Source organism: Diadema setosum, chromosome 8 (assembly GCF_964275005.1).
Source record: "Diadema setosum chromosome 8, eeDiaSeto1, whole genome shotgun sequence".
Lineage (NCBI taxonomy): Eukaryota > Metazoa > Echinodermata > Echinoidea > Diadematoida > Diadematidae > Diadema > Diadema setosum.
The window spans coordinates 11,100,474-11,172,562 of NC_092692.1; the positions used below are offsets into that span (position 1 = coordinate 11,100,474).

General features: G+C 37.8%; 2 protein-coding genes across 2 annotated transcripts; both read right to left on the reverse strand.

Moving 5' to 3' along the window:
- Positions 1-4,566: 4,566 nt before the first annotated feature.
- Positions 4,567-30,744, reverse strand: LOC140231813 (uncharacterized). Its single transcript, XM_072311965.1, has 6 exons — positions 30,644-30,744; positions 17,166-17,258; positions 15,340-15,449; positions 10,817-11,138; positions 6,385-6,422; positions 4,567-5,987 (listed from the first exon to the last, which is right to left on the reverse strand). The coding sequence occupies exons 1-6, from the start codon at positions 30,742-30,744 to the stop codon at positions 4,567-4,569; spliced, it is 2,085 nt and encodes a 694-aa protein (XP_072168066.1).
- A 7,031-nt stretch (positions 30,745-37,775) lies between these two features.
- LOC140232034 (uncharacterized) lies at positions 37,776-58,308 on the reverse strand. The gene is made up of 5 exons (XM_072312185.1): positions 58,185-58,308; positions 41,181-41,465; positions 40,265-40,495; positions 38,933-38,989; positions 37,776-37,898 (listed from the first exon to the last, which is right to left on the reverse strand). The coding sequence occupies exons 1-5, from the start codon at positions 58,306-58,308 to the stop codon at positions 37,882-37,884; spliced, it is 714 nt and encodes a 237-aa protein (XP_072168286.1). The 3' UTR covers positions 37,776-37,881.
- Positions 58,309-72,089: the final 13,781 nt, after the last annotated feature.

Here is a 72,089-nt window from a genome sequence, read left to right on the forward strand (position 1 = left end):
ATGCTGGGACCATAAAACTCCAGATTTGATCATATTTCAATGCAAATATTACACATGGTGTACTCACTTTTGTTGCCACTATTTTCATGAAATATGCATAATATTTCATAATCAAGGTTATGAATACTAGTTTTTGCCTCAATCACGCCAGGTCCTTTTTACAATCTCTGTGAGACTTGTTATTTAAAATCAACAACTTGAAGAATTACATTCGAATTTTCAAATGCTCATGTGGGGTGTACTCACTTCTGTTGGATACTATATATATGTATGTATGTATATATTATATATATATATATATATATATATATATATATATATATATATATATATATATATATATATATATATTATATATATGGATGTCTATAACAATGGTACATAATTATCTGCATGTTTCAGCCGTTGCACCATGCACCCATCTATACCACACGGGGAGTATAACGCAGCTGTAAGAGTCATTATAGATAGCTGATGGCATAGTCAAATCCAGTGTAATATCATAATGACTTGAAGAAAAAAAAAAGTAGTGAAATTAACCTGAGTAGCAGTATAGACACCATACTAAAGGCCAGATCAATTACTAAAAGCTGATTGGCATCGCGCGCTAATTTACTAATTGTATTCATCTACATTAGTCGACATACACTCGAGGTTGCTTTCGGTATATGCAGACTGTAATTTATATGTTTTGTGGTATTAAAGGGACATGGGTGGTAAGTCTCAAACGTGACCTGTACAGGTACTGCTCCCTCCCAGCTGGCTGCTGAATATGACAAATTATTGAATTAATCAGTCCCGTGGCCTATGAAAAATTTCTGCTTCGGATAATTCACTTCCTATTGTGAATGAGTATATTTATGCACTGCCAATAGTTATCTGCTTTGCTGTTATCGTGACTATGTTGCCGTTGGCAACATGGTAGGTCATCAGTCAATCGAAAATGATAGAATGTGACAGAACACCATTATCTCGTGTTGGCCAGAAGGGATGTCTGACAATGAGGTCTCGATACTATAATAAAAATGAAATGGCTCTTTAAATTGAAATAATGATCTTGATCATGGTGATGATAATAACGTTGATAATGAAAATAATAATAATAATAATAACCGTAGAAGGCACCTTTTCTAGAAGAAAAAACTGTATGGAATGAAATATCATGTAATTTTACCTCATGAGTGAATGAATTAAAAAAAAAAAAAAAAACATCTCCTCCATCCTCTCTCCCCTGTCCCTGTCTGTTTGTCTGTCTGTCTGTCTATCTACCGACATAATATAATATATTTATATGTGTGGATTATCATGTGTTTTTGTGTTTGTGTGTGCGTGAGTTTGTGTGTGTTTGTGTGTACGAATAAGATGAATAAATACATGTACCCCTATCAAAAACGTAACAATTATATCTCCCCGTAATAATTGCAACTTTCCCATTTTTGTCCTTCTATCCTGATTCTCGGCCCATCGTTCTTAAGAAATTCATAAGTTCTTAAGAAGACAGAAGAAACACTATTCTATGCTTCATTACCTCTTTAGGTACTGGGTTCTCCTGTTTCTAAGTTACTACGTCATAAAGAATCATTGCTTGTTCTTCCGGTCATGATCTTCCTGTCCCAGCAAAAGTCATCGAGTTCTAGCTTTCATGACACGGAGACGAACATACATACATACATACTGTGCATACGTGCAGATGCTTAGTGAAGAGTTTGATTGAAAAACAAGCTGACTCCATTCTTGGTGATTTCAGATACTAATTTGTGTTTGTAGCTATTGATTAACAAACTGTTAATCATATAACTTCAAGTTTTGGTAATGGCGAAAGTCATGATTGTCATGATTGACTAATTTATATGCATTTATCTCATTATTATTAAAGTCAATATCACAATATTCTCAAGCTTCATTAGTGAGTCCATCAAATTCAATCACATATCCACGCCATGATAAACAACAATATCGACAAAATCAGTTCTCTTTAGAACTAATATAACCATATACACGTCACACACCGAACAATCAGATAAAAAAACTAATATTTCACGCCCCAAAGTCTTTGTAACAGAGAATAACCTCACATCGCAGCGGCAAATTTTCCACCCCAAGTCGATATTCCCTTATACGTAAAGAAATAATTTTAATGATATTAATAGCAGAAAACATATGAGAGTATAAGTTTCAAGTGATCTCCAAAGGCGCTCAAAGCTTGCAGTCCCAGCCACTCAACTACACGTTATCTGGAAGTTGCAACTGGCATCACAATGATAATATCATTATTCGAATTTCAGATAATAGTAAAGTGTCGAATATCTTGTATTTCCTGTAGAAAGGTCTATATGGTGTTCATTGTGTCCCTCTCTTTTTTTCTGATGTTTTCTGTAACATCCATGGTAGCTGGGTGTGATTTATTGTTAATGTAGACGTTTAGCGCTATCTTTATTACTTTTAGTACTTTTTTGAGGCGACGTAGCATAATTATCTGGCAACACACTTGCCACAACATGTCATTTTTCTTGACAAGCAGTACGTTTTATTAGACTGATATTTGCATTGCATGTCGTTCTTTGTTTGAAACAATTCGCAGTCCCGTACACAACACCGGACATGTGTATACTTCTACAGTCTACAAGCATTCGCTGCTTCCGTTCGTACCCATGCTTTTTCATGACCATGACACAATATGCTTAACGTGCTTTATAAATTGGTTCCATTTGATTCAAAGTGCAGTGCCCTCATCTGATCATTCAAGGCAGACTACTGTAGAAATGCTACACACAACCGTTATTTTAATATCATGTCTCTTTTAGTCGTATGGTGTATGTAAACAGATAAAATGCGTATGACCTCGGGCTATGTTAATGGTTATTACACCTCACGAGTGTCCTATATAATGATTCCCCCTTTCAGCTGTCCCTTTTTCTAATTATACTGTGTACATTATCAATAATACTAAGAACAACACGTGATTATGTGTATGCAAATCAGATGCATGTTATGTCAAATTATAACTAATTACCGTACCTGCCGGTATTTTTTTGTTTATTCTAAATCTCGACAGATTATATCATATTTGTACAGATAATATTAGAATAATTTTACAACTGAAACAAGATACTTCCTTGTCGTTTGCCTACAGACAATACTCTTCTCAATACTAGCTATGACATCAAAAGTATACAAAGCTTCTTAAAATGAAACAAAAAACTGATGTGAGGAACACGATGATTACGATCATAACAGTAGGACTGTAATATTTGCCTTTAATCTCATAATCATAAGCAACGAAACATTTTCTCAAGGTCAGCACACTTATTAATTAAAAACATTGGCCATGAGATCCTAAAGTACTAGTATATATTAAAATCATCACGCACTGAGGACCTGCCTAAGTGGTGAAAATAATCATTACGTTGAACAATTTCAGGAAGATAAATTTCATATCTAATGTGACATGTCGTGGACAAGGTCGTTACATTGTTTGTTACATTACGAATGATTGCGAAAAGGTCAATGTTTAGCCGAGAAAGCACGACAGCTTTGCAGCATAAATCTCTATCACTGCTTGTGAAATTTACCATACAGAAAGCCTAAATTAAGTGTTAACAAAGTCATCAAACACGTGAACATAGACGAAATCCCTTCTGTGATGTCAAAAATCAACTAATCCGACAGTGATATCAAAAAATTTCATTCATTTTCTAACACGTCTAAAGTAATCATTTTTCTCTCTTATGAGTATATATACTATTTGAACCTTGGCAATGACTGCTTATTTTATTTCGTGATCGGAATCAGTCTCAAGGGGATCATTAAAACAACAACAAAAACAAACAACGATTACCCAAACAAACAAACAAAGAAACAAAGACATGTTATCCTTCTTCCTATGAATTTCATAAATTCACAATCAGATGAACCTAAACATGAGCAAATATAACTTTATTTGCCTGCAGTATATTACATACCAGCAGTATATATAATATCTATGCAAGTACTTTATGTAAAAAAAGTCGGATATCTAACTTCATGGCATCTTCTTTCCGAGCTTCAAAACCTACATGACCTATGAATGCTTCAAACCTAGAATGTATAGTTTTGTTTATGAAAGTATGGAGCCCGTTGCTGTAAAAATTTGAATTGATAATATTCAGCGTATCAATGCTAAGGTTTGTCTATTGAAATGGAATGACACGTGATGGGTGGTACCTATTAACCGCCTTCTCTGGGCGTGTATAATAGGCACTGCGATGTGTACATCAGTGCAGTAAAGTGGATCTGAAGAGGCAAGGAGTACAGTTACTAAAATTATTCAGTGGGAATGTTCTTTCCAAATCGGATTTGTTTGTTGTTGTTGTTGTTGTTTGTTGTTAATGGGAACAAGGTCCGAAGAATGAACGAGGAAAAGGACTCAACAAAATTGAACGAGTACTGAAGTAAACAAGATAGTAAAACAACAACAGAGAGAGAGCATTATATACAGTCTTCCGTGGCACATTATCACTACAGTACGCAAAGTTTCACATTTGTCTCTACGCAAGCCAGGTAAAATCACTTTGACGTGTTGTTGGCTCAAAACCTCGACGTATTTACATAGACAGACTCTAATTCTGCAGATTTCAGCAGAGACGGACCTGAATGACTCCTCCAAATCGCCGTCTTAGACTTCTGAGATTCCTTCTCAATCTGAGAGACACTCTCCTCGTGCTTCACGAGAGGGCGTCCTGGCATGGTCTTTGTGTTCTTCGAGTGTTCGTCCCTCACTTCGACGACGTCGTAGACTTCGTCATCTGCGAACGCTGAGATCGATGGTGGCTGCGTCTTGAAGGGGAGCGATGACGACGACCTTCGCTCATTCTCGTACGGATTGCTGGAATCAACGGACGCGTGCCGAGGAATGTCATAACCGAATTTAGGCGTTGACTGACTCTTCTTTGACCCTGTAGGAGTCATGACCATGTCATAGTGGTTACGCCGATTTGAGTCGGACTCGTTTCCACCACAGCCATTGGATCCCGGGACGCCAACGAGATCGTAATTGTCGCTGGAAAAGGGGCACGTAGCTTGGTCGCCGGCCATGTATGTACATGGCACGTCATCTCCGTTCTTTCCTGGGGAAGTCCCTCTCAGCAGGGGCTGATATGCCTTAGCAGTTCCTGGCTTGACGTAGACACCATCCATTGAGAGGCTAATTTGGCCCTTTATCGGGGAATGGTCGGGGTTGTTGACTATGTCGTAGACATTGTTACAGGAATCGGTCGTGGCTCTTGCATCCAGCACACGACTGGCTTCAGGTGTCTTTGATCCCTTGTCTCTAGGAGCAACCTTCCCCTGTTGAGGCTTCCTTGGCACCCTCGGTGATGGTTTGGGTTTTTCTCCGCCAGGATGCTTAGGAGTGGGTGGAGGAATCTTTTCGGCAGTTCCATGTTTTGATTTGGGGTTTGTCATGTCAAGGTACCCAGCCTTCTTGGATTGAGGTACAACAAGCAAGTGATTTGCTGCCGTAGGTGGCGGCACAGTATCAATCTTATGTTCCTTGCGTACTTTGGGAGCGGGCTTGGGAGGTACTTTCTTGCGACTGACGTTGGTGTCGCTGCTCACATCTGCTTTGCTCGGCGCCGTCGAAGGAGTCTTGTGAAAGGCTTGTTTTTCTTGGTCCAAAGTCACGTACTCGTTCTCAGTGACTAACTCGTCAATTTCGTAAACGGGTTCCTCTGGTTCCGACTTTCCTTTAGGATATGCTTGTGCGCCTTGGTAGGTATCTCCAGCCGCCATCATACCATTCTCGCTTGCTGTGATTGGCGTATTTGTATCTCGGAGAATCTCGTAGGTGCTTGGTTCAGGAACCTCGTCAAGTGCCAACCTGTCGTAACCGGGGTTCGAAGCTGCTGTGAGGTTATCATCTTTCTTCTTCCCTTTCATCTTGGCGTGGCGATTGGCTCGAGTTCTCGGTCCTTCAGCCCCTTCTATGCCGACTCCAGCCTCCACAAAACCTGGTATCAGTAGGTCAAAGAGAAGTGAACGCACATTTTCACGTTACACAATGATATAAAGCTTATATCTCATGTAATTTTCATATATTTTGTGAGTTCTTATTTCTTCACAGTGTAAAAAGATCGCAGCAATTTTGATCTCTGAATCATCAGATCATAGCTAAATATCATTTTTCGGAAATGATGAATTAACATTTTTCACTTTATATTGCATATTGTATGAAAAAAAAGCATTAGAAACATTATGAACAATGTGAAAAATGGATGACGGGGAACGTTTAGTAATAGCATGAATATTCTTAAAAGTGTACAAAGTAGGTCTACTAATGAGAGATAAGAAAATCACTTTATCAATAATCTATGGACGGTTTTATAGGATATAAAAAACAGCTCTTACCCCCATTCTGTCCCTCAGTTGAATTCTGGCTCTCCAGTCTTGATGTTATGAGCAGGATGTAGAAAAGAGAAAAATAACATGAGGGAAGTCAGAATTAGTATTAGTGTATGATTTAGTTTATAATATGCGTGCACGTTAGGTCCCAGATAAAATCAGTTATAATTTCCTTATAGACAATCAGTTCAATTCCTTCAATTCGATTTACTTTCATTTTCCGACAAACATAATGTCCATTTCACACTTTTTTGTGACTAAACAATAATGTAAGCGGCTCATTGTGACAGAAACAGCGTACAACTATTAACAAATGACTAGTGAGACATCATGATAAATCATTGTTAGAAAGAAACATTGTAATAAATCACCACGGAGAACAATTATGTACTCTACGAAAAATGGAGAAACCCACTGAAAAGACAATGCTTGTGATATGTGGACCACTCTGAAGAAAAAAAATATATATATACAACATACAATAAGTTCGGAAGCCCACTGAAGAGATAGGAATAACTCGAAAACAGGACGATAACAGACGAAAATGAAAAACAGATGATGGAAGACACGAAAGAATACAACACAGACATCGACATGGAGAAGAGTACTGGGAAATAGTAACGGTGTTATACACCGTGTTTATGAATAGTAAAGTGACAATAAAAGAATTGCAGAAATTACTTGAAGATACACACAAAATTGTGGTACCTATACACTCGGGTATAGTGGCAATATCAAAAGGACAGTGTAAATGTTGAGAGTAATAACAGAACTACATGCTAATTCGGTTCTATGGAACTATAAGATTGTATAATATGTCTTGAATCTTTTTTTTAACTCAATGTATGGACGGAACGATTTTGATTTTGTTATTTAAAGAGTATCAAAAATTAGGACCAGTTTAAATAAACGCGCTCTAAACTAATATACTAGCAGTTTGACTAACATTCGTGGGAGAGGTAATCGGAAGTCATTATAAAGCTGAGCGCGATATTTATGAAATTGTTAAGTTTTAGTGGGGGATAAATAAATCACAGAATTAAGGAAAGAGGATCATTGCTTTCCATATAGGTTACGTAAGTAAATCTAGGTCCAAAATGCCCTCTTGATTTTCTTCAATGTAATATTTTGTTGTTGTGTTTTTCTAGCATGTAGAATGTCAGCAACGGGTTCCTTGCTAAAGGAAAAAAAAAAAGGATGAACGACGTATTAAATCTATGAAGAAAAAATGATCTCTGGAGTTTATCATTGCCGTTATATTAATTTGACACACACCTTATTATCCTTATGTCTATCATGAAGAGGAAACAACGCACGTAGGCTATATACTTGAAAGACAAGGAAATGATATTGCATTGTGTACTGTGCTGATGAAGCTTGCATTCCATAGACATACTGACTGTTGTGAGTGAAAGCATATAAATGTGTGGAAAAAAAAGTCGTCCATAAATTCTCACAGTTCAAGGCACGACCACGCCCATGTACGCAGTCTTTTACACAGTCTCTATACACAGTCCCATATAATTATAATGCAGTCTATATTTACATGGATGAAGCAGATTCGCGCATTTCCCGTGTAAACACCATAGGGCATTCGTATTCAAGCCTCTCCAGCAGGTGATAGATTACATAGTGGCAATACGTCGAGTCAATCCTCTTTAGTTTTGCGAGTTTATCGGGTTTATCACGCAAACCGGAAGTCATAGGATGGACTTTTATCCCATAAAAGGTCAAATTTCCGGCGAAGGTCAAACGCTACCCGCAAATAGTACAAGAATAAGAAAGAGTCATGCGGGATTTCTTCTCCCATTCATGAGCCGTCTTTGCACGTACGTCATGTCTTCCACTTTCACTTTTTGGCATAGGAAACCCTCCAAAAAGCAACGACGACAACAATCCACACAATTGATTTGTTTTTTGTTTGTTTGTTTGTTTGTTTGTTTGTTTTTTTGCCCTCGCAATTTGAACATAAAATTACGATGACGAACCCAAAGTCACATTAAATTCTCAATTAGCAACGCATCACAGTTGTATTCATTACGAAAACCTACTTAAGTCACAGCGTTATCATTTTTTCCCTCTGAATTAGATATTTCATATTCCTTCTGTCTCTTTAGTGTCCAGATGATCTCTAATATTTTGACCTGTGTTGTCCTCGTGTACCAGATTCTTTTCCAGAAAATCTTAGATATTTGATTCCAGATTAACTCCTTCAGAGAAAAAAAAACAGAAAGAAAAAATGGATAGATGTCGGCCATGAAGTTCAGATGCATTGAATTGCTATCAGGAAATTAAATTTAGCAGGTAATAGAACTTTGTTTATAAGTGAGGAACTGTGTATGTGTGTGTGGGAGGGGGGGGGATAAACCCATTGACAAGGCATGTTTTCTCCTAACAATACATATAAGCCATGTAATCATAAAAATCTAGTGGCATTATTACTTCCTTTCAATGTCATGATTTTTATTTTTTAGTCGATTCGAAAATTTTGCGATGATTTCCCTAATTATAATGGGATTATCTATTACAACTTCAGGTCAAATTTTTACTGACTAGAAAGATTACAGCATTGCCGCCTATGAAGACCTTCACAGCTGACAAGAGGCATTTGACTTTTGAATAATCTGTCTCGAATTCATTTCCTTTCTAATCTTTAAGAAGGCATAGTAAACAAAGTTGTCTATTTTGCTGACCTGAATATAATTTAGATAAGTAACAAAACTGGAACAAAGTTCATACTGTATCACCAACGGTTTATTTCTGCACACAAATTTTCGAGCGTCTCGCCGCCCTTTCTTAAGTGTTGATACAACACTTGAGAAAGGGCGTCTTGACTATCACTTGATAGTCAATCAGACTTTACCTGATAGTCAACCATCCTTTCCTGGTAGTCACTGATCAAAAACGAACAGAGGTGAATGTGATAAAAACCTAAAATGGCATTAGACTAAAAACGCTTGTTGTATCAACACTTGCGAAAGGGCGGCGAGACGCTCGAAAATTTGTATGCAGAAATAAACCGTTGGTGATACAGCATGAACTTTGTTCCAGTTTTGTTACTTATCTATTTATCTTGCCAACACGTGGACTACCTAATCAACATATATATATATATATATATATATATATATATATATATACATATATATATATATCATTTAAGTTTCATTTTGTTACATTTTCATTTATTGTTTTTGCATGGTACAAATTATTAACAAATTATTTGAGAGAACATATCAATTGATTCATCTTTCAGCATAACTATACTTTGTCCCTGAAAGCATATTATATAAAATCATCGTGACAGAATAGAGATATATCATATACATTATTTACATCCTTAAATATATTTATATCACAGCTGATCAAAATCAAAAGTCTTCTGTTCCAAATAATCAAGGATACAGAAAGCAAATGACGTTTTCTTATTACGTCAGTTATACGTCAATTCGCAATGTTACATCAAGAGAGCAAAAGTACGTGCACCAGGATCGGCAAGTGACCGACACAAAGTCCAAGGCTTTGTTTAGCACATGCACTTCCAACTGACTACGGTAATTCTGACTATCTTTCTGTACACGAAGAGATTGATCGCAAAACATGTTAAACGCCATTTTTACACATTTTAAAGTAAATCATCAGGGGACAGCAAAATAAAATATTCAAAGCCATACCTCGCTTGTTACATAAAGAGAGATGTTCTTGAAGCTTTGATGGGAAATATTACATTTTTTTTATCATTTGTTCATTTGCGATGAAACTCTTCCCATGTTTATCCTACGGTATCTTTCCTCCTCTGGGGTCACCATTTCAACATGGAAGAAATAACCCTCACTTTCCATGTGCTTTCAATTAAGAATCACAAAAAGTGTCCAAAACTAGACAGTAGCCACAAAGAGTGCAAATAATCCTGACAACAAGGCTGATAATAATGACTGATGTGACATTGCTATCGGCAACATTTTGTATGTTTTGCTTATTACAATGAAGCTAAGCATGTTAAGTATGATAACTGATTACACAGGTGTTGTAATCATACTGATAGTATTATGATTGCAGTGAGAATTGAAGAAACAGTGATTATGACAAGAGTCTTTCAGAAAGCAGTACCTGACAGATTCCATTCTCCCTAGTTTCTCTTTTCCAGACATGTTTGTTCAAAATTTGGAACAGCAGGTGCGATCTTAAAGATATAGAGGGTGACATAAAAAAAAAAGAAATATCTTACAGCAAAGGTAAAATCTATACATGAAACTGATAAAGGTGTATAAGGTATTGGTAGTACTGGTCTGCTTTAAAAGTCTTTCATGTCGTATAATAAGCTGCCTTGAATTTCGGCATTAAATTATTTTAACTGAATCATTGAAGTCAGTTATCATTATTAACCGATTAATCTGCTCTCCATGGTTTCCTTACAATGTATAACAACGTTCCTCACCTTGCTACGCGCTTTTTTCCCGATCGAAACCTCTTGCAGCAGCAACAGCACACTCCGCAGACAACGATGATGAGGAAGACGATCACGGCAACGCCCACAGTCACAGACATCATTACTGGATTGGACAGAAAGCCCGCAGATGCCTTGGTTAAGCTTTCGACAGTGGCGGCAGGTCCCGCGGTAGCTGTCCGAAGTGAATCACTGGTTCGAATCCCCCGAGTGGTTGCAAGTATAGACGGGACCATTGTCGTCATCTTCTGGGTCGTTTTTGACGCGAATGTTGTTGCCTGCGTTGTCGGCGGTGGCGTGCTTGTTGTCGGGGCTGTTATGCGGATTTTAGTAGTAAGTTCATGTCGGTAGGAGATCAGATAACAACTTCACGAGAACATAACTGAATATAATATACAATATGATATATATCATACGTCATATATCTATGCTATATATCATGATATGTATATAATCACTCAACACTAATATATTTCTTTGGTAGTCCGAAAAAGACACGAAGTGGCCTGAAATAAAAGAAAACAATTCATAAAATTTCACTTTGATTTTAGGTGCCCGATCTGTCTATCAAAAGATAACCTCTTCAGGAACTTGGAGGTCGCACATCATTTTTTAGGCCTATAATACAACAGAATACACAGATGTATATGAAAATTGTTGCAACTGCAGAAACTAACCGAAGTGTTTAAATATATACTACCATGTATGCATATATAATTATTATGTTTAATAATAATAATAGAAATAATGATAATAATAATAATGATAATAATAATAATAATAATAATAATAATAATAATAATAATAATAATGGTAATAATAATAATAATAATAATAGTAATAATAATAATGATAATAATAATAATGATAATAACAGTAATACAGGGTACTCATAATGCGCCAATTCCACATAACTAATGTGCCCAAGGCGCAGTAGGAAAAGTGAATTATGAAATATAAAAATCATACACACATGTACATGCATGAAAGTAAATGAAACAATAATGACGAAAAAATGTAATTACATAATGTACAACTCTAATGGAAAGCAGTTATAAACAAAATGAGTCTTGAGGGCAATTTCAGAGCAGTCAACATTCGAAATGTAACGGATAGCTTGAGGCAACTGATTCCACAGGTAAGGTCCAGCATGTGCGAATGACCGATCCCCCATGAGTTCTTCGTTTTTGGAACAACAAGCAATCTACAATCGGATGATCATATTAGCATCTAGGAGGACACTGGCGTAGCCAGGGGGGGGGGGGGGCGATGGGGGCGGTCGACCCCTCTAAGATTTGGATCGGGGATTTGCGAGGCGGAAAAAAAAAATGCGTGTTATACTGTATGCATGCACATGAAGCGGGTGTCCTTGTCAACCTTTCATCAAATAACATCATAATTTTTTGAATATTTCACTCAAAGTGTGCACCAGATCGTTGAATTTCAGTTCAAAATATGCAAAATCTCTCGTGCTTGGGAGGGGGATACCCCCTCCCAGACCCTCCCCCTCTGTGCCTCTTTCCCTAGCTTTAATAGTACACTTTTTAGATTTACAAAAAATTATGAAAAATTCTGAGTGCACATGACTTATCACTTATATTCCGAAAACTCAATGTTCTCTCATGTACAAGGGGAATTTCCCCTTTTTATCGACCCTTTCCTCCCTAAGCCCCCCCCCCCCCCCCCCACATCATTTTTTTAATGATTTCCCATATATTCCATCAAATATGCGTATACGAGATATCTCAAAGGCAAAAGCTCCATCGTACGGGAAGGGTGGAGATAACACTCGCCCACGCCTTCTTCCTGCTCGCCCGCCCCTCCCTCCCCCCCCCCCATGCATGTAGACTGTGGCTACACTTTGAACATAAACATTTTTCCAAATATGACACAAAATGTGTGCACCAAAACGTTTAACTGCCATCAGAAAATTATATAGAATCTCCTTCCACAGACTTGCTACACTTCTCTTCTGATTGAAAAATTTCCAGATATTCCAACAAAAGTGTACGCCAGATTGTTGAATTTCAGTTCTAAAAGCTTAAAACTGAAAAACAGGCTCCCTTGAATATGGGAGAGGTATCTTGCCACCATTCCATTGCTTGTTACCCACTTTAGACCCAGTACATTTTGGGAATGACAACTTCCACAAAATTTTCCACAAAAAGTGTGCTCTAGATCGCTTTATTTCAATTCTTAAAACGCAAAAGCTCCGCCGAGCGGGAGAGGGAATCCCCCTTCCCCTATTAAGCTCTTCCTCACTAGACTTTATACATATACACACAGATGATGCACATTCGGAAAAGGAGCTAAATTCCGTGATTTTAACACTTCGATGAAAAAGTATTGCACCAAAAATTTGCACCAGATCGCTGAATTTAAGGTCTGAAAATGCAAAATCACCTTCGTTTGGGAGGGAAAATGCCCCTCGTGTGCATGCTTTTTCTGTTTGATTGCTGAACAGACAGCGTTCATGATATTCAGTGTAAGAATTAATACAATACGTTTATTAAAATTAATACCATTTTATAGCCATAATGTTCAATAATAATCACATGAAAATATATTGCTACCTTAAACAAGTGGGACTGTTTCAAGTCGATAAAACACGCAAAAACATGCATCAAATTGCACCATTTGCAACATCAAAATGCAAAAAGTTCTCACCTCCCCTTCCCCCTCGCTCGCTCCGCTCGCTCGGGCTCAGTCGCGTTCATGATATTAAGAGTAAGAATTAATACAAAAAGTTTATTTTAATGATACCATTATTGGCAAATTGTGCAATAATAATCTACGCTAGAATATACTGCAACCTTAAACAAGTGGGACTGTTTCAACTCGTTAAAACATGCAAAAACATGCATTAATTTGCACCATTTGCAACGTCAAAATGCAAAAAGATCTCACCACCGTGGGAGGGGGACACCCCCTCCCACACCCTCCCCTCCCCCTCGCTCGCTCCGCTCGCTCGGGTTCAGTCGCGTTCATGATATTCAGTGAAAAGAATTAATACAAGAAGTGCATTTAAATCATACCATTAATAGGAAAATTGTTCAATAATAATATATATCAAAATATACTGCTACCTTATACAAGTGGGACTATTTCCAGTCGATAAAACAAGCAAAAACATGCAGCAAATTGCACCATTTACAACATCAAAATGCAAAAAGATCTCACCGTGAAAGGGGGGACACCCCCCTCCCACACCCACCCACCCCCCTCCCTCGCTCGCTCGCTCCACTCGCTCGGGTGCAGTCGCGTTCATGATATTCAGTGTAAGAATTAATACAAGACATTTATTTGTTCAATGATAATCGACATGAAATTATATTGGTACCTTAAACAAGTGGGACTGTTTCAATTCGATAACACGCGCAAAAACATGCATCAAATCGCACCATTTACAACATCAAAATGCAAAAAGTTCTTACCGTCGGAGGGGGGACACCCCCCTCCCACACCCTCCCCCCTCGCTCGCTCCGCTCGCTCGGGCTCGGTCGCTTCGCTCCCTCGCAGACTAACCGCCCCCCCCCCCCCTAAGATCAAATCCTGGATACGCCGTTGTGGGAGGATTATAAAGAGTGTCAACAAATTGTACCCTGGGGCAGATCCGTATATGCAGTGAAAAATAAACAATAATAATTTGAATACAATGCAAGACTCAACGCGTACGAACAGTGAAGATAAAACAGGGGTAATGTGAGCATTTCTTCTGGTAAGGGTAACAATACGGGCTGCCGAATTTTGCAATTTTTGTAACTATGAAAGTTGAGATTGTGGTAGCTGAAACAGAAGTGCATTACCAAAGTAAAGTCGGGACTATATAAGGGCATGAACAATTTTTTCTGTGGCTGTACAATTTGAATACTTGATAAATGTTTGATGATATTGCTGGAGAAAAAGGAATTAGAGATGATCTCATGAGTTGTTATACAGAGAGTAGATCAAATCAAATATAATATAATATAATATAATATAATATAATATAATATAATATAATATAATATAATATAACATGATGTAATATGATATAACATAATATGATATTATATGAAATAATATAATATAATGTAATATAATATAATATAATATGATACAATATAATAATACAATAATCTAGTTGCATTATTACTATAATTTTCGCTACTCACGAGGGAACTGCATTCTACAAGCTTGGCTTTTTAGCAGTCCCCTCCATTTCCGACCTTTTCTTTGTTATGATTCAGTCACATTTTGTCCATGTATTTCTTCAAATAAAGTATGTGTATTGTTTCATGTAATCAAATGACGTGTATTTGAATTTCATTTGGATATGCAAAAGTTGCATTGTACTTAATTTGTTTATATGCAATTGTCATATTATATGCTTTGGCCGGAAATGAAATAAAAATGAAATGAATGAAATATAATTATTATGATATCATATATTGAAATATCAATGTAATAAATTGATAATCATGATATGATAATACTAATCAAACGAATACATAAAGACAAACGGACAAACTTACACATCGTAGTTATGCACATGCCGTCCTGCTCTTGCCATCCAGGGCAGCACACGGAGTCGGCGACGTAACCCACGCGATAGCTCTGGCGGGTTGAGGTGGAATACACCGTCCTATTCACAAAATAAAAGTTCCAAGAAGAATCTGTCTTTACATGAACGAGAACACCCGAATATTCGACGATGGGAATTCTTCATGCTGTTTCAACTCCGAAACCAATAGTCATTTTTAGCGTCAAAGTGTATACGTGTCATTACCTGTTCACTCTAGGAAAGAAAAGGAACTATAAACAATATCAAATACTGAGTATAGTAGGGATAGCTGCAATTTCGTCTGATCTGTCTGGTATCTCAGTACCTTCCTGTACTTTTCATACGAAAGCTAGGAAGGCCAATATGAATAACGGATGGAAGGGAAACGTGGGCTGAAATTTGATGTGTTCCGGCAATCCATGAAGGCAAAAATTAGTTGCTACTGACAGAAAATTGGAAATGAAAGTTGATTTCTTTAGCACTTGGAAACCACCACACATGCCTATATAAGGGAATGTCCAGTCAAAGGGAATAAGACATTACTCATTAGATTTGATGCCTTGTCCTAGTAAGCAATAAACAGAACATAAGAAAGAATAGCGAACGCTGGTGCGCCAATGCAGGAAATGAAGCCATGGGGGAGACTCCCTCATGTTACAGTTTCACAATAGGTCATTACATAAGAAAAGTATTCAGGGAATTTTGTAAAACATACTGATGACGGTACCCGAGACAGAATGCGATCTCCTGGTGCTCAGCGTATGGTGATAAGAATAACGTTGATATTTGGTGTTTGCTTTCCACGTAGCTATCGAAGCTATCGATAATACCTTCTGAGTATTTACCACACTGCACACTTTACCATGAAGTTGAATTATTTTTTTTTTCCGCCTGAAGAGACTGTTTGGCTGCATTTTTAAAAGTATCTCGGCAGCAGTCGAACATATTCACCTATGCAATTCAAGAAAGCATGAAAGATCACTGAAATGCTCCCCAGTTATCGCAGGTCTTTGCAAATAGATTTTAACTTAATGCAGAAAAAAATACTCTCAACTGGACAGACAAATAGCAAACGTATAGTCTGAAAATATAAATCGGCATCTTACTGGATCGAGGGCATTTCATTTGAAACGGTGAAAATAAAGCCCGGAATGCGAAACACTGCTGACTGTCTGTTTGTTATTCACTTCCGGCAAAGTTGTTCGTGACACAAATTTCCCTTTAACGATACATGCAATGGTTCCCAGAAAAAAAGAGGTCGTCTTTGCCTCTTTTTTTTTTTTTTTTGATATAAGAAAGTTCTGATAGATATCAGAAGTAAAAACCGTCATATAAAAACAACGCAGGAGCCATTTTTTTTTTTTTTTTTTTTTTGCTCCTGCGGTGTTTTTATAATCATGACGGGTTTTTACTCTCTCTCTCTCTCTCTCTCTCTATATATATATATATATATATATATATATATATATATATACGTATCTTCATATATATATATATATATATATATATATATATGTATATAAATATATATATAGCAATAATAATGTCACAATAGAGGAATGCATTAAATGCCATTAAATGTGACATTGTTATTGCTATTTCTAATACTGCCAATACGCGGAGCAACTACAATATATATATTACAACACGGACTGTTCTTTAATTTTGTCTGGTGACTTTCCGGCCTGAAAATGTCACTAGTATTATCCATTCTATCGTTTAATTTTTGTTCTCTATCTGTTTGTTCGTTGCTTCCTTGTTTCCTTGTCGTCCAAAGTGGTCGGGTCTCATACATACCTGTATCGTGTGCACTTCAATAGTAAGAAGCACGTCGTGTAGTACTTTTGCGTCGCGGACGTCTTGAATGTTTGAGTGTAGGAGATGCCACGGCTGTAAGACGAAGAAGACAAACAGTAAGACTCAGACCGTTACAGTGATACCTCCATTCAACACAGATTTTCTCTCATCGGTCACTCATCGGAAGCTATAAGATTATCCCTTCCGACCACCCACCGAAGTGTTTATCGGATCGCAGTCTGATGAATCCGACTTGTGTCGGTCGAACATCATGTCAGTGTCAGACATGTTGGGCGGTGATCTGACGAGGCAAGATCGTCCGATGAGGATCACGCGCGAGACACGTCTGACACTGACCTGATACGCGACCGACCAAGTCAAATTCATCAGAATGCGATCCGATACACTTCGGTGGGTGGCCGGAAGCAACAATATTTGCTTCCAATGAGTGACCGATGAGATAAAATTTCTGTGGAATAGAGGTATTATAGTACAAATGCACTAAGCACGCGCCATTAGAATGCATTCACATAAACATAAAGAGCGTGCACGGTCGTACGCAATCTATCAACAGTAAGCACTTACGTTGCCATATTATCTTCGTTGGTCATTATTTCCTTTTATCAAATACATGATTGGAACAAATGTAACGTATCATACAACACACATACACCACAAAATACAATGAGAAAAATTATGTTCATGCATAAGAATATCCCGTAAAAATGATATATACTACAACATGAACTTATCATTATAAAACAAAACAAACGTTGTTTCGGCGTAGATTTAAAAAAGAAACAACAACAGCCGCATACTTTCTGCTACAGGTTTATTTTTGTAGAGTTGATGCTTGAGTGTGTGCAAATATAGAATTAGTTCTTGTAAAGACTTGGACTATAAGACCATTATCTTATATTATTATCCATACAGAGGATTTTTAGAGCCCAAATTAGTGTTATTTTGTCGACGCACCTCATAACCTCCGACTCACTTAGAAAGTTTGAACTCGACCAATATTTTTTGCCGAGGCGACCAATATTTAAAATATTGGACGGCAAAAGGGGGATTCCCCAAAGTTTTTATAAACCGCAACGTGATTCGTTGAGATATAGGAGATGACCCGAAATATGGAATAAAAACGTCTGTAATTGGTCAATCACGAATTAACTAAATTATCGTTTTTTCTAAAATTCTGTGTCTATACAAACAAATTTCATATATTAATTAGTTAAAATTGTACATTAAAATACATAGATCACTGTTTTATCTGGGAGTGAAGTGGATTAACTTACACTGAAGAGTGTAGGTCTACCATACCCCATGTCAGGATCAAGTACAGTAGGAGACCATACAGCACTTAGAGACAGAAAGGGTAAGTGAAAACATTCTTTGCTAAAATCCTCTGTAGGATAATAATGATAATAATTATTGGATGTCCTATTTTCGGTTAATACAAGGAAATATTGAACTCGCTAGCAAAATATTGGACTCGTCTTCGACTCGTCCAATATTTGTGCATAGCTCGTCCAATATTTCCTTGTATTAACCTCAAGGCCATCCAATATTATATAAGTATTGTCATTTTTTTTTTGGTATCGATCATGGATTTTTATGTATTATCTCTTGTTTGTTCTATCACATGTCCTTGTTTATGATGGCGGTTTCCTGGATTGTTCTTTCCCTCGATCACATTATGATTTTAGCTGCACTGTCGCCACTTTCCTGTTTGCTATGCTCGTAGGCATGGTTTGGCGGTGTTGTCAAGGGATAAACAATTCCTTTAGTGATTTTACCTTTTTGTATACTATCTGTCCATTGATTACATTATACAATTAAGGGGGGAAAAGAGAAAACTAAAACCACTCCATCTAAATGAATCATAAAACTCCAGAGATTCTCGTATCGTGAGTGTGATATCGGATGAAATGAATGACATGTCTATTAAATCAGATAACACACTTTTGATGGTCTATTCGTTAGTTTGCATTGAAAGGACACTTCAGCCTAACTGCCAGTTACGCAGTGTAATAGGAAGGAAGTGGCATAAGAGGGTATTTTCGTTGGTGTTGTTTTGGCATCGAGTGGAAAAAAAAAAACCTTCTCAGGAAATAAGTCATGTGTGCGTGGGGGAAAGTTATAACATGGTATAGCAGGCTGTCATCACCACCAACACGCCTTAAATCAGTATATTCTCTTGTTTTTTTTTTTCTCCTATTGGGGCTGAAAGTGGCTATGTATTTTTGCTATGATTTGATGGCCGCTAGATTCTACTTTTGGTGGTGCGAGTCTCCTCGTTGGGAGCTCTGCATTTACTTTATGCCACCTGCAATTTACAAAGTAATATTGCTGATGAAAGAAACAGAACCAGAGAGAGAGAGAGAGAGAGGGAGGGAGAAGATAAAGTAAAAAAAAAAAAAAAAAAAAAAAAAAACATCTTCTGTTAACGCGAGGTGGATGTGCGCAAAATCAATGTTTTTAATTTCTATACAAAAACCAAATGCTTAGCAAGTATTGGAGAATATGTGTAAAGGATTAAAAAAAAAAAAAATCCTCCACTGATCTCAATCGGAAGGACAGCCAGTAGATGATAGAGGTGATTATAATCTGTCCGTCATGCTGCATATAAAATGATAGATGAAGACGTACCATTAGGTTTTCATACAACAGGAATTTCCCTGTGACTGAATATCAAACTGGATATTTGCAGAGAGTAACATTCCCATAGTACATGAGCAAATGACACAACGTTGACACCATGTGCTCATTTCCGTTATATACGCCTACACGGATATTAAATGAATGTTCAAGTGAAAGTCTATTGAGATAGGGTTAGTGAGAAGCTACGTGCGCTTTATAGTTCAAGAGACGAACTATACGTTTGTGGAAACAAAGAATCACTTTTTGACGTTCCGCTCACAAAGAGATGGCCTTCCTGTTTTAGGTTTCGAAATTTGAATAAAAATAATGATGAAAGAAAGATATTATTTAGACGGGGGAGAGCAATGTTCAGGTTCGAGTCCCACTGGTTCCTTTTTTTTCCCGACATGTTTGTTAATTTACAGATATCAGCAGTTGCGATCTTAACAAATTTAATTTGCGGAGGGAGACAAACTGAAGAATCTCGCACCTGAAAAAAAAATAGTGATGTCAGAACGAAACTTAAGAAATAATGAGGTGTCATCGTTATGCCAGGAAGGCATCTACTCTGACAATATTTGATTTGATTTGATTTGATTTGATTTGATTTGATTTATTTCTTCTTAATTCCGTTACATAAGATATGATTATGTACAAGTCATTTAAGACAAACAGTATATCAACAATTAGTTTTTAGTACAAAATAAAACAAATACAAACAGCTTAGGGAACTCAAACAGAAGGGTCTCCAAATAAGCAGAGGCTTGACGGTATGGACACCCTATACTTCGCTACTCTGGATAGAATACGGGATAGAGAAAGGGGGAAGGGTAGGGGGAAAAGGGAATATTACAGAGTGTATGTGTACCACTCCGACTACTTTGCAACTACTTTACAGTAATGATAATGAATGAGTATGCTATCAAAATTAACACGTTCAGTTGCCTTTGCCGTAGAAATAACCGAATATGCACTATGAAAATAGTAATACTAAGTAAATGAATACAAAGCATTCTTACATGTGGTTATCTGACATGAAATAACAAAATATATCGTGGTTAAATGTGCACAGTAATGGTAAGGCACATGGTATACATACATACATACATATACATGCTCATTATACATAACATACATTATGTACCTATCCTATACAAACACATACACACCCATATTTATAATATATTTAAGGATAGATAAATAGATCGATATTATTATGTATGCACACATACATGCTTCATGTATCACGTACATGTCTATATATATTTGATTATAATGCATAACAATAAAGAAATCAAAATGTTTATCCTGGGGGATACTGCTTGAATGAATACAAAGTGGTAATGTTTTTAATTTTGGTGGGAAGGGAATTCCAAGTGTCAGGGACGGAGTGTCTGATAGAATGATGCGCGAGTGCAGTTTTGGGGTTAAATAAATGCAAATTTGTGGATTGTCTGGTAGGATAAGTGTGAATCTCTGAATTTGACCGAAATATTTTGTTAAATATTGGAGGCAAGAGGTTTGACTTGAGGCAAAACATAAATACAGTTTTTTGACAAAGTTTATGTCATTTATCTTTAATAAGGGATTTAAGCTGGAAAAACAATGGGTCGGTGTGATCTCGAGAGCGTGCTCGACTGCACACTCAAATTGCTTTTTTTCTGCAGAAGAAGTATACGGTCTGTATTACATTTGTGGGTTGCCCAAATAATGTTGCAATACGATATATATGGCAGGATCAAAGCATTACACAGGGTAAACAATACACGATTTGGTAAAAAATACTGAAGCTTAGTTAACAGGCCAACGCTTCGGGATACAGGAGAAATAACGTGTTTTACATAATCATCCCATTTTAGGTTTTCATTTATATACACACCGAGAAATTTGTTAAGTGTTTTCTTTTCGAGAGGTGTACCATCAATATACAATTCATATTCTGGTAAATCAGCTTTTTTACATTTGAAATGAGTGAAATTAGTTTTGTTTAAATTGAGTGCCAGTATATTACTTTTAAACCATGTAGATAATTTCGGTAATTCATTGTTCAAAATAGTAACTAGGTGGTTTAGGTCAGTATGTGAGTAAAACACATTTGTATCATCAGCAAATAATATAAACTCTAACGTGGATGATGCCTTTGAAATATCATTAAAGGGATCGTACAGTTTTGGGTGAGACCTAATTTAAGGTTTCTAACATTTTTGGTGAGATAATGAGAAACTTCTTTATACGAAATATGAAACAGCATGTAACTCTATGAGGAAGTTAACGTTTATTTGATGAAGATTGGTTTTGAAATGGCTGAGATATCCAAAAAAGAGCGATTCTAATAAAGTGTGGGACCCACACTTTATTAGAATCGCTTTGTTTTACTTTATTTTTGGGTGTTTCAGTCATTCCAAACCCGATTTTCATCAAATAAACTTTTAATTCCTCTTAAAATGGTATGTTCTGTACTATATCATAAGTGTTTTCTTGGTATCTCGCAAAAAGTTAAAAGCCCAATTCTCATCTCCACCAATACTGTACTATCCCTTTAATGTAGATTAGAAACAATAAAGGACCTAATATTGAACCCTGGGGGACTCCACATGATACAGGTAACGCATTGGAGGATACTGAATCAAAGGAAACAAATTGTTTTCTACATAACAGATAGTTTTCAAACCATGTACAAAATGTAATTGCAGTACCCCGAACCCCGTAATGTCGTAGCTATGTAATATATCATCAAAATCTGCTAAGAAAGTATCAATACAACTATTGGGGGACGATTACATACAATTATATTTTTACTGTTGACCATGTCTATTTCTATACATAATAATTCAGTGGAATTATGAACAAATGAGAGATAATTTCTGACCGTATAGGACAGAGACTTAAATATATAAAATGCAACACCACAACCCCACCACGACCGTCCTGTCTGTCACTACGAACAAAATGATAATTAGGAATATTATATATGTCTGGGGATCTGGCGTTTAACCAAGTTTCAGTGATTCCAACTACTGAGAAAGAAAAAGACATATTTGTCAACAGATCAGCGACATTATCAAAGTTCTTACTTAAAGGAGACCTCCGGATGATTTTCAGATTTCTACATTTGAACAACTATGAATTAGTAATACTGAGGACAGAGTTTCAGAATTTGTGATAATTGGGATGAAGAATAAGAATATTTTCAAAATTTTGAACAAATTGCAATGAACAAGGATGATGACATGGCAGAGTCACCATAAAAATGCATGAGTTGGGGCTCAAGGAAGCAGAACAAAAGAAGAAGGCATGCATTGATTATACACAGGTGAACTCGCAAGCAAGCAGTATTGTAATCAAATTACACTGCTACATTTCTGAAATATGTGAACCTCCTATGTCATCATCCTTGTTCAGTGTAATTTGTTAAAAGGTTTTTCAAAGTATTGTTTCTCTGCTCAAGAATCGCAATAAATTCCACAAATCTATACATGGAGTTGTGGATTTATGTACTACATGATGTGAAATTATGAAAATCGTCTGGAATGTCCCTTTAAACTCCGGGCATTACAATGCAACAAACCAAATTTCTCAAGACAATTTACAAAGTACGATTGAATACATCCGGCAAATAATACTTACAATTTATAAGTGGTTGTACATTATTATCTAAGTCAGGTATCATTGTATTCAGATAGTTTCTGAAGTGTTAATGGCAAAGACATAAAAAGCAGTTTTCACTGGCACGATGCTGCCAAGATAGCTAGCATATAGATTATTGCTGTTGTCGGTTGTTGTTGTGTTTTTTTTTTTGTTCCTGAAAGCAGACACATTCTAAACGATACAGGCCTGGTATTATTTTTTTCTTGACTAGTTATACATGTAGCATAATTCGTTGTGCAATCGTGTCACACCATGAAGTAAAAAAAAAAACAATAACAAACAAACAAACAAACGACGTAAGAGCAAAAATATTTTTTTGTGAGAACAGTCATTATTTGTCTTTTGGTAGTAGCATCAAAGATCCTGCATGGAGTACTAAGAGTGTGATTACTAGCTGCAAAGTAGTGTTTGTTAAATGACAAGATGCTAAGCTATACATAAATATTCTACTGAGACGTTAGAGAATTTGTAAAATGTACACAGGACTTTGTCCAGTGGGGAGATTCTGTTGGATAATATCTCTTCGATAGTTGGAGTGACCCCAGGTAAAAGTTATAGAACCCCAAAATTCTTAACAACATCCAAATAAACAAACAAGTGTTTCATCACCGCAACCACAAATCGTTGAAACCCTTTAAAGTCCCCTTTTATAAGAACTTTAGAAAAATAGCCAAATTGGCCAAAAAACTGAGTAGAGACTCCAAGAAGAAAAAAAAAAATAAGAAAGCAACTACTCACGGAAATAAGAGTTGGTGATGACGTCAGTCATTAGCCTTCACGCTTTTGCATGGTTTTGATGAAAATTCAGGAAATGCAATCCAATTTGATGTAAAGAATGCGACTGACATAATTTTCTTTATCGTGACGATATTGGCATATGCATATGCGTATTATGTCTTTGCTATTATGATATCACCATTTTGTTGAACACGTTTAAAACCGATTCTTTAACTTTCTTAGTTGAGGTCCTCATTGCTGAAACCTTGGCTTTTCTCTAGGTCTGATTTTTTTTTTTTTTTTATGTTTCATTTCCTACAGCCACCTTCACCATGATCATGTAAAATTATAGTTTGATAATTATTAGCTCCGTTTCGTATGTTTTAGTCCTACTATTACTAAAACACACACACACACACAAAGCAAAAAAAAACAACAAACAAACAAGGCTTTACTACTACTACTACTACTACTACTACGACAACAACAACTACTACTACCAATGCAGCTACTACGATACTGCTATATTACTACAACCACTACTCCTGTTATTACTATTAACACTGCTACTACTTCTACTATTCTTACTATACTACTATTACTACTATGCTACTACTACTGCTACTTTTGCAACTACAACCACATTGTAGTAGTACATCCTATTATTGCTTCTTATAAAATACATAATGTTTTCGTAACTAGGGCAAGTTTCGTACAAACATTTCCACTTTCATAAATTAGAACTAATGCTGTTTTTATCTATGGCAAAAGTCAGACGTCAGAATTTAAGCTGTTGCATGGTAATCGCAATTATTGCAATTTTTAATTAGAAAACCTCTTTAACAATCAAAGTTTTGTGGATTGATTTTGCTATTATCATTGTTATACATATTCATATTATGGTCGTTGTCATCATTACTATTGTAATCATCATCATAAGTTTCATCATAATTATCATAATCGTTATCATCGCCATTATTATCATAAGTTTTGTAAAAAAAAAAAAGAATATATATACATATAAATGTAAAGTATTATATATATAATTTACCTCTTGTCTTGACGTTTGACAGCATTCAAACAGGAGTGATGTTTTTCCTTCCTTGCACAACAGAACAGTAGGTGCAATACGAAAATTGTCCTTCGGTTTCAAAGGCATTAAGCACGCGCATAACGAATTCCCAATCTCAGGCAGCATTTATTTCAGATGATCAATACTGTCTGCCAGTGTCTGCTATTCAAGTAAAAACGTACTCCATTCTGCTTTGGTTTGGTCCTTATGAGCTCGTACTATCTGACGAGCCAAAACACCAGGGCTAGTGTTTTGTGTGGGCTTATAATGAGCTCCGAATCATCGCATGACGAGTTATATTGTAAGAGGAAAGGCTTGAACGGAATTCGGCAATAGGGTTACTGAAATTGAACCTATAGAGAAATATCACTCTTAGTGCGCTGTCATACCATTCTTACACCAAAATGTACACTGTTATAGTTCCTCTTTTACTGTCTTTGAAATCAGTATCATTGTTTTTAATGATTGGCAGGCCCTTCTTCCTCTGGCAATCCCCAGACTTATGTTTTATTATAACAAAGACCACAATAAAAAAAATAAATAATAAATATGGTATCATTAATCTAGGGCAGCTTTCAACCTAATGTTAACTTGTGGCATAGTGGAGACGACTCCTTACTTCCGATCGGAGGACCCGAGTTCGAATCCCGCCCAGTGCTTACGTCCTTGGACAAGATGTTTTTACCCACTATGTCCCTCTCGACCCAGGCGTATAAATGGGTACCTGACAACGCTATATCGGGTAATAATAATAGCAAGGCCTTTTGGCAGAGCAGTGGCAACACTGGAGAGGCTGCCCTGGGTAAATAAGACATTATCATTATTATTATTATTATTATTATTATTATTATTATTATTATTATTATTATTATTATTATTATTATTATTATTATTATTATTATTATTCAATAGGACACTGTCATTATTCCCAGGTATTCATTTCTACTGAGCGGGTCGAAAGGGACGCCGTGGGTACAAATATCCTAAGCATGCATGTGGCAAGACTCGAAACTCAGAACCTCCGTTTGAAAGTCAACAGTCTTTTCCATCATACCGTAGTGCCTCAATAACAATTCGGAAAAGATTAGCATATGGGAACTATTGTTTCTTTCTTGTCGACATTGAATTGGAGCTTTGTATCATTATCGAAATTAAGATGAAGAACAAAGGATTTATTCATTTCGTGAGTGGAATGGCATCGTTCATATTATCGGTCGTTGTCGTATATTCGCCCACGTTGTTTATCATCACCAACCAGCCAAGAAAGACCCTCTCCTTTTTTATGTAATATCCCCAAAGATTTAGTATAAATTGATACTGAATATAGGTGAAGGCATTTAAGAAGAAAACTTGAAACGAAAGATTCTATTATTGGTTCATCTTACTTTATGCACCACGGATGAGATCCTTCCTACTGGGGAAAATACGGGAATAATGTGATAACACAGGCAAGTCATTTGAAGGGTTTCCCTTCTTTCTGTTTTTTTTTTTCCCTTTTTTGCAACTACTCTGCGAGAAATCCCGGGCAAGTTCCCCCTTTTCACTTGGTGTTAGTTATGATACAGATCGAGCATACAATCTTATTCAAAGAGAGAAATAGCAAAAAGAAATTTTCGCGTCTGATACACAATCAGTTGCAATGAAAACATCTCGACGGAAGAATTTCATGAATTTGAATAAAAAAAGAAATCCTTCTGTAACTATACTCTCTGCGGAAGACAAAGTCCCTTCATTCTTATGACTCACCATTACTTGAGACGAGTGAATTATGGATAAGACCAAGAGAGGAGGAAAGAATGGTGAGTCATTGCGTATAATTTGTTCAAACGTCATTATATCACGACGATGAACTCGCTTATCTTAGTGGTGTCGCTGCCCCGTACAGTGGTACCGTATAAGGTGAGTGACACAGTTTTAAATCCCAGGCTGAGAGTTATGGAGATCAGGCATACTACGATCTCATTCACGGAGCTTAAACAGTAAAATAAGAAAACCTCTGTAACTAACACCTATAACAAAACAACAAATACGAAAAACGAACAAATTACCTTGAGGCAAGTTATTGATGCTGTTTCCCTTTTAATCTCCTCCAATTAGATACATGATCATCACAATCATTGTGCCAAGACATGTCAAGAGGTATGTTGAAAGAATAACACTGATCATGGCTGGCCTATCCATCATCTGCGTACCAGACTAACACCACTTGAAAGAATACGAGAATAATTTTGTTTAGTTGATGACAAATATATAAATCAATCATATCATTCTCTATGGTAGACCTTTGTACCAATCTATTTCTTCCAGCACCAAGCTAGATGCAGCATTGGACTGTCTGGTTGCTTCCATTATCCACTGTATATCAGTATACATATTCTCTGAATCACTAACACGTGGGAAAACTCCACAACGACAGGAAATTAATCGGATCGTGTCAGTTGGACCCATTGTGACGTAATCACTCATTCGGAAGCAAGAAGGGGGAGGTGGGCTACCAGAGCGATTTCCTCTTTCTTCATTTTGCATGCACAGAGACAGACAACCGCCTCCTGTCAACCAACGCCTATACCAGTGATTCATAATTCTCATTAATAATCATGGATACATCGCTGCTTTTATTTCGTTTATAGTAGACATAAGACTGGCGGAAAGATAAAGGTGTTCGGTTGTGTTATGTTCTTTGTCTATTTTCTAGACACTGTCTGGAATTTCTTTCTTTTGGTTTTGTTTGTTTTAAAGACTATGGTAGCTAGGACTCTACTTGGTGGTTGGTGACTGTCGCCTATGGTAATATGGAGTGTGGTGTACTGATTGATATTGGTTCTCTTGCATCACAAGCCATTTTCTCCCACGTACAATGATCGTCGTAAAAAAAAGGGCTTTTTACACTTGTAAATTTTTGCTTAGTCCCGTACCAACGGTGGGGCTAAGGGGGGGGGGGGGCCTTAGCCCCACCGTTGGTACGGGACTATCTTTCGCCCACTTTCTGTTTACACTCGTTTTTGCCAAAGTGGGCTAGCCCCACCGATAATACCGTACTATAGCCCTGCAAAATAGCAGGGTTAGCACCGCAATTGCGGTGCCAAGCAAGTGAGTGTAAACAGAACGAAAAAATAATCCGGGGCTAAGCGACGGAGACGAAGTCCGACCCCCACTGACCAATCAGAAACGAGGTAATCAAGTGCTGCCGGTGCGTGCGTGTACGTGTACAGTGCGCAATGTAATCATGAATATTCATGTGGTTTGGAAAGTCCGGGGCTAAGAAATACGAGTGTAAAAAGGTCAGTTTTCTCCTTAGCCCCGGACAAGAGATAGTACGGGACTAATTGGCCAGTGTAAAAGCTGAAAAAATTGGTACGGGACTAACGATAGTCCTGGGTCAGAGAAAGTCCGGGGTTAAGAAACACAAGTGTAAAAAGAGACTTTTGCCAGCATCAATTTTTGATAATCATTCCACGACATCATCGTCAACTTGATCACCATCATTAATGTCATAATCATTACATCATGTTTTTTTCCTCACTTCCACTTACTCTGTTCTTATCAAGACTATGGTATTCATTTTACTTCTGTAGATTTACACGTTTTACATTTACATGTTTTTATTTCTCTGCCGGGACAGCCCAGTTCAACAGAATTTGTTTTCCAGTGGCAGAATTGGGTTTTGGGTGATGGGATAAAAAAAATGACAAACACTTAAAACCGGGGTTTCCCTTTTTTTTTTCTGCTCGGGCTCCTTGATCGGATGCTTGATCTGTATTACCATGAACTCCAATCGCAAAAAGGTAGGAACTGTACCCTTGGATTTGACACGGCGTCATTTACGTTTTACGAAGCAAGCCGCACCACCACCACTGAGCTGATGCCAATATTTCTTGCAGTGACACGAGGATATGTGTTTAATTGTCTGCCCTTATTTAGGATTTCAAACCTCCTCTATACCCTTTGACTTTCTTTGAGCCTTCGCTTACCTTTCTGACTGTTTTCATTTCATTCCCCTTACTTTGTATATCAAAGTAAAACTGAATCATTCACGAACCCTCCATCTTATCAAGAGTGAATTATGTCATTCTTTCTGAAGTTTCCCCTCATGAATAGGTGCTTGCTTGTGCGATTACGAAAGTCCACCAATTACTTTTAATGGTGTCGAGTTCGCTGTTAATTTCAATAAGATGTCAAGTTTGCGGACAATAGGGCGGAAATAAATGACGTTATTTGTCAATGGGATAGTTTAGATAAGTGAGCGTATATTTATAGCAATGACGAGAAGTTAAACGGTGAAGGGAGAATAACTAAGTACTTTTGCAAAGTTTGGTCATTTTAAAACTACTCTATTTATTTTCTTACACGAACCTAAATGTTTATAGCCATTTAAAAATACATTAATTATTTTGCTTTAAGTTTGTTTCGAGTGTTGTTTCTTTGTTTGATTTGTAGAGTTAATTCACCTCTGCTAAATCTTTTTGATTTCTCAGTAAGAAAAAAACAGAAGTACAAGCATAAATCCTCGAGGATCAGACTAGATGTGTAACGTTGGATGGGCTGCCGATACATTATGATGTGCATGCATTGAAAGAGGTGGTGGGGAAAAGACCAATTCTCGTCTATGTGAACATGCGAACAATTTAATTTAATTCTATTTCTCTATATTGCTCAACAACAACAACAACAACAACAACAGTTAAATAGATAACATCTCCACCTAATATTATCTAAGGTCAACACTTTCGTGTACTTATCAGAACATATCATGTTCCCCCTTAAAGGTACTGTTACCATCGGGAGCATTGAAGCAAAAAAAAAAATGTTCGAGATATCACATTCGATGCATATGACATTGTGTAGGTCAGTTGAATCACAAAACATCCTACATACAAAAATTGTAATAACGCCTAAGATATAAGGAGATATCACTTTTCCCCCACTAAACCATAACTGCAGACGGTTTAGTCTAGAAACGTGTTATTATAACTTTTGTTTACATTTTGTGTATTTAAACACTATTGAATATTGATTATTCTGATTCAAATTTTACAGTAGTTATTTCTATTCTGAAGCACTAAAGCTGAGCTTTTGTTTCACCTGAAAATAGTAAATGCTGCCTTAGAAAATTATTTCAAATGATGCAATTTCAGGAGTAAGGTTTACTTTTGATGAAAAAAAAAACCGCTTTTCGAGGAAAGATATCACTGACGCCCATGAACATGAATAAGAAGAAGAAAAAATAAATAGGACAAGAAGAAGAATGAGAAGGTCCGGGGGAAGGAGAAGAAGATGCAAAATCTAATTTTAAAAAAAAAAGAAAGAGAAGATGAAAAGAAGAGGAGAAGGAGATGTAGGAGAGTAGAAGGAGGAAGAAGCAAGGAGCGAAGATGAAGAAGAAAAGTTGTCACACACGCACCTGATTGCTCTTGTACATTGCCCAGAGTCCGCCGCACCGCTCGCCGCCAAATAAAGTAAAAGCAGGACGAACACCCCAACGCTGTACTTCAGCAGCCTCATGGTCGCCTACATTATCATGCATCAAAAATTAAAAAGAGAGAGAAAAAAAATGTCACCCACAGGATATAACAGCATCTTTTATCTAATCTCCACTCTGCGTTCATGAGCTAGACGTAACCATGGTAACATCAGATGCTAAGTATTCGATACTATACGAGTTAGGGCAGACAATCTGAACAAACCATTTTTTTCCTTAAAATCCAATTTAAACTGTTCCGAAGCCAGCTCCAACGTGGAGTGGAGTTTGTTTTCAAATCATTTAAATTTAGTGCCCAACGGTCTTGATGTATATCAACCTTTTGTATGTGAGATACCGTGATGATGCATTGTAAATCACTTAAGATAAATTAAAGACCATTCTAAACTAATCTAAGAGGCTTACTGATAGCCATGACCAATTGAAATAAATAAATGAAGAGCTAGAATATACTGTAAGTCTGTAAAGTCGTTAAGGTTGCTCAAATCATTCTTTCTCTCAAGGTAGTCATCTTAGATGATATTATAGAAACTCGTGTTTTGATTAATTTAACATATTTGATTGCTCTTTTGTTTTGTGACATTTTTATGTACAGGGAGAGGAATTTTACTCCTAGCTTACCTACAATGTTAAGAATTTTTTCCCATTCGCTTAACGACTCATCGGTTTGGATATCTCATTAACCTATACGTACCGAACCAATTTGTACCGTTAAAGTAGACACAACCAGTAGTGAAGTGGGGAAATAAAATAACATGCCAAATGCTTGCCTCTTATTGCAAGACAATCTCGATCTCATTGTTGATGCAACGTTAATTTTCGCTTTTGTAAGATTAATGGAGCACTTGATCAAGTTAAGGATATGCCTTGGATCATCTATATAGCAGATTTATGACCATTACAGTGCGCTTCTCATTTAGTAATTAATACTAAACCATTTAATACCATATACTTCGTATTCAGTTAAAGGTGTTCAGATGACGAGGTATATAGAGGTCCAGAAAAGTATTACATGATCTTCATGGTGTCATTTTCGACCTTATCATTCATTTGGAATAATAATATACATGTATATATATATATATATATATATATATATATATATATATATATATATATACACACACACACACATATATATATATATAAACATATGATTTTAGATAACACCTTTCGCAGACAGTGCTTAGAAAATGTGTACTAAGCGTTGTCAGCAGTAAAACGCGGATTGGATGGGATATCACACCTGAAAATTAAGACACAAAGATGTCTTTTTAAGATCTTATGTCTCCTTAATGAATTGCTTATAACTCCAGATGATTTGTCTCCCTAAAGGTGTCATCCAAAGGAAAAAGACAGATAAGTATAGGTAGACCCCTACTTACAACCTAGAAATAATCCTATAACGATACCATTCCTGTGTTGGCATGTAATGTCCGTACAAAGTGATAGGTCTTGATGTGAAATAAACATGGAGTGCTCATCCAGTTTACCTGTCCTTATGGAACATAAAAATAATAACATTTTTTTTTTTTATCTGAGGTCTGGGGATATGGCCAATATACATATCACATAAATCATATCATCCCTTCCTGGGAGGATTTTTGTAGCACGGGTCGACCTCAGCAAACTGGATGAATGTAATTTGATAATATACGGGCTCTCATGTCTACATGTTTGCCCGGAATATAGTTCTGGGTGGACATAATGGATGACCTAATGTTATCGCCTATGATGAATTGGACTGGAAATACAGTGATGAAAATCAATCGTTGCCATAGCAACGTCTACCCCTGTTTAATCTCCATCGTAAGCGCAAATTATCACATACCAAACACGCCCCTGAATTCCCTGCACTTCTTTTTTAAATCGAACACATGACAACATAATAATCACGGGATTAAAAGAAAAAAAGAAACCTCTTCTTAGAACATGTGCCAGCACGCATTGAAAAAGAGAGAAAAAATCCACTTCCTATCCACAAAATCCGGACAAACAAGACTTTACCTAACGCACAATGTCAACTGCTTGTCTGCGGTAGCCTAATGCACATTCCTGACTCTACCGCCATTGTCAAATCCGTGTGTACGAAATAAGCTACCACCATATCATATACCCTCAGTGAAATAAGTTCGTAAAGTAAATTTGCGTGTAGGCGTACAGGTGAATTATTTGTAAGTGTGTTTGAGTTACACATGTAGTGAGATCATTAATTTGTAGAAGGATTTCAAACACTGCTCTTAGAGCAAGTTCGACAACGAAATCTTACTTATTTTGATTGCCTGACCTTAGACGATAATAAGAAGTCTTAAACAATGAGATAAAAAGGGTCTAACACATTATTATACCCATTATTCATAAGTTATAGGAAACAATGATTTAATGGCAATGATATGAGTTCAATATTGTGGTTTCAAAAGTTAGTACATGTATGAATTCTTAACTTTCACATTGTTCCTGCAAAGTTCAAAACATTATTTACAGAGGAAAACTAAAAGGATTTTCAGTCAAGCTCGGTTATAGTAGATCGTTAAGATAGTGAACGTACATTCAAATCAAAACCAGTGTCCCATCAAAAATGCGCGTATATAAATGGCACTGTGAAAGTTGTATTTGCTGTTTTTAGTTCTATTACAAGCCGCATTTCAATAAATCACAATAATCAATGCCAAAGCAGTTCCTTACCAGCAGACTCCAAAGAAAAGAATTCGACTCTTTTAAGGGAAAGTAATCCGTCAGAGGCACGTCAATATTCAACACTGGTGGAAGTATGTACCAACTGGATACAACTTTATGAACGGTGTGTATATGTCACTCTTGGCGCTGGTGTCCCATAGAATGTCTGACCCAAAAGTAAAAAAAAAAAAAAAAAAAAAAAATCAAAGGTACCAGGAAGCTACGACAGCAACCAACACATGAAAAACAAACCCGTTATCGGAAATGAAATTCTGCTGTTGGAAGAAGTGGTAGTAGTGCCTCACACACACACACACGCACACGCACACACACACACACACACGCACACACACACACACACACACACACACCACAGAGATTTTATAGGGTGGTGTAATCTCCTTGTCACACACGCATACGAACACACATACACACACACGGGCACCAATACACAGTCATGACAACCTAATAAAGATGAAACACTGAAGGGCTCTTTGAAAGGCTTTGTTTCGATTATGTGTGTGCGTGCATAATATGTGATTGCGTCCGTCCTCACATTTGTGTGTGTGTGTGTGTGTGTATGTGTGTGTGCGTATGCATGTGTGCGTGCGTGTGTGCGTGCGTGTGTGTATGTGTGTATGTGTGTTTATGCGTCAGGGTAAGTGTGCATCTTTGAAATATTTGGGACGTTGTGGCAATCCATCCTGAACTTTAAAGGACCTTACGACACTTAATAATTAAATCAAGAAAGCAGTGAGACAATTTATTCATTCATGATTTCTTTTACTGAAAACAAATATTCATACAATGCACACATTGCTTTAGAACGTGCTTACAAACTTAAACAGTGTAAACAAAACAGTATGAGCTAAGTTCAAACAGCACAACAGTGCAAAGCCGTTTTTCAAAATCTCAGTCAGCAGCGGACCAAAACCAGACTAATAGCAACCATCTTTTGTATATCATAATGTGTTTATTTCAATTTCATCATATCTAATTAGAATGGTTTACGGTAGCTGTTATTTCATATTTTATAACATTAAATGATTATACAATGGATATAATGACACACGGGCCTTGACATCTGCAGCTGATATGAAGAAAATAACGGCACACTTCACGAAGCCTTGCTGAAAGGGGGTCTTCGTGTCATCATTGTCATGGGGCGTATGAATAGCCGTTTTGATCATCAGATGACATTCGCAACAATGGAGTTACGCAGTTAGCTTATTGTGTGCTCTGCTTGTAACACGTGTCAGGTTATACTCAAAATAGTATAAGTAGGCTTACTGTAACAGGAAACTGAAACCACTACGATTTATATATAGTTCCCAGCTTTGATTTGTCCAGTCCGGTCATGTAGCAAGCTTTATACAGTCACCATTCAAGACTTAGATCTTTTTGTCGACTACAACGATATCTTGTGCACAACAACAACAGCAAAAGTAAAATGGCATAATTTTTTGAACGAAAAGGTTTTGAGCAAAATAATTTGGCAGGAGTATTTTTTTCTACTCTAATTACTGACTAACTTCTGTATGAAATGAGAATGAAGTGTAAAGTCATGCATGAGTGAACACACTATTGAAGACAAAATGGTCATTGTCGTCCATTTTTTGACCCCCTCACACCTATCTTGACACTTTTTACAGTTAGGTGAGAACATTTTCTTTTTTTTTTTTTGGGGGGGGGGGGGGGGGTGAAGACTATGTTCAACCTCCATACAACTGCGAATTCATCTGAGTTAATTGAAAGACCTGACATGAGAGAGTGATTTATTGATTAGCCTGTCAATAAGATTAAATATTTTTTTGTTTTTATTTTTTTAAGTATTTTTAAGTTTTATTGTTTGTATGTTGTCTTGTTTGTTTGGGGTTTGAGGTTGTCATTTCTTTCGATTCGGAGAGTAGTTAATGTAACTAAGCAGAGACAACAACACAAAATGTATGGAATATTGCAAATACATTTTATATCTGAGGTTCATACTTGACTTGATATCTTGGGTTTTTAAACATTTACACTTCTCAACCGGAATCTTTGAATAAATAATCTCCACTTACATTTTTTTTTCTTCCTACAATTGCAAGGTATATAGCACACCCTTTGATTCATGAATATTTGCAAAACTCTTCGTATACCTGTAGCATAATAAAGTAATGAAATGTGCATGAAAAAAACCCCACAAAACCATATTTTGCATGTAATAATTACCATGAATCACCGGTGTCAAAGAATACTCTGGAATAGATAAGTGATTCACATACTTATAATAGATAAAATATTTTCCACACTTGGGGGGGGGGGCATACATAAATCAGGAATCAAACAGGAAAGTATCTTGGAAGTAAATGGTGTTGGTATTTAACAGGCGACAATAAAACTATATGCTAGTCTCTACCTTAACTGTACTTCCTCTATACGGGAATTTCCAAAAGGAAACAATTTCCAATAAATTTATCCATACTTGGCTCGCCAGATACCCATCGTCATAATTTTGATCACGTGCTCTTGTCATCATAATATGTTTCATGGAAGCTAATAACATTTTTGGCAAAGATAGAAAAAAAAGACCAACAACAATCTCAACATTCAGGCTTTCTTTCACTTCGTTGGGTTAAGTTTCCATTTGCGTAGTCACATTGTAAAAACAGTCAACGTGGTACTTTGGCGGCATCGGTACCATAAATATATCGAAAACATCATAATTTCACACCTATCAAATATTGATATACTGTGCATCCGTTAGGAGCCCTTCATCACCAAGACGATAACCATACAAAAGAAACAAGAAAAAGACGTGGTGAAAAATGACATTATCCTACTTTTTGCGTACCCTCATTTCTGCATTCTACATGCCGTATGCACGCGTGGGCCTATCTATGATTCATAATTCCAGCAAGACGCTGCCACGTGCATATAAATCTATTAATATATGTGGAAATCAAAACCTCCCAGAGGTTAAGCTATGTACTTCGGCACGGCGAGATTTTAGAGCTAGCAATAAACGCCGTCTATTTTTGCTTTGACAATTAAAAGGAGGATAGCAATACACTTTTTTTTTTTAGCATGAAACATTAACTCACATCAGAGTTAAAACTTTCTTTTAAGAGACGTAATCAATGCGATGACAATCGTGAGACTTCCATGAACACGGCTCTGATGACAGCTTCAAATTTTGTAACAATGAAAATGGTATCTATACGTACTGTTCACTATAATTTTTTTTTTTACCTCTGGGAGATTCGAGATGCCAGTATGTGTTCATGACCAAAACCGAGAAAAGGAAACGATCGAAATAGACACCCAGACATGATTGTCTTTCTCTGCCTCCCTTTCTTGTGTTTTTGTCTGTTTGTATGTCTAAATGTATTGTTTGTTTGATCCAAGCCATTGTTCAAGCCCATTTATCTGTACTGAGTTTTTTCTTTTGCGCAGGGATGGTTTTGAAGGTTTTCTCCTGTATTTTTAAGAAGTCTACATATCAAACCCCAATCTTGCTGCCAATTCAAATTGTTCATACTCTCCGATAACCATACACAGTTATAAATGATTACATCAGTACCAATACCTTTACACAATAATCTTTTCAAAATAAAAAGAAAAAAGACGAGGAAAATTGTATAACTTGACCTAGAAACTCCAAATATTCGATGCAGCCCGATTCCTGGAATTCTTTGTCATTTCATCGCGCCGACATATACTCAGGACGCAAAGAAACAGCAAGGGTAAGCTCAGACACCACACTCAACACGAGTAAACCGCCAGTAATTTTGACGTAGATTTCGTTATGGTCAGCTGATATAGACTGGCGGTGCAAAATGTTATGTTTGGCTACTTCGAATCTTGACTGATAAGAAGAAGACATAGCTCGACAACAATTCAACTTTTCAACACTGTTGATTGGCGAGTACTGTCGACAAAGGAAACGCAATAGAAAAGGACGAGAGCGCTCGTTTCCACCGTCTAAATTAAAAAACACAAAACACAAAAGAATGCGGTGCCCAAACAACTGCAATAACTCTACGCTTTAAGACACTAACATCGCGTTCTCTAAAAGTGACAAAGGTCATACGAATTTAGCGTATTGAGAGCAGCAATAGGAATCTGACGATAGGCAGAAATTACAGCCGCAATGCTTGAGTATACATATGAAGCCATAGTCGCAGTTCGCTGGTGCAACAATGAATCCTTGACTCAATTAGTGTTCAAGGCAAGGTGATGTCGCCATTCATGCTGGTTAATGGTGTCGATATTTTAGTTCGGTCGAGCATCCTGTACTTTGGCTTTGTTTTCTACAGACGTGGAAGAAAGAGCAGCAAGGCACAAAAAAAAAAAAAAAAAAAAAAAAAAACCAGACCAACATACAGAAATGCACTAGTGGAGTGTTTCCCAATGCAAACTGAAGCTGGCTCCCTCTATATGGCAAGTAGGCATTATCCTCGTCGTCAGACCGATGTGACGTCTTTCGTCGTAGAGGGCGCTCATCACTTCTTCTTTTTCCCTGTTGAGACAGATCGCAGAATAAAAAATACACCGCGTTACATTATTGTTACACATCGGAGAGATTTTGCTATTGGATTTTCACGTACAAATTTTGCCTAATTCAGTACAGTGAGAGGCGGAATATAATCATTATGGATGGTAACTTTATGAATACCATGGCAGTATTCTGAGAGCCGAAAAGAAAGTCTGCAGGAAAAACAGTATTTTTATTTCCCTGCAATGCCACATGTAGTATTACAATTATGGGGGGAAACAGTATTTCCAATAAAACCTGCAGAAGTTTTGGGAAAAACAAACAAACAAACAAAAAGAAAAAACAAAGCAAAATAAAAACAAGATTACAAAACACGGCAAAATAGTAACTCTCAGCATCTGCGAAAATGACATTTATTTGTATGGTAGCATTTTTTTAACTCATATTGCTCAATGCCGGTTTTTTTTTTTTTCTTTTAACTTTAACTGGCGCGTATAAACATGGAGCTATGAAAGCATATTCCAGCAAAATTTCAGTTAGTTGCTACTTTTCTGCAGTGAGTTACTATGGTATTTGACATTCTTGATAAGGCATGTCATCATTATTCCTCTACGAAGTGGGCGATAAAAACGTCACATCCTCAAGCGTTTACTATATTCAACGGCGGGGCAAAGACTCGAATGAAGCCTAAGTTCGTCGAATACGAAGATTAAACTGTGATCGCATGAAGATGATTTTATTCAACGTTCTCATCAGCGGGGATACAGCTGTGCTTGTAATCGACTTCTAATAAAAATCATTCCCTTCTATAGTCGCTTTAATCGTTCCGTCAATGGAAAATCTATGCCCAGTCCGAATGACGGACCAAGTTCAGCTTTCACATTTTAGATTATCTGATACAATGTATTGGTCTTCTAGTTCTTCAGACAGTTTGTTCCAGGGGCAGTCATGTTCATAATACTCTTCTTTATGGTTGTACTCTTAATTACGCCTTGTAAATCCCTTATCATTTATCCATAAATGATGTCCTTGGTGAAATTTGTATTTGTTTCCTTTACCTTTCTTCTTTCCCTTCCTCTTCTTGCCACCTTTTCCTTGTAGTTTCCGGATATATGCTGTAGAAACAGAGGAGTAAACATAGTAAATGAAACGGAAACGTTAAATTGCTAAAGCGGCAGACTGTACACTGTCGAAAAGAATAGACAGAGCATGGTAACTCTAGGCGCAACGTAAAGGGTTGCCGTATGGAGTTTCACATGAAGATACAGTTTACATGAAAGCAAGATATTATTCAGAGGGGTGAAGGTTTAGGTGTGAGTTTCTTCAATTTGTCTCCCTCTACAAATGAATGCCTTGTCCGCCTTGGACTACTTAACATAACAATGTAAGAATTTCGGAGCTTGGGTATTTGTTCCATGTTCATCGTGTCACTGCCGGCAACCAGGGACAGCCTGGTGGTAGTGTCGCTGCCCGGAAAGCAGTAGATGACAGGTTCGAGTCCCACTGGTTCCTTTTTCCGACATGTTTGTTAATTTACAGATAAGCAGTTGCGATCTTAACAGATTTCATTTGTAGAGGGAGACAAATTGAAAAAACGCACACCTAAAGATACAGTTTGTCTTACATTGCATATGTCATACAACATTCATGATCGCAAATCACTGAATACCAAACATTATGTTTTAGAAGAGTTCATTAGCTTGCGAATCCCGGCATTAAACGAAAATCGATTCAGTGGATTTTGTCCTTCGCATTATATTTATGAACGTCTGTTTTAATCTCGTTCTTTACCTTTTTTATCTTTTTTTTTTCTTTTTTAAAACCAGAAAAGGGTCCTGTTCCTGGCAGTAAGCCAGTTCGGGGTTTCTATTTTTGCGCATGAGCAGAATAAGGTCATCGACTTTACTATCAGGGCATGTTTGTTTTGATATGCACCGAGAGCTGCATCTGTGATGTCATGATTATTCAAGTAATCCGTGTAAATGACATGATTGGTGTTTGCCAGCACATACACCTGATAGCAATTTAAGTGGTATTTGGCAATATCAATAGAAAAGGACTGTTAATGCATTCAATGCAAAATTATGAAATCGGTGCTTTCCTAAATGTTAATAATTAACGAACCATTCTGGTCACCTGGTATATGTAAGTTCATCCTGTTGTTTGAAAATGACTGATGAATTCCATAGTTTGTTACGTGATAGGGACGCTTATGCATTATATCGTTTTGAATTAAAGCAGCGTTGTGCCCAGCAAACTGAAAAAAAAAGAAGAAAATTCATTCGTACCCATGCACAAATTTTATATCTAAACCCGAACTGGCTTGTTACCATGGTCTCCTGGTTACCATGGTTACAGACACACCCAGGTGATTCATCATCTCAACCTACCAATCGCCCATTTCATGCCGCAGAAGTCGAGCGCGTCAACCAATCTCTTCTCCGTGGCGGCCACGCCCGACGTTTCCTCCCAGAGTAGCAGGCTATACAGCGACTGCTCCCTGATCTTCGAGTACTTGGTCTCGATCTTGACCACGAAGCCGGCGGTGCCCAGCTCCAGCGCCACCCTCTTCCAGTGGTGACCGAGTTTCTTGGCAACGGGATCGAGAATGTTGATAAGTTCTGACAGATTTTAAAAAAAAATAAGGGAAGAGAGATGCGGAAGATATTAATCAATATTGCCTCCAAAATAATGACAGATTTAACGGCAAACAAACTGAATACCAAATACATTATAGTAGCAAAAACAACGCTCATTTTTTTTTTCAACCATGAGAAGGACTGGGTGAATAGCAGTTGATATTGGATATAATGATCATCATGAACGTTTGCATCGTGTCCATGCACCAACACAACAGCAAGAATACTGTTAAATATTAGGGTCTGTCTATAAATAACTTAATTTCAAATCCTGAAAGATCAGAATGAAACTCACTTTCACAGCTTTTCTGGTCTTGCAATGTAAAAGCAATCTCCACTTCCATATTACACACTGTTGTTACAAATAATCTGACTTTTAAATATACAAAATTCATACAAAAATTTTCCCTAACCAAAACAGAAGGTTAACTTGCAGATTAACTGATATCCTGATGACATTCATTCCAGGGTCAGTCGTCATCTAGAGAAGAAGTTCTGAGATAATACAAAGACCAGAGAACAAAACATTGTTGCCCACCTGTTGGCGAAACAAAGGGGGCGCTGTCCGCGAATAGACAAGGGCTCAGATTTCGACATAAAAATCAATTAACTGCCGGAAGACACATCTGTCCGGACGGAGGAATATCCCTTGGATTCACTAACTTACTTGAGTAGTGTTTTTGTTCAAGCAGGTCGGCGAGAAGATTGAAGTCCTGTTTGCGCAGCCCTTCCACGTACACCTCGAACTCGCGCACGCCGCGGGTCCCGAGCTCGGTGAGGATCTGGCGATTCGTCTCACCGTTCTGCCCCTTCCCCATCCGCCTCATTAGTCGGGCCTTCTCGTTGTCGATGACCACCTTTTCCTGTAGGTGCTGCAGCATGTCATAGGCCATCACGTTGTTGGTCAGCGGCTGGCCGTAGAGCACGAGAATTTGCCGGCATTCCTGTACGGCTACGAAACAAAAGAGTAGTAGACAAAATTACTAATAAGCCTGGCCCCTGTCTTATGAAACTTGTGATAGAAATCAATCAATCACAAATCTCTTGAAAGCTGCAATCAATCGCAACCTGTGATTGATTGATTGCAGTTCTCCGTCTTAATTTTAATCATAACTTTTTTATAAGATGGATTTGCATTCAATCGTAAAGTTGTGATTGATTTTAATCAATCACAAGTCTTTATAAGACATGTTGTTAAACGGGGCTCTGTCTTTCAACCACCAAGAACTTCGCTTACTTCGACGTCTGTTCTTTAATGCTATTATAGTGAATATGGGACCATTAATCAACAACAACAACCGACATTATGACTACTAAGTAACTATCGCTGAATAATGTCTTTCATATACAGTACTGTTTTCATATTGTTGATGATAAATCATTCTCCATCGCTAAAATGCATTGGCTGGTAATGTATTCACTTTAACCTGCACGGTCTTAAATGCTAGCTGTATAGATACTAATATTTCAAACATTGTGTGCAAAAGAAGGCACAAAACAACAACATCTTAAGACATATTATTACAGTGTAAGAATGAAACATTTGACACAGCGGTTTACTACCAGCGAGAGAATAATTATTTTGTGCATAGACTTTTGAAAGTGAGAGCATAAACATAAACAGCCATATTTGCATATACATATCATGTATATATACGAAGTTTGTTGTGTGTTATGTTTGAATCTTTCTTCATCCACTCTGTTATGAAGATTTCCCCATCCCCTCATATTACATCTCTTTGTCAGGGCATCACTCATTTTTTTTTTTCTAGTTCCTTGATGAGCTCAATAAATTGACTGAAACAGTTCATGCGTAAATTGTACATTGTATCTCATTCGGTACAGGTCTCAGCAATCTTTAAACGACCTTTATAGATTTTTGTGAATGTAGATTACGTACAACAAACTCAAATCGGCGATACTCAAAAGCCCCAAATAAATACCACAACACAATAAAACGATCGATAATATCCATTGTGCAGATGGATCGACCGATCCATAGGCACCTACATGTAAGACAATACACAGAAATTGACATGAAGAACAAAGTCATTCTTTTATTATAGACAGTGTTATGGTACATGTAGTTTGGTGAAATATCACTCGTGACTACTGTACAGCAGCGAAAGAATTCCTCATCGATTTAAAGCCTCAAATGGCAGAATTTTCGTTATTCCTTTCGCGTGACGACAAGGCGCACTTATGAAATGAAATGAAATTCATTTACCAAACAAACATCGTCAACATACTGTAGTCAAAACAGTCAGTAGTTAAAAAAAAAAAAGAACCAGCAACAGCGTGCAGGCTAGTCGAGGCCAGTCCTTTCAGTGATATACAATGTAGATTACATTGTATATAACGTACAATAGCGTTGTACATTATTCACAGAAGCAATGTTATACGTACATATTTACAGGTGCTCTCGTTTCTTTTCAAGTCTAAAACCGCGCAAATCAAATTGTAGACAACTAAACTGGCGTGACGTACCATTCTTTGTTTGATGCTTGGCGGCACCCAACTATCATACAGACAGAGGGATGAAGTGAAGAGAAGAAAACTGAAAGAGAGGAAGAGTCAGTAGAGGAAGAAGGAAGGAATAATGATGACGAAGGAACAAAAAATAGCTGAGGATGAGGAAAAATGGATGAACAAAAGCCTCCAATTTATTGAAGAAGAATTATTTATAAGAAGAAAACGAAGACGAAAGTGACGAGAAAAAATATGAAAGAATCCCAACTAGGCGTTGTCGATTGCCTATTCTGTGTACGTACACTGTACATGAATGCCTCAAGATATTAAACAACATAGAAACTGGACCAGAAAAAATCGCAATACTCTTCCAACGCTAACAGCAACAACAATGTTAACTCTCCAAGCTCTCATGTTTCTCTGGATTCAGTAAAAATTCACCTTCATCTTCAACCCCGTCGTCCCGGTGTTTTTGCTTCTCCTTGTTGCAAATTCGCTCGACAGTGGCAAGCAGCTCGCTGCGCATATTATAGACGTCGCCATCGACGGTCTTTCTCTGTTTCCGCGGGTTACTCGTGGTCCTTCTCTTCCTCTTCCTCCCCATCTCCGCTTCATCATCTCAAATGAACAGCTCTAGCTCTCTGTAGAGCGCTGCACGTTGCCGGGTTTTATCTTTCATGCTACGCGTCATTTACGCGGACCGAGCGTGTGAAAGAGATATGCGCGTTTTTATCAAGTAAGGGCCATAAAATACATAAATACGCGCTTACATATTTCATTTTGGCACGCCCAGTTTTGTAGTTCTCATGTCTGTAGAACTGTCGATTTTTGTTCTAAAATGTACACATATGCATAAGAAATGCGTGAAATAACGCTGTAATATAAGTACTAACACGATTTCACTTGGATGACGACCTACAGTAAATGCGAAATATCAGCCAAGAAGTACGGCAGTCTAAGAGCATCCCCTTCTGGGATAAAAGTCGGTATACCGACTTTTACTTTTGATCTCAAAATACTCTGAAACAACTCATCATCCAGGCAAATCGCGTCAGCCAGGTAAGTTTCTTGGTAGCCTCCTTCGATATATTGCAAGCAAATATGTGATATTGTGCAAGACGGGTTCTCATGGCCTTACCAGAACTACATTGTATGTTTTCACTTTAACATGACATCGATAAAACACCTTGTCTTTGGTAGAAACGACACAGCGGCTCTGACTAGCATGGACGCGAAATGACAGAATGAATAGCAATCTTATTTGCAGACATTTTTATACATTATAAGTCAGGTCAGGTGCACTATATCAAAAAGGAAGAACAAAAAAAAAAAACAAACTTGTAGGACCAGGTGGAGAAAAAAAGTAACTGTCATTATTATCTTATCGATCAATAGTGACATTCTCACATGCACTACATGTTTCTTTTTCTTTTTCTTATTTAAATCATCACACAAAATATCGCGTTTTATCTGAAGTACCGAATCGTGCAAGGTTCAAAGTTCGTGGTGTTTATTACAGTTTTTTTTTTCTCTTTTAATTGGCAGCATCCTCATAATTTGAGCATTGTCTAAAGTAAAATGATCCCAATCAGAAGTCATCATCTCAACTTATCACTTTTAAATTTTTTCTTTTCTTTTCTTTTCTTTTCAGAACACAATACAAATGCCCGTCTGACAAGATCGGGGTTTGTAATGATCACTCACGCACAAATACGTAACTATACAATCACGTTAAGTACGCTATATATATAAAACACTTGCATAATAATTGAATGCTTTCGTAGAAATTAGTAGTTTGTTTCCACTAGAAACAAACGGCAAACTACATGTATAGCAAAGAAAGTGTATATACTATAATGTATACTTGTACAAAGTTGACGCTACCTTTTTCATGTTTTTGTTTGTTTGTTTTTTCTTCCCTGTGTCCATGTTGCTAAATCATGAATACTCCAGCTCATGATGCACAGTGTAGAGACACTATACGCGTATCTTAGTAGGATCTGGGCCCTGTTGCATAAAACCCTTACCGCTGGACTTACCGCTCCTTTCTAGCGGTAAGTCTTGAAATCAGCGGTAAATTTTATAATCCTTGATGCTGATTGGCTGTGATGCCTAATTTTGACGGTAGTTACCATTGAAATTCAATGGTAAGTTTTATGCAACGGGCCCCTGTATTCATGCTCAAAACTGGGCGTAAGTAGAACACGCTACATCTACAATGTATCTCTTTACTGTTACGACTGAAACAACTGTAGCTTGGCTAGAACACCTGAGAGATTGTATTTAGCTGCCGCTGCCTCATTATGGCCCACGCAAGAAGAAGCAAAATAGGCATTTCACCTTGGTTGCGTTTGATCAAACGCCCCTTCGTAACGATAAATTCTAATGACGGCAGATTATTTGCGTGGAGTAAATATTGTCGGAATTAAAACTCTAGTACTCAGATAGAGTGATGTCTGCTCTTCAACAGTGCAGCTGCTCCGCGATGGGTAATCTCCGTGTACATCAAGGCACGCTTAGCAGTTGTCGAGTCTTGCAATAGATTTAAGTGATGGCTAATGAAATATGAAGTAGCTTTCTGGTTACCATGGAGACAAACTGCGTTTTTTTCTCATTGATTCATCACTATCCGCGCCACTGTATATACCGTGCCGATTCAAGATGTTTGCGCCCGAACCCAAAGTGGATCAAGTCATAGCTTCATTGTAGGCCATTACAATACGCTTTTGATGTAGAAAGAAAAACAAACAAGCTTGTCAGACAGACTGAAAAACTGACACACATGACACAGGAACAACGAGAGAAGGAGGGGGGTGGGGGAGAGAAAAAAAAAAACACCCAACAATATACAGAGAGAGCCAAGTGGTAATAAAATATGAGCCAACCCATGACACAGTGAGTTTAAAAGATGAGCACCCTGTGGTGGTACAGGTAGGTATCATCTTCCGACAGTCTTTAAAGGGATGGTATCGTTTCTGTTGAGATTGGGATTTAGGTTTTCAATTGTTTGTGAGATAATGAGAAACCTCTTATGAAATATGAAAGAGTATATACATTGTAATTCTAAGATGAATTCAAACTTATTTGGTGAAAATTGGTTTTGAAATGGCTGAGATATCCAAACCAAAGTGCTCCAATAGATAATAAAAGATAGGACCCACTTGTTTTATTTGGATTGCTTTGTTTTACTTTGTTTTTCTGGATATATCAGCGATATCAAAACCGATTTCCATCGAATAAACTTTGAATTCCTCTTAGAATTATATGTTCTTTAACATTTGTTGAACAACAAACAAAAGTTGAAAGCAGAAGCCTCATTTCAACCAATACTACTTGTATGCAATCCCTTTTATGTGATTTCTTGGCTATGGGTAAGATCAGGGAGGTGGCTCACCTCCCTGGTGAGATCTTGCTGGCCCTTTCTCCGAATACCTGCAACTGCATGCATTTTTGTGTTTCATAGTTTTGTCATTATCTACATAATCTTATTAGTAGGCCTACATGACATATCATGTTTACGTTTCACGTTGTCATTGATTAATACTTGATTGACGGTACAACAGATCTGTAAATTGACTTTCATCCTCATAATAATCATGTTGCTTTGGATGAAAGAGATAGATCAGAGTTGCAGATTGGTAAACACTTGGAGAAACATTGGACACACGTGTCTTGAACTGTAAACGTTAATAGAGCATGATAAAAATTATTGTCAACTCTGTGTGATATTGTACATGTACATGTACAATGTAGGCCCTACATTGTACATATTATGTACATACGTGTGAGCATCTTTCCACGTGGTTTAATTGAACACAAACCTTTACCAATTTTTCATTTATCTACTCAGAACACATTTCTCTTGATATACTTAATAAATATGTTGTACATCACATTGTAGATATTGTCAGTACTGATGATGGAAAGCACACATGCAAAAGATCTGATTTGGTGCATTGATTTGTGTGATGTAGACATGAATCAAGAAACAATTTTTCCTGTCTGACATGTCTGAATTGACACAAAAAGGAGAAGGGTTTCTTTTATTTTTAAACATCATTTGAAAATTATTACTGATAGAAATATAATAGTTGATGTACAAATGTATAGAGAAATGTTCACATTGGGATACTGGGTATATTTTCAAATTAATGTGGAGGAATAGTGAATGCTTGGTATAGATTTGATACTTTAGGCAGGTTTTCTTAACAGGCACAATAAAGTAAAGGACTTATTACGCTTATACTCAAAAGGCTATACATTGTATGTTGTTAATGAATGATACATTTAGCGTTGTCTTCGGCAGATATACTGGACTATCGCCCCATTACATTGTACAAAGCAAAATACGGCTCACCTACAGAACTGTACACTATATGACCAAATACATGCACACTGTATGTCTTGTACTATTACTGTATGGGCAGTGTCGATGTTGATTCTCAGCCTATTCTATATTTAAATGATCTATGATTTAAAGCTTACTTTCAAAGCATAACCCTCTTCCTGCGATGCCTTCAAAATACATGTAATACAGCTTGATCATTGCGATTTTCAATAGGTTTGTTCGGCAGTTGGAGTTGTCACCAAGAAATTTTCTGAGTACAATAAAATAATGATAAACACCGCAGTATCATGTGATTGATCGAGATCTGCTCCTCGTTTTGTTTCGTTTCATCCTATTACTGTATATACACCTCTTGTGCTTTGTACACCGTGTATGTTTTGTTTTTCTCTCGCTGAGGAAGTTATACCTTTGCCACTTGCTTTTTGAATAATTATGTCAATTCAATGCTTACTGTATGTCTGTTTGTTTATACGACTCAGTATTAGTAAGGAACATTCTAAATACAGCTGTAAACAAAGTTTGATGACATTCTTATGATTAGGTCCCATTTGGTTCACAGAGATTTTTTATGTAATGGTGAGGATATCTTGGATTTTTCGATCCAGGACAGCCTTTATAGTGTTTGCACTGGTCGTATACATAATGTACCTTATACAGTGTAAATATGAGGTTTGTGTACATGTGTGTAAGTGTAACTCTACCCAACTCGTTGCCATCATCATTATTATCGTTATTTCTTTTCTAGCAGTTTGTTATAATGGAAAATTTAGAGCTTTGCCACGGCATCATACGCTATGGCGCACAATGTTTCCACCATACACTGTCTTGTACGATATTCCATGAAGACTTTCAAAATAAGTTGTCAGAAAAGCCATGACCACATGCCATGAATTGAATGTAACCAATACATCAACTGACAACGGCGTTTATAGAACTGCATCATTAGAATGTATTAGAATAGGCCTACCATGGATGCTGGTGTGTTTCATTTTCATACGTCAATTTCGCCGCGATGGTCTTTTGGATTATTTTCCATTGAGAAAAACATCGTGCTCAGTAAATCATGACGGAATCCTGTCTTTAGTACAGTATGCACACGTACAGCTGTAACTGTCTCGCTGTTTGATTGCAAGATTTACTGATTGTTTCTGTCTGTTTCCATTAAAGTTATTCAAAAGACATACAATGTATCTGTATACTTTTTGTGGAATGGAGAAGAATGTAAATCGGTGATAAAATCTTTGTATGTACAAAAATTGTAGGGCCTACATGCACCAGCTATATGTACAGTATACATTGTATGTACTGTATACAATGAGCGCGGGGGGGGGGGGCGGGAATCCTTGTCAACATTTAAGATTAAAAAAAAAGACTATCAAATAAAGGAAACATCGTGGGTGATCTGTATGTACTACATTATTATTTTTTTTTTTTTTTTTTGTACTCAGTTGCCGAAGGTAATGACATCGCCTTGAAAAGGCATCGCGGTGGTCTCGATACGAAGAAATCACCCGACGGGAACACGGCGATGAAAACGCAACAAGTACAATGTTGTACATGTATAAAGCATGACCCAGGTTCCAGTCAAGCATTATTTTCCTCCTCAAATGCGCTCGATTATGTTCGTAATATAATGACTAATGAATGATTATGGAGGCTTAATCCACTCAACTTTACAGCGGGTGTCATCATTCCCTTTGCAATCCATTAACTTTGACTCCGAATTCATTGAAAAGTGGATTTATGGTTTGCCGATGTAGGACCTACATTGTATATCAAGATCACCTTGAAAAGGTGAACGCTGAATATAAAAGGCTGTTCTTCTCCCCTAATGAGGTAACATCGCTGATTATAGTCGGGACTATAAGCTGCAGTATACAGTACAGTAATGATATCAAAATGTGGGCGAAGGGTCGATGGTACGTAGTTTATCAGTTATGGTATGAGAATGAGCCAATTCGAAGTTTTAATTAGTTTGCACAATAATTCATCCACAACATAACAATCATGTTATCAAAATAAGGCCGGGATGAACTTTGTTCATCATACAAGTGTATATTGTGATAGACAGATCAGAGGTACAGTACAGTGTACAAACATATGTATATAGACAGACAGAAAGGTATTAAGTACAGTTGTATGGTGATGCAAAAGCTAGAGGTACAAAGTGTAGATGATCCCGTCACGGAGTGATATGCAGTAATTAGAACCGACTGATAAAGTTACAACGTTTTTGTTGTGTTTTGTTTTGTTTTTGTTCACGTTTTGTTTGTTTGTCTTTTTTTTTTTTTTGCTCAGGAATTCAAAAAGTAATCGCGGTGACTGCTACGTGTACTGTAGCTGTACATGTCTCTGTAACATGAAGAATAGAAGGGATACAGTACATGTATGTACAATTTGTATGTACCAGCCACTGTGCTTCGAAAGGGAAAAAAAAAACCCACAGAAAAAGAACATTCTGTATCAGCTGTATCAGCCATTTTCACAGTCAACCCACACGTACACTGTAAGCAGAAAACTCGTATACTCATACTCGACTTCATGACTAGAAATTTGCAGTGTTTTACTGGCATGTTTATGATAGGTACAGTTGTATTTGCTCTTATCTGGTCGAGTATGTAATAGGTGATGCACGGTATACAGTGTATGTAAGTAATAAGAAACAAATGATGATAATGATGATGATGATGATGATGAAAATAATCATGATAATGATGATGATGATGATGATGATAATAATGATAATGATAATAATAATAATAATAATGATAATAATAATAATGATAATAATAATAATAATAATAATAATAATAAGAAGAAGAAGAAGAAGAAGAATAACATACACCTGTAACATGACGAACTCCTTAGTGTCAACTGTTTGTTTCTTTGTTGTTGTTGTTTTCCCTGTGCGGTTAAAGTTTGTTCGTGCTGATTGTTTTGATCAACTACCGTGCAAAAACAGATCCGCATCATCGAGAACATCGACTCGCTCTGAGCATGCTGAGGTTTGGATGTACATTGTACATCCTCTGTATTCACGGTTTGCAGTGCTGTAGATATCAAACGAATCGATCACTGTGCCGAGTGGCTCTCATGATGCGTGGGAACAAACGCAAATTTCGTGTATAATACATGAAGATACTGCTTTTAATGCTCCTAGCTGTTTCTTCTATACAAAATAGACTGACATTTTGTCTGCTTATAAGTACAAGTGTGTGTACTGTACATACAAGCTCTTCTCTCCTTTGGGTCATGCGGTGCAATGATTACATGTATATCACTTTTTTTTTTACGTATAACATTGAGCACACTTGCGCTTATCTCTTTCTTAAATCTATCAAAAACTTTGAAAATACTTCTACATGTAGACCAACATACATGTACACTGTACATGCTCATGTACAATATACGTACAGGTCAAGTTACTTTATGTTTTATCTTTATCTAATATTTTTTGTCAGTTTGTTGGTTTACATAAAATACTGTACATCATTGAGACATGCACGGAGAAAGATTACAATGTACATGTAACTTGAGGATTTCTCTTGTCTCTTGCGTGGCATTTACATTCCTACGTATATTACAGATTTTCATAGTAGCTGTGATAATGATATTACCATAATATTATTAGGATTTCAGTCATGCTGCTTTCAGGAGCGATTCCTTTTCACACCCTCCTTAAATGCTATGACAACTACTGTGATTATTCTTATCCTTTGTAAACCCACCGGTGTACAAGTTGCTTACCGCCTTTTCCACGTTCAAAAGTGTAACTGATCAGTGGGAATCAGTGCTTCTGCGGTAAAATTAATATATTCATACGTAACTGTGATATCACTGTGCAGTGACATACATGTACAAGTGTATTCTAATAGTGTGGATGCTATCAAAGGTCTTGTCGAGATTTGAGAATTACGATGTGTGCCATGGATGTAACAATATCGCGCCACATGTACAATGTATGACAGGGTTTTATTTTCTTTTGTTTGTACAATGTATACCAACAAAGTGAAATATATTTTATACCTGTAGTTGAAAATGAACAAAAATGAAACCTAAGAGTCCAGTAAATGTACGTTTGATGAGCTCAATGTCTACGAGATACATACCCGGACTCAAGTTCTCGTCTGTAGGCGTTGGGGGAGGTTCTTCCTTCTTGGCCTTGGCACTGTCATCTTTCTTCGCTTTTCCCTTCGGTTTTGCTACTGGCATTATGTCTCGAGACACGTAGTTGATCGCTCACAATTATGGTCTCAAAGATAGGCGAAGAAGGTGGATCTCATCTTTAGGAAGCTCGCGGCAGAAAAAAAAATTCCCCTAATTCTTGACCAACGTTTTATGGATGTGGGGCTTTCTATCTGATAACAAAGTGAATATGTGTTATCCGAGTGCACAGTAATAAAGATCCTTAGCTTCCTTGTACGTCCGTATCCAAGTAGACTTTGTGAACTACTACGGGCTCTGTTGACGACTTAATCGCACCTACATGTACCCCAAAAAGGTTTTACATTGTGCCGGCGCTGCAGCCCACTTTGAAGCAGATAGTGTCACAACAACGGTGTCAAGGAAATAAGTACCAGTCCGGAAAAAAAAAAAAAAAAAAATCGACAGAGATTCACCAAGCAAACAGGGGCGTCTTTCCCAGACTTACAATATTCCAAATCCCAATGGATAACGTCAATATTGTTGCCAAAATCCCAAACTTTTCGAGAGCCAGGTGCAGTGGCAAACCCTTTTCGCCAGGGTTTTGCTTACGGCTGTGAGTCGATAAAGATAGTGGGTCTACCGTACACAATGCAACGTCTTCGTGCATGTGCGGAAGTTTGTGTACCCTGTCATAAGCTCAAACTCCTTCACGCTGTTCCACCGCTGTGTACTAATCCCCCGTCCCCTAGAAACGAGACGCTTTGTGAATCTTTATTTGCATGATCGATACAAAGGCGGGTTCACCGGCAGACTGACCTCTGCGGTTGCACGCGATACAGTGTACCTGTCAATGGATACGCACAGGGGGTGGTGTGTTTACACGGGGAGAAAACTATACGAGATCGTGGTATCGCTATTACCAATCAGCGTTTAGTAACGCTGGCAGACGATGTCATTTCGTCTCACGTATAAACGCAACTACGAGCGGGGTGGGTTGCACTAGAAAACCGTAGTCTTTCGTTTGTTCTATCCTTCTTCACATTACTCTCTTGGTATCTCTTTTGTTCTTATTTTGTTTTCAGATTTACACAAGTTTTGAAAAGCACCTATTTGACAAAGAAAAATCATGTACTCATTAAACGGTGAGGGGTGAATAGAGAAAAACACATTATCATCAGAACTTTTGACGTGACTAAAAGTAGAGACTAACTTACAACTTCCAAGGTCGATCTTTATCTCAGGAAACCTATAACTGCATGCGGTCAGTATTGATTGTGGTGTAAATGTGCACGTAATGACCAATACTTGTGGTTCTTGGTCATTTAGACAATCAACATTCGATTAGATTTTCTTATCAGTCTGAGAGATACATAAGATTTCTGTGCTGGACGCGCTACATTATCATTGCGAGTTTCGGCTTCCAATAAACGGGCTAGAAAAACAAAAAAGAAAAAAAAAGTTATATGACGCACCATCCAAACGAAACAATGATCGTTGGTACTTCTTACAAGTTTTTAGCAAATAATTATGTGATAATGATTATTATCTTATGATTATGACAAAGTTCAAAATGTAAGTCCTTTACCTTTGATTCTGGTTAAGTGTAAAGGGACGGTACAGTTGTGGTTGAGGTGATGATTAAAGGGATCGTACAGTTTTGGTTGAGACCTAATTTTAGGTTTCTAACATATTTGGCGATATAATGAGAAACCTCTTTATATATGAAACATGAAAGAGCATGTCCAGGGGCCCGTTTCATAAAACTTGTCATCAGTGACAACTGCCACATTTCTATGACAAATTTGCTCTCAGTCAATCAGACGCAAGGATTTCAGTAGCTTGTCACCTCTATATGACAACTTGTCACTGATAAGACAAAAAGGGGTCCGGAACTCAAAATTTTCTATGATGGCATTTCAGAATTAATTCGTAACTTCTCAGACTCAGAGCGCAAATTACGATCAAATAATTACTATGAATGATGGACACAATGTCCTCTTTATGATAAAAATAGTAGCAAAAAGCTGAACCAGGTTATATTCTTCGAATGATTTCCCTAAAGTAGACAGTAATGAATAGACAAGAAGAAATCTGTATGAATGTATCGGCCGTACTGGTCGTTTCAAACAGTCGCTGCCAGTGCGTTAAACCAAGAAAAGAATATTGATCAATGCAGAATTTCACGTTCACAGAACCTTTGCAAAAGTAAGTTATCAACACACAATCAACCGTTGACAACGAGGAATCAATGAATGGAAGAGAAAAGGAAAAGAAAAGTAAGATCTTGACTAATCATTATGCTCGACGTATTTACAGGGTATGCAAGGGCGCCCCCTTCAGGCAGTACCTTAATTATTGATTTTCATGATGACCTTCCCAAGTTGATTGTTGTTTACGAGCAAGGCATTGTGCCTATGAACAACAATTGGGTAGTGCTACTATTTCGGGATCTTTGACTGTATTGAATTCAAAGGGTATCGAAAACATGGCTTCTTATTTCATAGGATCTATTGCTAACTCACGATGTTCCAGAGACGATTCATGTTTTTTATTCAAGCGTTGGTGGCGCTGAACCGGCAGTAAACTTATCATTACTTTAACACCGAATATTCAGTAATACTAATGAAAAGACAATAAGGACTGATTTATGTCAGGACTTATTGCTTTCAGGGCTACCGCGAGTACTTACAAGACACGCTCAAAGAGTGCAAAATCTCCTCCAAGTTGACTTACACGCATCTTTGAAAAAAAAAAAAAAAACCAGAAAAGAAAGAAAGGGAGAGAGAGAAAAAAAAGCTCGAAACCATGTTCGGCATCAGTACCAAAAACAGATTATGGGTCAAATTTGAAAATTTTATCCATATCCTTTCATTTTTTATTTCTCAGAAACACTCAAATAAGCAAAGGATCAAAGAAAAGACCAAGGTTAGGAAGATTGTATGAAGTTTGCTTCTTTTGGTGGTGATAATTACTGTGTATTTTCCTCCACTGACGTGATATTCAATGTTTCCATTATACCCGATGGCCTCGATCGGTGCAATATAAGCAGTGGAAATAAAAAGATTTTGCCACGTTACCGCCTTCTTTGTGTTCTCCAAAGATGACACATTTCCCCCTTTTCAACGTATCTCATTTCATCCTGGTCTTAAATTTACGGCTAATGTTGCACTTTTTGACCTCATCATTTCCAAGAGATTTAATGACAATCATGATAAAATGGAAACGTATTATGACTATGATTATGTAGTATGATTATTATCATAAGGCATGTAGTTATATTGTTTTGTATTTTTATTGTGTTAGATATTGTACCTTGTATTTAGATATGTTTACATTTTTATTACTTGTTATTTCAGTGTCATGTTACATAAGATTTTGTTTGTGTTTGAAAATGCAGAAATAAGGCAATAATATTCAAGCCAAAGCCAAACCAAGCATTATCATCCTACTATAATAAATGAGCGAAAAACTCAATATCTAACACATATCATGAAAAACTAGAAATGTCGCTATGGCGACTGATGCCTCCGCCGTAATGCATGATTCTCCCAATAGGCGTATAGTACAATGTCTTCACAATGTGTGATCCATGACAGTTTCACATAACTGGCAAATTATTGAAATGACAGGTTTGTCAGAAATGTCTTGAACTGGGTTTGCTATAATTTTCTAAGAGTGCAGGTACACATATTTGGGGAATTTTGGGGAAGTTTATGCATTGAGTAATTTCCAAGGTATGAAGAAAGAGTGTGATGACGGTATGAAATAGATTTTTTCTTGGGGGGGGGGGGAGGGGGAGCATTGAAACCTGGCCTTTGACACTTAACCTTTGACCTTTGACCTTCTGGCTGGAAATTTCCCGGAGAATCTCCATTAGGTAACGCATAGATGTATTGAGTTTTGAAACTAATAATGCAAGCATTGCATATACTTGTATATGAGGGAAATAGTAAAATTTTGAGGAGTTGACGTTGACCTTTGACCCCTGACTATTGACCCATGACCCCTAAATTCCTGCCAGACAGTACATGGATATGTACCAAGTTCCACGAAGATACATTGAACCATTTGCGAGAAAAGTGATATTGCAACATTTTCACCTAACCTTTGACCTTTTGACCTTTGACCTTATGACATGAATTCATGACATGATTCTCTCTGGAGAATCTTTACGCAGTAGTACATGTCCACACCAAGTTTCAAGAAAATACCTTCGGGCATTGCATAGATATGGGGGAAATTGCAACATTAATTGTAGCATTTGACCTTGACCTTTTGACCTTTGACCTCTTGCCAATGTCACTAAAATCTACTCAACTAATTGTCCCATCAAACATCATCCTTGGACCAAGTTTGGTGAAAGCTGCTTCATCCAGTTTTGAGTTATCACGTAAACAGACAAATTGTAGGATTTGACCTTGATCTTTGACCTTTGACCTCTGTCCAATTTCACTAAAAAACTTATCAAGTAATTGTCCTATCATACATCATCCTCCAAGAAAGTTTGGTGAAATTTGCTCCATCCAGTCTTGAGTTATCGCGTAAACGGATACAATTTCATGATTTGACCTTGACCTTTGACCTTTGACCTTTAGCCGATTTCACCCAAAATCTAATCAAATAATTGCCCCATCATACTTCATACTTGGACCAAGTTTGGTAAAATTCCAGTCAATATTACTCAAGTTATCGCGTAAACGAAAGCGGACGGACGTACGTACGGACGTACGGACGTACAGACGTACGGACGTACGCACGGACGGACAACCCGAAAACATAATGCCTCCGGCACCACTTCGTGGCGGAGGCATAAAAAAATACATAGATTTGATATCTGAGAAATATCCCCCCCAAAAAAAAAAAAATAAATAAATAAAAACTAAACTAAACTAAACAAACAACGTTTTATCTTGGATATTTCACCAAATGAAAATGAACAAGAAGGAAAGAAAAAAAGAATACAGATTCATTGAAACAAAGATAACCAATAAGTCGTGGATCGGTTAAACTTTTGCTCTGGAAGACAATTGCAAAAATACAATACATGACTGTGATGGACATATGAAAATATTTTATTGACGGTGTCACATGAACTAAAGAATAAAGCACCAGGAGAAGGTAATTATTACTTATCGATAACATACTGTTGTTATGTGTGTGTGTGTGTGTGTGTGTGCGCGCGCGTGTGTGTGACTTATGTGTGTGTGTGTGTGTGTGTGTGTCTTATATGTATTTAAAGGGATGATAGTATTGGTTGAGGTGAGGATTCAGCTTTTAACTTTTGGCAAGATATTTAGAAACCACTTTATGAAGTGCAAAAGAGCACTATTCTGAGAGGAATTGGAAGTTTACTTGATGAAGATCGGTTTTGAAATGGCTGAGATATCCAAAAAAAAACAACATAAAAACAAAACAAAGTAAAACAAAGCAATCCTAATAAAAGGGGGGGGGTCCCATCTTTATATTAGAATCGCTTTGTTTTGGCTAATATATCTCAGCCATTTCATAACCAAATTTCATCGAATAAACTTTGAATTCCTCTAAGATTTATATGATTTTTCATATTTCATTATACTAAAGATGTTTCTCATCTCAAAAAAAAAAAAAAAATTATCATAAAACAGTTGGAAACCTGAAACCCCATCTCACCCGCAATTGTACTATCCCTTAAACCATACTACAACAGAAAGTTTAGAAAGATCTATGACCCTGATGACTTGCGAAAAGTGACGGAATTAATTTGGTGCCTACACGGATACCTGTCTACGGAAGGACGATATCACCAATATCGCTCGATAAGTGTAATTCCCGCGATTTTTTTTTTTTTTTTCTCATTAGAAGCGATGAAGGCCAACATTAAGCCGCAGATAACAACTGCCTATGGTAATGGTGTTTCAGTTGCGTGGTTTCCATGGGAACGAGCCAGAGTTTTGTTATTGATGTAACCATGGTAACAACGTCGAATGTTTCACATGAAGGGAATGTGACAAAAAGAACACAGAAACACAACAAATTGTGCTTAGGGTACGTCAGTGTAACATCGATGAAAATATGGAGATTGAATAGTCATTACGTCGACATCTATGCAATTTGCATTCGTTATTGAATAAAGTACACATAAAGATGTTCAAAAACCACGCAGAATAAGTTGACTTCCTAAGTGAAAACCCAATGGTTGACAAACAACTATTAGTACTGTTTGATTCTTGAAGGATTCTCTTGAAAATTTGTTTTGTTTTTGATACTGGCGGCTTGCAGGACCTTGGTGCTCATAATTATTCATTCATGTTCATTTTTATTGGAATATTGTCTTTATAGATATCTACCCCAGCCACCCGTTACGACAATCAAACCTACACACCCGGGTTTGGTTTATTCCGATTATAGACATGCGGCAATTTATGATGTTGTTTTTCGCACTGGCGGCTGGCAAGACATTGCTGCTAAGAAATATGAATTCAATTTCTTTTTGACTGCTATGGGCAAGTGACTTTATGAATATTCTTCCTGGTCACCTTTTACTGCATACACACCAACACACTAGGGCTAGTAATATTCTGGCGAGACATGTAGACAATTTGATAGTTGTAAAATAGCAATCTTCAAAATAAAAGTGTTGTTTAAAGAGAAAAACAAACACAGAATGCATTGAAGAGGAAGAAAAAGAAACAATAGGGGGAGAGGGGAGAGTGGATGGTGGCAACTTACTGCCCCAATCGTCAACAGGACACGGTTTCTTCGGCGAGATGACGGGAACATCATCCTTGGGCCTCGGGACCGGTGGGTCATCCAGGGTGTCCAGCAGGGACCCTCCCATCTGGGAGACGAACATAGCTGGAGTCCGATCAGAGACGATGAAGAATGGGCAGGTGATGATGATTATTATCAAGTGGAGAGGGAAAATGGTTTCTACGTGTCACCGATGTATGTACCTTTATGTAGATGCAATCCGCCATGCAGTTGTGCAACAGATTTGCAGGAAGCGTGATGGCTCCGTGGCTTCGGTATTGTGGCCAACGTTGAATCAAAACTGATAAAGCCCATAGACGTGTTGTCATCGAGCCAGTATGAACGCAAATAATTAATAGCTATATAACGTAGAGCACTCGATGGTATGAGGCCCATGCAATTCAAATCAATCATCCAATGATAGGTCGTGCAGAGATGAGGTGAATTAATTGAATTTCTCTTCCATCCGTGACATGTGGTCCTTTCCCATGATCAATTCCATGGACAGGAGGGGGATACCGGCATAATGCTCCTCACGCTGAAAAAAAAAAATAAATAAAATAAAATATATATATATATATATATATATATATATATATTGATATTCAGTATATATGATAACATTATTATACTGAATTGATAAAAATATACTGATATTCAGTTATAACAATTTTTGTTTTGTTTCTTCTTTCTTTTCTTCCCTTTGTATCTTGCTATTTTAGCTTTCATAATAGTTTGGTCATTAGTACTTTGTGTCCTATCTCCAGTAGAAAACAAATTTACATTGATATTTTTTCCTGGAACCCGCGTTTACAAGATTTGCTATTATATTTCACATGTTATGAAAAAATTGTCTTTTATGTACATAATTATAATTATGTACATGTATGTATGCTGACACACTTTCCAGTCATGACCCGCTTTATATCATATTTTGTATTTTGCTTGTTTGTTTTTTGTTTTGTTTTTGTTTGTTTGTTTGTTTGCTTTTTTGTTTAGTATATGTATAGATGTCAAGTGAAATATGAAAATAAACGGGCTGGAACTGTTCACTGTGTCTCGAGTGTAAGACCAGTGCAGTTTCAGTAATTTAAATGTAAAAATAAATAAATAAATAAATAAATAATAATAATAAACAAAAAATTAAAACCTATTTTGTGACAAGGTATCATGGTGAAGGGAAAGATGGAAGAAATCGAAGTGTTTATGTCAGGAGACAAGGGCGTTTACGATCAATGCACGATGCCTGACATTATGCCCACAGACGGAAGAGCATTTTTATATCATTACATAATTATGTTTGATAGCGGTAGTTGCCACGTAACCAGGAGCCTTTTGCAAAGGCGGCTCGCAATGAACTCGCATACGGCAGGCGATGGACTACGATAAACAGACTAGCCACTACTGTGATCGACCGTTAGTCGGTTACGGTATGCTCGCAGATGGCGCTGCAACAATTTCCGAGGACACGGAGTTCCAGCTCCTTACTGTTCTCGGATAGAACGAATGGCGATGCGATTTAGTTCTCGAGTATGGTATCTGATTGGAATGTGGTTAGGTGGCTCTCGTCAACTGAGGAACCTGTTTGATATTATTTTATGCAATTTGTATAACGTAGTTACATGTACTAGAATTATTTGAAATAATTTGGCTTCCACAGCATACCTTGAGTATGCTCAAAACTTGTTCCGAGTGAGTCGTGGGGATTCGCGTGAAGAGGTACACGTAGAACACCGGCAGCACCTCGCAGGCAACTCCAGCGCAGGTACTTCTCAGTACCGTCAGTCGCTCGTAACAAAAAACGGATCGGCTTCAAAGCTCTCACGCAGGTCACACGGAATACACGCAAGTAGAAGGTAAGTAGCACGTGTCTAACAGGTAAGAAACAAGTGCGAAACTCGCAAACATTCTTGTCCGCCCGCGAAAAATTCTCCTGCGTGCTGGAAAATCCCTCCTCGCAACAAGCCCGCTTAGCTTGCTCGGAAAGGTGTGACACGGCCTTTAAGGTGGGAAGACTCCTTAATAAGTTATCGAACTACAGCAAGGCAAAAAAAAAAAAGACTAAAGAACAAATACTAGGGATGACATGGAATGAAAAGTGCACCCTCCTGGCATCAAATCCAGTGACTGCTGCTCGACACTTTGATCATAGATTGCAATGCCCGTTCAAAGATGTGATCTTATCTGAAGCTCAGCCTCTGGGAAAAGTGTCAAACGACATGTGGCGGATTGAATTCGAACAACGTGGCAGTCCACACGCCCACTGTTAGGGACAGTGATTTTCCGCGATCGCGGAAAACGGACGGAAAACGCGGAAACGGCCATTTGAAACGGAAAAAGTAATCCACACGGAAAATCACGGAAAATCACTTTTCAACAAAATAAAACACATAAAAGTAAAAATAAATCCAACAGAAGCTGCAAATTAATCATTATTACATGTCCACGATATTCACAGACTGCGGAGACTTGAATAACTGTCGAACACTTACTCAATCCAACACCAACTGAAAGTCCATTTATATTCCAAAACACAATGTGTGTCTCGCCGAATAATGTGTGATGATAAAGCCAGTATTTTGGCAGTCAAAGTAGCGGCAACAGAAGAAACTGCTGTTTTCTGCTCGCGGTAAGCTGCCAGCAGGTGAGTCGAGTGGTGACTTGCTATGCCTGCCTGCTCCACATGTCGTGTGTATAGAGCACAATGCATGATGTGAACACCAACTTCACGCAGAAAAATAGAAAAATCCCACGATGCCAAGGTGCCAGACTGGGGAATGGGGAGGGGTGGAGAGAGAGAGACCATTCAACAGAAGAAACCGCGCGTATTGGCGCATTCTTGGAGGTCATGAACTGTCTGGGGTGTTGGAGATGAACAGGGAAAGAATGTTTACCGGTAATTAAAGATAGCTCAAGTCGAAGCCCCAGGGCGAAGACCCAGGATTACAAATGTAATGATTTTATATTTCTTTATTCACTCACCTGCGATATTTGATGAGCTTAATTTAGGTGTTTGAATGTCACATTTTTTATGAGATTGTAACTATGTGTAATACAATACTATAATACCTATTGATTTATCAATCTGTTAAACACAAGTGTGACTACCAGTGACAATAAAAAAAGACTTGTATTTGTTTTCTGCCGAAATTTTTTTTTTTGTCTTCATCCTAACACTTTCAAGTTCATATGAAATTTCTGATGTTTTTACTGCAGCATCAACAGTCTAAAATAAATTACTGAAATATTGTCTAATTGCATTTGAAATATGAGATGTGGATGATCGTCCACATTGATTTGTACCCTCTAAATTTGACATTTCATATGAATATAGTAGGCAATGTTTCAGTAAATTCTGAAGCTTTGTGAATCATGAAATTTTTGGCAACCATCCATTTGAACTTCAGGCATGAAAAGTTCCTAAGAATCAGCAAAAACAACTCAACAGATCAGAGATAAAGTTCCTTCGAATTTAGAAGTAGCACGCAGATTTGCTGGGCGTGAGACCACAAGGATCAGCTTTGTTTTGAGATTGTCACAATCGTGTTGTCACTGAGTATCGGGAAGTTCTCACAAACTCAAGGATCACCTCTCCCTGCCAACTCCAACATGTTGCTCCCCAACAACGTGCATGGTTGAATGCATGGCGTCTCGATGTCACCGTCTATAGGTACCCGAGGCTGCTTTGTATTTGTCTTGGAATATTGATTCATTTTTTGCCATGACATGAGTGTAGTAATCTTTTTGCATGGCTATGTAAAAATTTGTGACACTCAACTCGTCTTTTTGATGTTTTTCTTTCAGTCCAAAAGGAAGACAAAATAGTATCATGACGTTTGCAATTGTTCAAAAGGTCTGCTATTGATAACTCACAGACTAATCACCAAGGGGCTGTTCCCAGGCCCTCCCTCCTCCAGTCGAGCAATCTACACGCGCGCGCAAATTCCTCTGCCATGTGGTTTGCCAGCCAGCTGTCGGAATGTGCTTTGAAGTTACATGGCAGCCTGGCCTGGCTGGCATGAATGGGTGTCGAATTTCAATCAATATCTACTGTTGTTTTATTCTTGTATTTGAACATATCGTTTCACCTGACAGAAACACGGAAATCGGGAAGGTGTAGGGGAGAGGTTTTTGTTGTGTTGCAATGTGTGTGTGTGTGTGTGTTTCCTCGGGTTTTTTTCTTTGTTTTTTTGTTTTTGTTTTGTTTGTTTGTTTGTTTGTTTGTTTGTTTGTTCTTTTTTTTTTTTGGGGGGGGGGGGGGGACCCGAGGCCAGAGTGAGGAAAGATCAGAGTGAAATGAGTGCTAGTTTCTTGTCTGGATTATTGACTGAAGAAAGATAAATTGATTGTTCCTTTAGTGCTGAAATTTTTTATCTGTTTAGACCTTCTGAAGGAATAAAAAGACTTGACTAGACAGTAATAAGTCACTTGACTAGCAAGTCAAGAAAGAGGACATAATGATAGTTGTTGATACTGCAGGCCAGGCTTTGATAGTGATACACAAATATGTAATGTCCCACTGCATGATTAACTGGATTACAATGTATTGACTGAAGAAAGATTTAGATAGATTGATTGTTCTTTTAGTGCTGAAGTTTTGATCAACACTGCTTATTAAACTGATTATCATGTATTCTGTTTGCAGCTTCTAAAGGAATGAAAACACTTGACTAGTAAGTCACTAGTTGAGACTCAGAGACTTATTTCACTTTGTATATATTTTTTTTTTAATTTGTAGACAGCAGTGTAAACAGTCGTGTAAACAGCAGTGTAAACAGCCCTCTTTATCATCGCCATAATTAACCTCGTGGATTTACACATTACGCAATACTCTTCGAACATTATCACTGTGGCAGCCTAAACCGCCATTTGGCAACCTAAACCACCCTTTGGCAACCTAAAAAACTCTATAGGTTGCCCGGCTGGCAACCAAGGAAAAAAGTTCAGTGAGATCCCTGTGCATGTTTTGACAGTCGAAATAAATCAATTGTAATCCTGATGTTTCATTTCATTTGTCTTCATGGGTGTGTGGTACAGAGGTTGGAAATCATCAGGTATACACTATGCATAACATGTATGAATGTATACGCGATTACACAGGTACACAAACTTCAAATAGCAATCATTTAATTTTTGTTCATTTTTGCATGCAAATACATGTAAACGGAATTTGCATTTTTTGTGTGTACAATTCATATGGGAAAACGGAATTTCCGTTTTTTCACCATGTTGAAACGGAATTCATGATTTTCTGAAACGGAAAAGGCAATTTTTTGAAACGGAAAATCACTGCCCCTACACTGTGTTCTCTGGGTTGATAATGTTCCAAGTCACAATGATTCAGAGGAAGTGTTACGTGTATGTGCATTTATTGATGAGCATGTCACATGTTCACTTCCAGATGAGGATGATGATGAACAAAATTAATGCACAGCCTGGTTTCCACTCTGCAGAGACACACACATTCAGCTTCATGTAGAAAGGCAGGACAGGCTTGTAGGTTTCACTACCCACGGCCAATTGCCCCAATACTGTTGTGGCTGACACACCCTCTACAGATGATGCACAGAAGAAAAAACATACACTGTATATAGAATCAGCAAAACAAATCATGCAAAAGGTGAAAGACGCTCTTGATCAGTGTGAGTATGAAAACACAATAGACAGTGTACTACATAAAGATGGCATAACTCATGCTGACTACAGTGAGGCTCAGTCTGACAATGCATCAGTTGCTGAACAGACGCAAGACCAAAGTACGCATTCGAGTGCAGTTCCAATCACAGCTTTTGAGCCAAAGTTTTCTGTTTCGGAGCGTGGAACAGGAAATGGAGATACTGCGGTAGCAGCTCCCCCTTACACTATGCTGGGCAACCACAATTCATAAAGTACAAGGACTTACAGTGAATGATATTGTGGTGTCACTGGAAAGAAGATTTGGAGATGGCCAATGCTATGTTACACTAAGTTGTGTGCCAAGCATAAATGGATTGCACTTGTTGAACATGAATGCAGGCAAGATAAACGCAAGTGCCAGAGTGAAATCAGAGATGTCACGAATGAAAAAAGACATGCTCTTGGAGATACAATATGATGCCATTCTGCTTCATATGAGCAACGCTCAACTCATCTCTGTGCAGTTCACAACATTCGCTCACTCACAGCACACCAGAGAGACTTGCTTGCTCTTCCACTTGTACAAGAGATGCAATGCAATATGTTAGACAGAAACATGGCTTTCTTCTAGACACAAGTCAAGCAGAGCCATATCCCAGAGTTTCATCTAGAAAGAGTTGACAGACTTGGAGGCAATGCTAAGAGGGGCACAGGGGGAGGATTATGTATGTACGTCAGAGCTTCACTCCCTTTCAAATGTGCCAATCTTTGCTTGGAACCTGCGAAGTTCAGAGCATTATCCTTCAAATCTCAGGAAATCAGCATCTCTGCTTGTGTACAGAAATCCACGCTGTCACAAGAGTGACTTCATCAACAAGGACCATGCTTCGGGCATCATTAGTCCTCCACCTGCTGGGCAGGAAACATTATGTTGTACCTACTTGTGAGTTGCCACAAAATACACAGACACTAATTCATCAGTATTTTCTTGATGGTAGAATTACTGAACTGGATGTTGTGAAGAGACTTTGGGAGAATCTGTATACAATGTATAATATTTTGCGGTTAGAACCTGACCCAGTGCTTTCAACTGGCAGACAAGAGGGTTCCCTGAAGTCAGAGGATTACAAATGGGAATACAGTGATGCAACCAAGCAAACCTATAAGGAACATGCTGAGTGCTTCTATAAACTGTTTTGCAGTCGCTACACTAAAATTTGATACTATACATGATGACGTTTTTAGATTATGCACGATACTTATTTCTTTTGAGAAGAATTCAGTGTGAAGCTGGTGAGCATTTGAATAATTGTCATTCATTATATTTCTATCAGCACACTACACGCCATGGTGGCAGGCTGCGAACTGATCCACAGCATTCCTTCTTGGCCTCCATGTTTAGAAGACTTTCTTACAGTTAAACTTCGATTATCCGGCCTCCTTTTATCCGGAAATCTCTATTATCCGGACACGTTCGCGTTCACGTGTACAATTTTGCACAGGCTAGCATAGATTACACCACCGTTGCAGGGTACGCTACCTGCCTAGCTGCCAGTGCACTGGGACGGCAGCTTGGACGGCAGCTACATACACTAACATTGTGTATCCCATATCCGGCCAATTCGCTTATCCAAATGAGCGCCGGTCCCGACATGGCCAGATAATCGAGGTCGAACTGTATTTGATATAAAGTGTGACAGAATCAAGCGCCGAGTTTAAACATACATTAAAGCAGTGCAATGCAGCTTGTAAAATTCAGTCATACTGTCCTGGTTGTTGTCGTGGTTGTTGAATCCTGTCTCTGAGCAAGAGCACAGAAGTAATGATGATATAATCAGACATCTTCATGCAGCATATCATGCATGCAGAGACTGCAGAACACAATGTTTTTAGGGGGGCATTGTTTGTTTTGGTGGGTACTGTGCCTGCAAAGAAAGGGCAAAAAAGGATACAGCATTCTTTGCAAGACAAAATTAAAGGGGCCCTGAAATCCAAATGTATGTTGATTTGGGTTGATTTATGATACCCTCAACATCACTTTTGCATTGAAACAAATATCTAGAAACATTCCATATATTTTTAATGATTTTTTTTCTTCAGATTACTTGGGAATGCCCACAAAAAATCCCTCCAAACCAATATTCTTGAGATGACCTCTTCTGTCAATCATTGCTAAGGTACTGAAATGTTTAATAAAAGACATTGGAATGCACCTTGCCCTCGACTCAGCATAACTTGCATGTTCCCTAGCCATGTCTTTTGTTAGTCACATTAATATCACAGAAACATGCAAGTTATGCTGAGTCGAGAGGAAGGTGCATCCCAAGGTCTTTTGTTAAACATTTCAGTACTTTAGCAATGATTGACAGATGAGGTCATCTCAAGAATATTGGTTTGGAAGGATTTTTTGTGGGCGTTCCCAGGTAATCTGAAGAAAAAGAGAAGAAAAAATTGTTAAGAATATATGGATTGTTTCTAGATATTCATTTCACCGCAAAAGTGATGCTGAGGGTATCATAAATCAACACAAATCAACATGCCACAAATCAACATGCATTTGGATTTCAGGGCCCCTTTAAAAGTCTTGAGGGAAGTGTTCGAAAGGATTTGCCAGGCAGAACAAAAGGACATTCTACGAAAGTGTACACTGTTCTTGTTAATGCTGCATCTACAATGAAGACGAAAAAACTACCTGAAGTTGTACAAGAAGGACACAGATGGAGACATCCCCTTCCTTGATTATTCCTTTGTGTTTAAATGTATTCCTGATAGTAAGTTACACAGCTGTGTAGAATTTGCAGTTGACATGAGTACCCTTCTTGGCAAGGTAACCAGAGACTCCAACTCTCCCGTTTTCGACGGGAGATCTCCCGCCGAAAACCCATTTTTGCAAAATCTCCCGTTCTCCCGTTTGAGATCTAATTTCTCCCGCCCTGGCTCTTTGTCTCCCGTTGGAAGGGATTTCTTACTTATTTCTATCGTATGTTGAAAAAATAAGCCTTAGATAGCACAAGAGAGCATCTAGAACCCTAGGAACTTTGCGCTTCGCACACATCAAGTTGGAGTCTCACGTTTGCTAGGGGTTTCAGGCGGGAGAATCTCCAGATCAGAAGGTGCTTTGGGTTGGAGTCTCTGTGTAACACAAGAGCAAACTCGGAATGTGCAATATTTCAGGAAAGTACCAAGAATGATCAGCTTACTTAAAGTGAGAAAAGGAAAATCCAACCCTGCCTTTGCAGCAGTTAAAGTAGAGCGTAATGCTGCCTTATTTTATGCAAACTGTAAACGAAAGGAGCTTGAGAAACATGAAAAGATGTCTTTTCGTGAACATGGCAAGCATGTTGGAAAGTGTGCCAAAGAATTCAAAACTCTTTCACAAAGTGTAAAGAAGAAGTACACTGATCTGTGGAGGCGAAAAAGGGTCAAAAGTATAGCACTTGTTGAAGGGAAGAAATTCTTGAAAGAATATCATGCTACCAAGGCACCACTGTATAAAAAGTACATCATACAGGTATGATTCAGCTTGTATGTGTACAAAGTACGCTGAGGAATTAATGTAGTGTCAGTTCTATGGAGACGCTGTATCTATTTGAATGAAAAGCTGATGTACAATCTAGTAGCAAATCAAAGTAGAAGAACATGATTATAACATTGTTCTTGTCTTTTACATGGTGTGCCAGCAAGGAAATTAGTGCAAAGAATGGATTGTAAAACATGACAGAATTATGCAACAAGCTGTTGACCCATAAGTTGATGTATAATTTCATTGTGCTATGAAGCTTATGGAAATATATGTAGTATGAAGCTGTCACCACTGGCATGATTCAGAGTGTGTGTATGAAGTGTACGCTTATGCTGCACATGTCCTTTCTCAAGCGGACATGACTTTACAGCATATCAAATTACATTTGAGGCAACAATGAAACTACACATGTAAATTATCAAAGATACATGTAGCAGCGTGCTGATCTTACACACTTGTCCCAACAGTTGTTTTTATTAAGAATCTCGATGTGAATGTGTCTACAATAATATTATGCTGGCTCATTTTATAATACAATTACTATCTGCTTGACCAAAGAGACCCCTAGAAAAAGTGGAAAGTCTGTAACCAGAAGTTCCTATCAACCTCAGGGATAAGTGATAGGCAAGTGAGAACTGTGTTTTTGAAGAAGATGCCCTGTTGAGTCACTGGAGGCGAGGAATGAGGAAGGAGAAAAATGGAAGCTTGAGTCGCTCAGCTCTAAGCAATCATTACAAGACACATAAATTCTTCCCTTGGACTGAAAGTCACTACCGCAGAGCAAAGAACCATTGTCGGTATCTATCATCAGAACTGAACATTCCAACAATGTACAGGATGTATCTTGAAGAACATGCTGGAGAAGACACAGCTTCTGAATCTTTGTAGCGGAATGTTTTTTTGGTGAAATGAATTTGAAATTTCACTTTCCCAAGAGGGATTGCTGCAGTCTCTGCAAAACCTATAATCATGGAACACAAGAAGAAACACAAGTCATACAACAGCACTTCACAAAGCATGTTGCACAGAAAGAAAAGGTAAGAAAACTCAAGGAAGCAGTACAGCAGAGAGTTTTGACTGATCCTACTTTGGTCTCTGTAGTCTTTGACTTACAAGTGATCTACCTGCCTAAGAGCAACCGTTCAGAAATCTTCTACAAGCGCCGTTTCAGCAATTACAACTTCACCGTCTATGAACTAGCGAGCAAGGATGTGTGGTGTTTCCTTTAAAACAAGGAAAAGTAGAAATTACGCGGTGCGTAATATATGTCCCCGCCGGAAATAGCATTTTGTAGCAAAATGTGCAATATAAGTCAACAATCAAGGTCAAAGGTCAAAGAAGTCAAAGGTCAAAATTCTGTGTAGAAGTTTTGAAGCCCTCACCTAGTGCCATCACATAAAGCAAACGGAATCAAAATCGGGTTAGAAATGGCGAAGGAGTAGCATTTTGTAGCAAAATGTACAATATAGGTCAAAAATCAAGGTCAAAGGTCAAAGAAGTCAAAGGTCAAAATTCTGTGTAGATGTTTTGAAGCCCTCACCTAGTGCCATCACATAAAGCAAACGGAATCGAAATCGGGTTAGAAATGGCGAAGGAGTAGCATTTTGTAGCAAAATGTACAATATAGGTCAAAGGTCAAGGTCAAAGGTCACGACTGAAATTCTGTGTAGAAGTTTCAAAGCTCCCATGTAGTGCTATCATATAAAGCAAACAGAATCAAAATTGGCTCATAAATGACAGAGAAGTAGCAAATTGAACATTTTGATCACACACGGACGCACACACGGACGCACGGACGGACGGACGCACGGACACACACACGTAGGGAGCCCGTTTCATAGTCCCCTGCTCGAACTCGTTCGGCGGGGACAATGAAGGAATGTCAGGAAGGGGAGCTAATGAAGTGGCGTGGTGTACAAGTATCTGCAGCTGCTTGATTAACCTAGTGCCATCACATAAAGCAGACGGAATCGAAATCGGGTTAGAAATGGCGAAGGAGTAGCATTTTGTAGCAAAATGTACAATATAGGTCAAAGGTCAAGGTCAAAGGTCACGACTGAAATTCTGTGTAGAAGTTTCAAAGCTCCCATGTAGTGCTATCATATAAAGCAAACAGAATCAAAATTGGCTCATAAATGACAGAGAAGTAGCAAATTGAACATTTTGATCACACACGGACGCACACACGGACGCACGGACACACACACGTAGGGAGCCCGTTTCATAGTCCCCTGCTCGAACTCGTTCGGCGGGGACAATGAAGGAATGTCAGGAAGGGGAGCTAATGAAGTGGCGTGGTGTACAAGTATCTGCAGCTGCTTGATTAACAAGTACAAGAACTTGAGCTCTTTTCAGATGGTTATATAGCACAGTGAGGAAATGTGCTTTGAGCTGAAGGGTATTTATCTTTAAAATAGATCTTTGACTAAAGAGATAGTGAATACTGATGTGAGCACCTAAATACTGGGAGAGAAAAAGCAAGCCCCCCTCCCCCATCTTATTGGTAATTTCCCCCTTGAGTTGTCCAACGGCCACTTGGTAACCCCTCCTAGAAGTAGACTGACCCCAAGACAGCTGCCACCTACTTTGTACTAAAGTGACTGCCACATAACTTTGCCCCAGCTATTGAATCTAGCCACAGCAACTTTTTTTCACTCCACTTTGTCAGGCTGTCAATGATTTGCATACCCTTATATTTGGCAGTATCAATGGGGTACAGCTTTTCAATCGCAAATGAAAATTCTGTTGGCTTGGCTCAGGAATGTATTCTTGTTGAATAAGACACACAAGAGGGTAGGAAGATGGCAACCTTGGAGAATTTGCAGGAGAGACTGGAGAGACTAACAGCAGAGCTGTGAAGCAGGAAAGTGTGCTTTCAACCCAAGGAGTAAAAAAAAAAAACAAAAAAAAAAAAAAAACAAAAAAAAAAAGAATCAGGCCACTTGACGACTCGGGACAGGACATCAGTGATGGATTTTGATGAAGGCATACGTGCTGGTATAAAGCTGGGGAGACTTCAGAAGGAGGGCGCCCTTCACTACGTCAACGCCCATCTAGAAAGGGTATAGCAGGGCAGGAGGTGGGACTTCAACTGACCAAGGATCAGAAAGATGCAGAGGCGAATCTTGATGTCCCAGAGGATGCATTTGGGAATCTGCTTTCAAGCAGCCAACTGCTTCAAGAAATTCATGCCAGGACCCAGAGGAGTGAAGAATCTGTCACATAATATGCCTATACCTTCCTTCCCCTTAGTGCCCATGTGGAAGAGAAAGAGGGTGCTCCTAATGTACAAGGAGCAATTTTAGGAAAGCCTGCGTGACCATGTCTTGAGGAGGGAGGTCAAGCATCTACTGAAGGAGAAACCAAGCGTGACATTCCATCAAGTCAGGGACTGGACGGTGGAAAGTGGATGGAGACGAGGTTAGCCGAATGGAAAACCCAGATATCCATATTGATATTCATTGCTTTCACTGGCTGTTCAGACATCTCCTGTTTTATTTGGAAGTTTGTTCCACAATAGTAAGAAAGAGACACAAAGAACTTTTTTTTCAAAGAATGACTGATGGATATACGGTTAACAAAGATAACCATACAGATATTTTCTGTGTTCACTTGGTATTCAAACATCCCCTACAAAGACATTTGTCAGATTTTGCATCAGCATGAAAATTTCAATAATAGCTGGTCACTGTGCCATGATTGTGGGAATTTGATTCTCAGAGCAGCTAGTTACCAAGATCATTTTGCAATAATGTTGAGTTAGGTCGGCTTGAAGCAAAATTAATATAACTTCAAGAATCTAGAAATAGCTCCAATTTATGCAAATTGGATGGACTGTGTGGAAAGAAAAATGCATCACATAAATAATTACGCAAACCAGGGAGAAAGACTTTGAATAAAATAAAAATCAGTCAGGCAATCTGGTACCATGTGACAAACTGTAAATGCTTTCCTCCCTGCACAAATGACTTCTACTTTAAAGGTAGGGGATACCTTTTACAGAACTCCCAAAATGCAGCAAAACATTAAATATGAACCTCAGGGGACTTGTTTAGGCCACTGCTTAGAAATTTGGAAGTCAACAGTTATCTACAATTTGAATAATGCACAAAACTCAACTACTCAGTAGTTCTGTGTGTCAGCCACACTTAAGCCTTTTTGTTGCAGTCTTCTGTATTTTTCATCTATAAACACAAATCTAAAAGTATAAGAGCTGACGTAATAACATATCAGTGTGTGGCAAGAATGTATATAGAAACGTTTGTAAGTTTTGATGAACTTTATTCACAAAATATACATGATGGACACACATGCAGTGCATGGGTCTGCAAAGGTAGCCTAGTAATGTACTGGAATTTACGGTGAGCCCCGAAAAAAAATTCAATTCAAAATCTAACGGTCAATAAAAATGTACTAAATGTTAACTTCCACTTTCAATACTTTATGGGAGTTTCTAAAATGATACTCTCTTCAACATACCACAGTAACTGTGTATTCAATTTTATACAACTCTTCATTTAAGGCATGCAAATGGGATTCCCTACCTTTAATATACCTGTACAGTCCCTTAAGCCCCCGTCACACTACAGCGTATAAATCAGCGAATGCCTAGCGGATGGGCAAAATTTGGCAAAGTCCAGATACGCTCGAATCCGCTCGAATCCGCAAGCAAAACGTCGTTTTCGAACGTTCGCCTAACGAATGATGAGCATATGCTAGCCGAGCGGATTAAGTAGCGAATGAAA

What these genes read in the sequence shown, in the direction of transcription:
- LOC140231813 (XM_072311965.1), bottom strand. Translation starts at nt 30,744, where the DNA reads ATGAGGCTGCTGAAGTACAGCGTTGGGGTGTTCGTCCTGCTTTTACTT. An exon ending in CAATGTACAAGAGCAATCAG is followed by an intron (nt 17,259 to 30,643) that starts GTGCGTGTGTGA and finishes TTCGTCTTACAG; the next exon opens with CCGTGGCATCTCCTACACTC. An exon ending in TTGAAGTGCACACGATACAG is followed by an intron (nt 15,450 to 17,165) that starts GTATGTATGAGA and finishes TTTTGTGAATAG; the next exon opens with GACGGTGTATTCCACCTCAA.
- LOC140232034 (XM_072312185.1), bottom strand. Translation starts at nt 58,308, where the DNA reads ATGTTCGTCTCCCAGATGGGAGGGTCCCTGCTGGACACCCTGGATGAC. An exon ending in TCCTGTTGACGATTGGGGCA is followed by an intron (nt 41,466 to 58,184) that starts GTAAGTTGCCAC and finishes TTTGTTTCGTAG; the next exon opens with CCGTACAGGAATGCCGGCAA. An exon ending in TGAACAAAAACACTACTCAA is followed by an intron (nt 40,496 to 41,180) that starts GTAAGTTAGTGA and finishes AAAATCTGTCAG; the next exon opens with AACTTATCAACATTCTCGAT.